Source organism: Psittacula echo (assembly GCF_963264785.1).
Source record: "Psittacula echo genome assembly, chromosome: 14".
Lineage (NCBI taxonomy): Eukaryota > Metazoa > Chordata > Aves > Psittaciformes > Psittacidae > Psittacula > Psittacula echo.
The window spans coordinates 13723082-13793354 of NC_137750.1; positions in this window are offsets into that span (position 1 = coordinate 13723082).

The window sequence follows — 70273 nt, forward strand, 5'->3', positions numbered from 1 at the left end:
TGCTGTTAGGTATCCATGCAGCCTTCTCTTCTCCAGGCTGAACAGCCCCAACTTTCTCAGCCTGTCTTCATACAGGAGGTGCTCCAGTCCCCTGATCATCCTTGTGGCCCTCCTCTGGACTTGTTCCAACAGTTCCATGTCCTTTTGATGTTGAGGACATGAGAAGCATGCTCAGTACTCCAAGTGAGGTGTCACGAAAGCAGAGCAGAGGGGCAGGATCACCTCCTTCGACCTGCTGGTCACGCTCCTCTTGATGCAGCCCAGGATATGGTTGGCCTTCTGGGCTGCGAGTGCACACTGAAGCCGGCTCATGTTCGTTTTCTCATCGACCAGCACCCCCAAGTCCTTCTCCACAGGGCTGCTCTGAATCTCTTCTCTGCCCAACCTGTAGCTGTGCCTGGGAATACTCCAACCCAGGTGTAGGACCTTGCACTTGGCATGGTTAAACTTCATAAGCTTGGCATCAGCCCACCTCACAAGCGTGGCAAGGTCCCTCTCGATGGCATCCCTTCCCTCCAGCGTATCAACCGAACCACACAGCTTGGTGTCATCGGCAAACTTGCTGAGGGCGCACTCAATCCCATTGTCCATGTCAGCGACAAAGATGTTGGAGAATACTGGTCCCAACCCTGACCCCTGAGGGACACCATTAGTTACTGGTCTCCAGCCAGATATTGAGTCATTGACAACAACTCTTTGCTTGCGGCCATCCAGCCAGTTCTTTATCCACCGAGTAGTCCGCCTATCAAATTGATGTCTCTCCAATTTAGAGATAAGGATGTCATGTGGGACACTGTCGAATGCTTTGCACAAGTCCAGGTAGATGACATCAGCTGTTCTACCCCTGTCTGCCAGTTCTGCAGCTCCATCATAGAAGGCCACCACATTGTTCAGGCAGGATTTCCCCTTAGTGAAGCCATGCTGGTTGTCACCAACCACCTTGTTGTTTTTCATGTGCCTTAGCATGCCTTCCAGGAGAATCTGCTCCAAGAGTTTGCCAGGCGCAGAGGTGAGACTGACTGGTCTGTAATTCCCTGGCTCATCCATTTTCCCCTTCTTGAAAACGGGGGTCATATTTCCCTTTCTCCAGTCGTCAGGAACTTCACCTGAGTGCCATGATTTTTCAAATATGATGGCCAGTGTCTTAGCAACTTCATTTGCCAGCTCCTTCAGGACCCGCAGATGGATGTCCAGGTCCCATGGAGTTGTGTACGTTTAGGTTTTTAAGATGGTCACGAACCAGATCCTCTTCTACAGTGGGCCTAGGGTCTTTATTCTCACATTCCCTGTGTCTGCCTTCCAAGACTTGGGTGGTGCGGTCAAAGCCTTTGCCAGTGAAGGTTGGATGGGAGTCAGGTTTGCTCTGAAGCAGTGCTTTGTCCAGCTCTGATAATCACAAGGGATATCAGATAAATTCCAACTTGATTGTAAAGTTCACTACTTGTACTTATGACTCGGATGAGTCTGGGCTGCACAAGAGAGGCTCGGCATGGCCTTAGAATTGTAGAATCATTGAATAGTTAGGGTTGAAAAGGACCTTAAGACCATCTAGTTCCAATCCCCCTGCTATGGGCAGGGACACCTCACACTAAATCATGTCACCCAAGGCTCTGTCCAAAATGGCCTTGAACACTGCCAGGGATGGAGCATTCACAACTTCCCTGGGCAACCTCTTCCAGTGCCTCACCACCCTTACAGTAAAGAACTTCTTCCTTATATCCAATCTAAACTTCCTCTGTTTATGTTTGAGCATCCTGCTTGCCAATAGCATTCCTGAATTGAGGATCTGAAACCTGGATGGAGTATTCCAGAGCATCCCTTCCCTTGTTCTCCTGCCATGCTCCTGGTCATACAGCCCGCCATGCTGCTGTCCTCCCTTGCTGCCAGGGCACACGCTGCCTCCTGTCCAGCTCCTGCCCACCCAGACCTTTCCCATGGGCTGCTCCCAGCCAGGCAGCCCCAGCCTAGGCCATTGCAGGGGAGTCCCCTGCAGGGACCCCTGTGTCCCCTGCTCTCCTGCCCAGGACACCCTGAGAGCTCTCCAGCCCCCCCATGCCATCCCATCTCCCCACACCAGCACAACAGCCCCGGCCCTTGGGCTCCTCAAGAGCTCTTCCTGCTCCAGGCACAGAGCAGCCATCCCGGAGCTGCAGCAGCCAGAAAGCTGATTTCATTCCCCTTCATTCCTGCCATGGGAGGACGTAGCACAGAGAAGAAGTTGCTGCAGGATCATTTCTTTTACTCAAATACAGTGAGAGACCCCATTGACGCAACGTCTGTGGGTCAGACAAGGTGGGCAGATACTGTAGTAGCAGGGGATGAAAACTGACATGGCTTTGAAGACAGCAACATCACAAGTGGAAAAAAGAAAGCAACTGTAAAGCAGCAAAGACAGACGTGGCCTGTCATGACATGCAGTGGAAGCCCTTTCCAGGGTAAAGCAGGCAGTGTATGGCTGCTGAAACACATCCAGACACCAGCTTCCTCACAGCATCCCAGACTCCTGGTTCCTCAAGCTGCAGATGAGGGGGTTCACTGCTGGAGGCCCAACCCTGTACTGCACTGACACCACCTGATCAAGGGATGGAGAGGATATGGAGGGGGACAAAGATGCCAGTGCTGACAAGCAAGGGAGAGCACAGCCAGGTGACGGAGGCACATGGAAAAGGCTTTGTGGCATCCCTGCTCAGAGGGGATCCTCAGCACAGCTATGAGAAGAGAAGGCTCCTTAAGGGGAGAATTTCAAGCAGCTCCCAGAGCCTAAAGGGGCTACAAGAAACCTGGAGAGAGGCTTTGGAACAGGGCCTGTAGGGACAGGACAAGGGGAATGCCTTTAACCTGCCAGAGGGGAGACTGAGATAAGCTCTTAGGCAGAAGTTCTTTCCTGTGAGGGTGGTGAGACAGTGGCACAGGGTGCCCAGAGAAGCTGTGGCTTTTAAGAAACTGAGCACTTTAAGTTTATTAAATACGTCCTCATTACTCTTAGTTGCGCAGGGCAACTAAGATGATGAAGGGAGTGGAGCATCTCCCTTATGAGGAAAGGCTGAGGGAGCTGAGTCTCTATAGTTTGGAGAAGAGGAGACTGAGGGGTGACCTTATTAGTGTATATAAATATATAAAGGGGGAGTGTCACGAGGATGGAGCCAGGCTCTTCTCAGTGGCAAACAATGATAGGACAAGGGGTAATGGGTACAGACGGGAACACAAGAGGTTCCACTTAAACTTGAGAAGAAACTTCTTCTTAGTGAGGGTGACGGAACACTGGAACAGGCTGCCCAGGGGGGTTGTGGAGTCTCCTTCTCTGGAGACATTCAAAACCCACCTGGACACATTCCTGTGTAACCTCATCTAGGTGTTCCTGCTCTGGCAGGGGGATTGGACTAGATGATCTTTTGAGGTCCCTTCCAATCTCTAACATACTGTGATACTGTGATTTTAAGTGCTTGGCACAGATGGGCTGGCAGGACTGGGGCAGTGGGGAGATGCCCAAAATGCTCAAGCGCAGCATTATTCAGTGATCCAAAAGTGCTGGTGGGCTTAACTAGACAAAACCTACCCTCCAGAATACTCTCTACCTAAGGGTATGGGGACCCAGGTAGAGGCTGTCCTCAACCCCTTCGGTCAGGGGAAAGGGTGTGAGAAGGAGCAAACTGATACTGCATGTCCACAATTGGTAGATTATAAACACTGCCCCAAATCGAGTGTTTTCTGGCAGTCCTGATGTGGGTGCAAAGGCAGTCCTGAACTATTTGGTGGCAACCATCAACAGAGCAGACTCATGATTCTCAGCCCTGGTGGAATCTCGCTTGTGAGATACAGTGACTGTGCTCGGGCAACCTCTGGGGGATAAAAGTCGGGGATGGGGAGGAGATGGAGGGGGGCCCAGATACTGCTGGAGTTTTGTCCTGGGTTCAGCAGTAGCAGTCATTTTTCTCTGTGGAGGCATGGTTAGCAAGCAAAGGTCATGTTCCCATGTCTGAGCTTAATTAAGCACAGATTCTGTGAAAGTGAGAAAAAACACCAGTTGTGTACAGTTGCCAGCAGTGGAAAAACCCTGGAAGTTAACCAATAGAGATAGAAGAGCAGCTGGCCTACCTTGTAGCTAAAAATTGTCTGTGAACTAGGAGCAGAGACCTTGAGGGGAGGATGTGTATATGAGCAGGGGAAATCACCGAAATGCACCTGGAATGTACCCAATGCTGTATATGCCAACCAATCACTACGGGAAGCTGTGTGTACGTGGCAGTTTGACACTATATATACCCATTATTTGAGCACAATAAACGGATCACTTTTATCAATCATATTGATTGTGCTGGTGTTCCCTTCGTGCGCGACGACATATTGGCGCCCGAACAGGGACCAACAGAGGTACCCAGGTACCCGTAGAGGCTGGGAGAATTGCGCACGGAGCGGGAAAGCACCGGAGAAGCAGCATCCGGAGGGCTGAAAGAAGAAAAAATGCTCGGTTTTGCTGGTCGAAGATGCCGGGCAGAGAACGGGCAGTGAAAGAAGAAAAAAGAGGCCAATCCTGAAAGAGAAGAGGAGCCTATGATAAAAAAAAAAAGAAGAATCGGACTACTAAGTAGTCCTAAGGTAAAGCCCGGAGAAGAGACAGAGGTCAATCCTGAAAGAGAATAGGAGCCTCTGAGCCTGGAGGACGAAGAGGGAGCCTCCGCCGCCCGCTGAGTTGGCCTGCTTGCTGGTGAGCTGCATTGGTACGAAAACTTAAAAAAGAGAGAGTAGTAAATAATGGAAAGACAAGCGGCCTTTGATTTATTTAAGTGCTTCTTAGAGAAGCGGGATCTAGGAAAAGGGCTTCCTGCCCTCTTTGATTATGGAAGGAGACGTGGGGTGCTATCGAGAAAGTTATCTCCAGGAGAGGAGCTGCCGGAGCGCTGCGAGTGGAGGAGCCGCGGGTGCAGAGCTTTGCGCGGGAGCTGTGGAGGAAGGTGCCCCTGGAGGCGCGGCCGGAGCTCTCGAGCCGCACGGCCAAGAGGGCAGCGCTGGAGCTGCAGCACGACTGTCAGAAACAGCGGCAACGGCAACAACGGCAGCCGCAGGAAAACGCGAAGTGGAGTCCTGGTAACACTCCCCTTTGTGCGACAGGGCGAGGGACAGGGGGGGTTCCCCACAACGAGCGACAGCGACCCTCAAAGCCTACCCTGGGGGAATCCTCCCTGCTGGCGACAAATTGAACCCTAAAATACAAAAAAGAGAAAAAAAAAAAAAAAAAAAGTACCCTTATAGCCTTTTGAACATGTTATATGAATACTGTGGCAGGCTGGGGACTTGAAACCCCATATACAACTCATTTGATAGTTTCTCTGTGATCCACATGTACTAGAAGTTGGGAAATATATATCCATGTATATTTGTGTTTCTATTAGCCCTTGGAGACTTTTTAAGGATATTGCTGACCACTTCTTCCCATGTAGGCTGGCCACCTGCATCGGAATGAGTGTGCATTTTGGTCAGTGTAAAAGCCCAAGGCTCATGCGATGTGGGGAGGCAGAGCCTCTGCGGGGATGCCCGCTAAAGTTGAGCCTGCCACCTTGCACTGTGATGATGCTGCTTGGAGCTGATTTTTGATTGTCTTCACAGGGTCCTTACGCCACGTTCCGTATGAGGGACTGTGTAGTGGAAGTAATGTTTGTCTGGGCTTTGTGTTTCAAATATTGTAATTGTATGGAGTGTGCTTGTGAGATCCCATGCGTGTGTGTGTGTGTTGGGGACAGACAGTGTTCTGTGTATTTTTTGTTGTTGGGTTTGTATAAAAGTTTTAATGGGTAACAGATTAACATTTTGGGCAAGAAAGGGTTAATGCAAAAGTGTGGTTGCTGGCAGGTATTTATGGCTGCTGCTAAACAGGCAGGAAGCTGTAGCTTCACATTCTTTTCCCATCAGAATGCCTTTGAATCACTCTAACCCAACTCCTTCTCAGGAGCTGAGAGGGGGTATGTTTGTATCCTCCTACCTACAGATCCATGGTGGCTACCTGCAAAGTTTGTTAACCCTTACCATAAGCTGGACAGACAAGTGGAGAAACCTGATACCTCAGCTATAGGAGCTGACAGTAAATACCCCGAGCAGAATGAGATAGAGGAAGAGAAAAATAAATGATTGCAGGACATCACTTGGGGGTAACTGAAAAGAAATAACTTGAATATGTGTGCTTGTAATGTAGCTATTATTAGAGGCTGTGATTTTGTGTATAAAACCACCTGTATTTACTAGCCAGTTACTAATGAGAAACTATACCTTGTATTGTGTGGATTTGTTACTTGTAAAAGATGTTAGAGCATGCAAATTTGCAGCAGCTACTAGAAAATGCTGAGACAAAAACTAGAAAGATTCTAATACAATGGTAGTGTAGAGGGTGAAAAAAAAAAAAAAAAAAAAAAAAGCTGTCTTCAACATGCTGCACAAGAAGCTGCACCAGTAGACCTGGACGAGAGCCTGAACATTTGGACTCTTATCAACCACAAACCGTGAAAGAAGTGAAAGGGACAAGTGAATCGGAGAAAGAACATCGGGTGGAACCGAAGAGAGAACAGCAAGATAATTTCTGAGGACTGTAAATTTGGAAACAGGGAGATGCTTAAGACATGATAAAGAATGTGTAGTCAAGGGGAAGTGAAAGTTTCGATATAATGAGTAGTGATGGCAAAGAACTATGTTTAGAAATAATTGGTCAAGCAAAAGTGTGTGGACAGTAATGTGATTAGCTGAGAAAATACGTGATCAATAAGATTGTTTCGTGATGGAAAAGTACCAAAGGAACTAACCCGCTACTAACCGCTAGGCAGAATACTATAAAAGCCTGTAAGCTCACTCAATAAGGGATTTTGTTTGTAGCCAGAAACGGAGTCAGTGCCTTAGTTGCCACAGGATCGGGCCTGGCAGGGGGTGCCGTCCCATATAAAGTCCCATATAATTGCCCATGTACAGTAGGTATCTTAGGCATGTTTATCCCTAGTAGCACTATGATAATATACAAAAGAGGATTGTGTTCTTGAAGGTCAAAGCATGCTTTTTGTTTGAGCTGTGATGACAAAGTAAATTTTTGGAACCTGGGTGAAATAATAGCTGCCTCATTTTTAGCTCCCAAAGTAGCTAGAGCTCAAGCTTTAGCAACATTAAATTAACTAGGCTGTTGGCTTGCAAGACAGAAAAATGCTACTTCACTTGTTATAAGTGGACTTTTAACTGATGTCGATAGTATTCGTCATGCCACCTTACAGAATAGAGCAGCAATCGATTTTTTGTTGTGGGCACAAGGACATGGTTGCGCAGAGTTTGAAGGAATGTCCTGTATGAATTTGTCAGATCATTCAGAATCCATCTATAAAAGTATACAACAATTAAGAGAAGGGGTCAAGCGACTAATAAGAGATGATGGTTTGGATTGGTTGACAAAACTCTTTAAAGGATGGGGAATTTCTGGATGGCTTAAAGATTTGCTTATGCAAGGTGCAACTGTATTATGTGCAGTAGTCTTATTCATATTAATAGCAAGTTGTATGCTGTGATGTGTGATATCAATGCTTAAGAAAAGTGTAGCGTCCGTCTAACTTGCTCAAAAAGAAAAAGGGGGAATTGTGGAGGCATGGTTAGCAAGCAAAGGTCATGTTCCCATGTCTGAGCTTAATTAAGCACAGATTCTGTGAAAGTGAGAAAAAACACCAGTTGTGCACAGTTGCCAGCAGTGGAAAAACCCTGGAAGTTAACCAATAGAGATAGAAGACCAGCCGGCCAACCTTGTAGCTAAAAATTGTCTGTGAACTAGGAGCAGAGACCTTGAGGGGAGGATGTGTATATGAGCAGGGGAAATCACCGAAATGCACCTGGAATGTACCCAATGCTGTATATGCCAACCAATCACTACAGGAATCTGTGTGTACATGGCAGTTTGACACTATATATACCCATTATTTGAGCACAGTAAACAGATCACTTTTATCAATCATATTGATTGTGCTGGTGTTCCCTTCGTGCGCGATGACATTTCTCCTTCTTAGTAGCTGGTGCCGTGCTGTAGTTTTGACTTTCAGCCTGGGAACAGCGCTGATAACGCCCGTGTTTTTAGTTGCTGCTCAGTAATGTTCACTCTGACCAAGGACTTTCTGAGTCTCATGCACTGCCAGGGAAGAGGGGAAGCCGGGAGGAAGCAGAGACAGGACACCTGACCCAAACTAGCCAGAGAGGTATTCCATACCACAGCACGTCATGCACAGTCTATAACCTGGGGGCAGTTACCTGGAAGGGTGTGATCACGGCTGGGGTCAGACTGGGTATTGGTGGGCATGTGGTGAGCGGTTGTATTCTCTCCCCTTGTTATTTCCCTTATTATTATTATTGGTGGTAGCAGCAGTGGTTTGTGTTATACCTTAGTTACTGGACTGCTCTTATCTCAAGCCGTGGGAGTTACATTCTTTCGATTCTCATCCCCATCCCTCCAAGAGCAGGGGAAAGAAGGAGGGGAGTGAGTGAGCGGCTGCGTGGTTCTGGGTTGCCGGCTGGGCTTAAACCACAACAGGTTTCAATATCCCAGTGCTACCGGTCCCTGCCACAGGCGCTCCTACTCATCCCCCACACGACCTCCTTGGTCTTTTTGGGGGGACACCCCAAATTAGGCACCCCCTAATATGGGGCTGCCCCCCAGCTCCCTGACACCCGGGGAGGTGGAGGCTGGAATGCCCCATGGAGTGTGGTTTGGGGGCAACAAGGAGTGTTTTGGTGCTGATGTCTTTTGGGGAGGGGGAGCAGCCTTTTGGAGCCCCTCCAGGACTTTGTGTCCCCTGGGCTCATTTGCGGTTGGAGGCCTCAGGGTGATGGGAAGGTGCAGGTCACTTTTGGGCTGCCCCAGGGCCCTCATTTGGATGTCCTGCCAGCCCTTGTGATGCTACAGGGAGATTTGGGGTACCCCAGAATTTAGGGGGGCACCACGATTGTTTTGGATGCTTCCAGGGCCCTTTGGGGGGCAGCATTGGTTTTGGGATACCCCTTTATTGGGGTGCCTGTTTTGGGGGATCCACTGCCTCTGGCCCCGTGAATTCACTACTGAACCCAAAGCAAAGTTGGGGTCCCCCCAGTGGATTTGAGGTCCCAGAGCAACTTATGGGACCCCCAGGGGAGGTGCTGGGGGGACCCCACTTTTCAGGACACCCCATTTTAGCGGGTTTGTGCCACTGCGATGAGCTGGGGGAGGGCTTTGGAGCTGCGGGCTTTGGGTTTGGGGAGATTTGGGGGGATCCCAGAGGGAATTTGGGGATTCAGAACTCCTTGAGATGGCTCAATTATTTGGGGGAATCCTTCTCCCCCAAAAATGAGGGTCCATCAATCCCAGGGCAGCCGAATCTCATTGGAAGCCCTAGTGAGCCCCGTTGCCAGAAATGGGAGGGATTGGGGGCGGGTTGGAGGGATTTGGGGGTTCAAGGAACATTTGGGAGTTCGGGAGGATTCCCCATAACTCGCTGTAGGAAGCACATTACATTGGGGATCTCCCATGTGCCGAAAACAGGGGCTACCTGAGTCACTCTTGGGTGAGCAACGTTCCCCTAGGGTGAAGATGTGTTGAGGAGAAGAGTTTGGGGGTTCAGAGGGGATTTGGACATTCAGGGGGATCCCCAAATCTCCCCAGGGTGCTGCAGGTATTTGGGGAACATCCAGTGTCCCAAAATTAGAGGTTCCATTTATCCCAGAGTACCCTGACTCTTCAGTGCCCTTTTGGCCCATACCAGTAAATGGTGGGAATTTGGGATTCAGAAAGAAACTGGAGGTTTTGGGGGAAGTGTAAGTTCATGGGAATGTCCCCAGTCACTGCGGGGGGCAGAGTAATTTGGGGGACCAATGGAGCCCTCAAAGAGTAGCTACAGCCACCAGAGATCACCTCACAGATCATTGAGGATGGCGGGAACTGGAGATATGGGGGGACTCTGCCAGGTTTGATGGTGCAGATGGGGGATTTCCCCTTAATCTTTCCCGTGAGGATGCTGGCGATGAGCTCATCCCTCTGCCCGGGGCAGGGAATGCAACTAAGGGGGGGCTTCTGGGAGCTGGGGTGACCCTTGCACTCCTGCAGGCTCCGACAAGGGAGAAGTTCTGCTGCCCTGACACCTTCTCAGCACCTCTGACACCAGCAGCTCCTGCACACAGAAGGCTCCTGCTTCACCCCCAGCACCTCTGCGGGCAGAGCTCAGCTCCAAGCACATGAACAAGCCCAGCGCCTCCTCCTCACCCAGCCCCTGCTCCTACAGCTGGGATGGCACCAGCACATCTCCTGACAGCTTCTCCTTCCTTTAGAGCATGCACCCACAATGTGTTTCAAGCCAACACTAAAAGAGGAATTGTAAAGTCAAAGAACACGTACCTGGATGCGCAGGGCAGGCACAGGAGATGCAGCCTCCCGAGGGAGGGGTCTCCTCTACACTGGTTACTGCAGGGCTCTGGCTCCTTCAATAGCCCACGCTCAGCGTGGGGGCCCCGTCACAATGGGCGTCTCCACAGCGACCACCACGGCTTTGTGATGGCGGCAGCATCGTGCCCATGGCACTGGGCAACCAAGGGCTGGAACTGGGTGAGCTTTAAGGTCCCTTGCACCGCAAACCAGGCTGTGATTGTGTGACTGTAAAACACGATCTGCATTTGGCTGCAGAAGAGCTCTCAGCACTGACTCAGCCCCAGGATCAGGTGCAGACATTTGTGCAGAACATCCTGGCTCTGCTGGTGACCCCGTTCAGGGCAGGTCAGGCCTGGAGAACAGCCAGGATCAAGGGCATCACCGCCACCTCCTCCGAAAGAAGACCAAGGGCTGAGCCTTGAGGAAGCCCTGCTGTGCTGAATCAGTGCTGTCTGTGTTGATGACCAGTGTAAAGGATGTGTCTGCAGGATTAAAGGGTTGGTTACAGAAGGAAACAGTTCCAGTGCAGACATGTTTCCTGGCCCTGAGTACCAGTTCCCAAGATCTGGAATACATCTTTTTGTATTGCAAAATGTTATTGTATCCAAATGCAATTAGTCATTCTTGAATTGTGTGACATGATGATGACTATGAAAATGATGCCAAGTCATGTCTGGCATCTGTTTCATAGGTATCTTCTTAATGCATACAGAAGCTGAGATAAGCTTAAGCAATGGCTCTCTTGCTTTAGCCCATTGCAGGACATCTTGTATCTCTTCAGATGACTGCAATGAAACAAGAGGCTGGCTCCAATGTGCCATTAGGGTGCAGAGGCTTCACTGGAACTCCTTCCTATCATGTATCATTGATGTGTGATGCTAAAGCTGTTTCCCTGGAACACATAGGAACCAGACTTGAGCAAGGAAGGTCAAAGTGAAATGAAAGCAGCAGTGCTCACCTCAAGCTTTGTTCACAGCTGTCCAACAGGAGAGTAAGTTGGAATTGGAATGGTTGTTAGGACCTTGCTCCTTTCCAATGTGAAAATCATGCCATGAGGAATAACACTTTAAAGAACCTGGTGTTCTCTCTTTGAAGAGAAACAAATGAAGACAGCAATCCCATTCAAAGACCGTATCTCTCAATGCATTATTCTGTTCAGAAACATTCTTGTCTGCCTTTTTGGTTTTCTTCTTTCCAGAGCCCTGTGGAGAGAAAGTGGTGGCTGGCTCTGTCCCAGTTCCTCATGTGGTCTCACTTGGAATCCCTCTTCCAGGGAAGGCTAACCATGAAGTAGACACAAATGCTATTCTAGAACTGAAATCAGGTCTGAAGAAGAGCTTTGAAACCAGGTAAAAACTTCTCTTACATGTTCATGTGAAACTTTGAGCCTCCAGACTTTTGTTTGCGTTTTATGATGATTTTTATGAGGGTGCATTTCATTAAGGAACGCTAGAAAATTAACCCACATGTTTAAATACACCAACTCTACTTGCACTTAATTTGATGCATTCAAAGAGTATTAACAACATGTGAGTTATTTCATACATGGCAGCAGTCTTGATTGCTTCCAAGATCAAGTTCATAAGCTGTTGCATTTTGCTTTGACTGCAAAAAACAGTGCGTGAAAGTCAAGTATCTTTTACTAATTTCTCATCCATATCCTCTGTGGAACATTGGCTTTCACCCACAGCCCAGGAGATAAATGTCCGAGGCTGAGAGAGCTGGGCTTGTTCAGCCTGGAGAAGAGAAAGCTTCTTAAGGGCAGACCTTAGAGCAGCTCCCAAAGCCAAAGCTACAAGAAACCTGGAGAGGGGTTTTGGACAAGAGCCTGTAGGGACAGGGCAAGGGAATGGCTTTAACCTGCCAGAGGGGAGACTGAGATGAGCTCTTAGGCAGAAGTTCTTCCTTGTGAGGGTGCTGAAGCAGCGGCACAGGGTGCCCAGAGAAGCTGTGGCTGCCCCATCCCTGGCAGTGTTCAAGGCCAGGCAGGACACATGGGCTTGGCGCAAGCTGCTCTAGTGGAAGGTGTCCCTGCCTGTGTCGGGGGGTTAGAACTGGATGAGCTTTAAGGTCCCTTCCAACCCGAATTAATCTGGGATTCTGTGATTTCGTTCAATACCTTTAGCACTGGATGTAATTCCTAAATGATGGGCAAAATGAACTATAGGTTCCTTCAAGTGCAGTATATGTTAGTAAAGGTAAGACTGGAAAAGTAAATTGTGTTTTCTTCGCCAGTGTCAGGAAAAATGACCAAAGAGCACAGGAGGTAGCAGTGTGAAAGACAGGACATGTGAGCTTGTGTTCAGTACGGAGATATTCTGTGATTCTGATATTTACGGCCTTAGTATTACTGAGAATTTGAAGTTTATTAAATGCGTCCTCATCACTCTGCTTCCCTCGGTTGATTGTAAGTGCTTGGCACAGATGGGCTGGCAGGACTGGGGCAGTGGGGAGATGCCCAAAATGCTCAAGCGCAGCATTATTCAGTGATCCAAAAGTGCTGGTGGGATTAACTAGACAAAATCTACCCTCCAGAATGGTTCCTATCCAAAGGTATGGGGACCCAGGTAGGGGCCGTCCTCAACCCTTCCAGTCAGGGGAAAGGGTGTGAGAAGGAGCAAACTGATACTGCATGTCCACAATTGGTAGATTATAGACACTGCCCCACACTGGGTGTTTTCTGGCAGTCCTGATGCGGGTGCAAAGGCAGTCCTGAACTATTTGGTGGCAACCATCAACATAGCAGACTCATGATTCTCAGCCCTGGTGGAATCTGGGTTGTAAATACTGACTGTGAGGGAGCAGCTGTTCTATGAGCTTCCCACTTGGGCACGCCGGGGTGCCTGGCCAATGCTCTCAGTGCAGCCAACACTGAGATGATGAGAAACTGCACGGCCCCGCGAGTCAACAGTAACAGAGGTGGCATAAAGCCCCTTCTGTTTCTAAGGGTATAAAAGCAGGAGTCTCTTGTAGCTGAATCTCAGGCCTCACCTATAGGTGGACGCACTGCATAGGAACTTCTCCATTACCTGAGACTCCCGGCATCGGCTGCAAGGCGGCTTCCAGCTGAAGTGTGTGCCTGGATGATGATTCGGTGGTGACTGGTGATGTGTTTTTTCTTAATCTCTGTTGTCTCTCTGCAGTATTGGTTTGATGCATTGCTCATTTTCCTCTGTACTTTACTTATATATTTATATACATACATGGTTTGCTTTATTGTACTTATTTACTATACAGAGATATCTACCCAGTTTGCTTTAGTGTGCTTGTTTAATTTACTGTGCATGTTATCCAGCTAGTGTGTGATCATTTTGTTGAGTACCCTGCCTGTCAGAAGAACACTTGTATGTCCAGCAACCTCCCTGCCTCTCTTACAGACACCAGGTCCTGCTGCATTCCCCAAGGTGGAACTGGACATCTACAGAAAAGGGGGTCCCACGTACACGATGGAACCAAAAGCAGCCTTGGAGGAGACAAAACAGAGAAGCCAGGGTCAGCAGACTACTGCCCAGGAAAGGTAAGGCAGCCTGCCCACCTCTCCTCCTCTGCTTTGCAACTACCAGCCTTTGAGCATCCCCACCTTCTGTTGGGGCTTCTGAGAACACACGACCACCTTAGCGGAGTGACCAGCCACAGGACAGCAGGTCTGCTCCCATCCCTTGGCCCAAAGCTGAGCAGAGGGAGGCCAAGGAACTGATTTGGAGCAGAGGCACTTGCTGGATCTGCTGCTGCACACCTGAAGGGAAGTGGACTTGGAGCTGTGACTCATTGTGCTTCAGAGGGGAATGGTTCAGATAAGTCATCCTTGTGGGGATAACTGAAAGGCCTTATTAATGACCAATGGTAATTAATCAGGGACTGAATTAAAATCAAATGGGAATCCAATGGTGATTTAGCAATAATTTAATTTTAATTCAACTGTGAATCCACAACGATTTGAAGTTAATATAAATGATAATTCAGATGATGACTTAGGAAATGACTTTGAATTCCTGTATCTGTTTGATGCCTACAAGAAAGGTGGAGGGAGATTCCATACAAGGGCATGAAGTGATCAGACAAGTGGGAATGGCTTTAAGTTGACAGAAGAGGGTGAATAAGATGGGACCTTAGGAGGAAGTTCTTCCCTGTGAGCATGGTAGGACACTGTCACAGGTTGCCCAGAATGATATCCTTCCAGCAGCAGGTCTTTCCTGGTTTCAGGCATGCAGAGAGGCAGCTCTGCCTGGATTTACCTCTGATCTAATATAGATTTAATGAGAAGGAGAGAAATTCTACTTAATAAGGGTCAGGATGGAGAAAATGCTCCTTGCTCGTGGCAAGATTGGAATAAAAAAAATCCAATAAACCCCTGCTTTGCCAGATTTGGGAGGGATTTGGTCTGCGGTGAACCCTAAAGCATCCCCAGAGCATCCTGGGGATACTCCTAGAGAATCCCAGAGAATGCCTGCAGCACCTTCAGAGCAACCCATGGACCCAGTCAGAGCTCATGCATCACAATGACCATAGGGACATGGGAGCACAGGGGTGGCTGATTCTGGATCTCCCCGTGTTCACGTGTGCGAGGCCACGGAACCCCACGGAACCCTTCAGTGGAGACACCGGGAGACGACAGCTGTCCCACGGAGCACAAGCTACTGGTGGAGGAGGCAAGAGCAGCTCCTCTGGTGGTTCCAGTCTTGGTGTCTCAGAGCCGGTGACACCTGTGGACACAGGAGCGTGGAATGAGGTGGGTGGCGATGGCAATCTTGGGGTGCTTTAGGAGTTGCCAAGAACACCTCAAGTGACTTCCCCAGAGTGGCTGCTTTGGACTCGGTGTGCGAGTTGTGCTGGCTGAGGCAGCAGCAGAGCGCTGCGGCTGCCTTAAATCCTGGGATCTGCCCTCATTTCTTGTGGGGGGAAGAAGGGTCTGTGGGGACGGGAAAAGGGGGAACGGCTTTAACCTGACAGAGAGCGGAGACTGAGGTGAGATCTTAGAAGTTGTTCCCTGTGAGGGTGGTGGGACACTGGCACAGGGTGCCCAGCGAAGCTGTGGCTTCCCCATCCCTGGCAGGGTTCAAGATACAGCTGAAAATTACCTGCCTGTTTCCTTGGTACATGGTTGAGTTGCTTTGGAGATAAATCTGACTCTACAGATCTAACACCAAAAGGAACTCTTCACCTGCATGTGCAGTAGACACACAGATCTCTTCCTGTGTCATGTGCACTTGTCAGTTATTGAGGAAAGTATCCATGGGCTGGGAAAGGAAACAGCACAGGAGGGAATTTTTACTTAATTGTTGTTCTTCCTGTTAAAACCTGTTGGACTTCAGCATCTTACTGCATATTTTCCGTAGTAATTGGAATGTATTTTTGTTATTAAAGGTAACATTTCATTCTCTCCTCCCCTGTGTTCTAGGAGAAAAAGCAACAAAGGTCTCCCTCAATCCATCCTTCTCACAGAGTGCTGTGGTCACCCTTGTCTCTGTGCCTCCAAACAGAGTAGTGCTGAATTCCAGTTATAAATTGAGGGAAATGTTTGGTTGTTGTACTCAGTTATTAAGAGATTGTTAAATGTGTTTAAGTCCCATGATCTATGCGAGGGGGTTTCTGCAGTAAGGTAACTTGTCCAGCTGATTTCCACGCTCTAATGTAGAGCAGAATGTTTAACAACAAACAGGATAGAATAGAAATGAGTGAAATTATGGTAGGCTGTAAAATTTGACTTGCTTCCAGTTGCTATTGGTGACCATCCAGAGAGGGTATCCCACAGGGATGTTGTCATGGTCAGCGTGTGGACTTGTTAGGGACAGGTTAATGGTTGGTCTTGATGTTCTCAAGGGTCTTTTCAAATGCAATGGTTCTGTGATTCTAAGAAAAGATGATTTTTAGCCCTAACTCTCTCTCAGCAGAGCAATGACACTGCAGGAAGGCAGTGTGTCTGCCAGCTGAGGGAGGGAACATCAGTGCTTGCTTCAGGCTGTTTCACTTTTGGGGTGTTTTATTCTCCCCTCTCTCAGGAGATTGATCCCCCTGGGATGGCATCTTTGCTGCCTCTCGTCACCCTGTCACTGGCATTTTGGACCCCGGTTGGTGGGACCCACAAGGCATGTTATGAAAATTGTCTTCCTCTAAATGATAGATCAACCAGTCTTTCAAGTATTAATAGGTCTTTTATTTATACGTGTGTCTCTATATATTTATATGTACACTGTAATGTGATGAGGTAGTGGATTTTTCCTGGGAGCTTCAGCCCAGCCCTGGAACTAGGACTTTTCTTTAGGGTATCTTAGAGCTGTCTGTGAAGGAGAAGGGGTATTGCAGCACAGCAGAAATAATGGCAGAATCCCAGCCCCTCCAGCATGTCTTTGAAACCCTCCCACTGTCCCGCACACCATTAATCAGTATCTCTTGCAGGACTGGCTCCAGGGACATCTGCCTCAATAGACCAGAGCAGGACTGCAGCAGAAATAGTATGAGCGCCTGGCAGTGATTGACTGGACTAGTAATGAGGATGCTAGTGCTCAGTCCAAGTGCGTGGTACGTGACCGTTTGAAGGGTGTGAGAACCCTATGTAAAACCACATTTGGGGTTCCCCATGTGACTGGGACACCCTTGTAATTCTCTGCTTTGCATCCCAGCCTCTGGGCACAGTGGGCATGGGCCATTGCGGATTGTGGTGGCAGTTTGTCAAGGGGGATGGGACACAGCCGACTGCCTGAGCCAGCGTCTCCCCAGAACCTGGGCCCTGATGATCCACACTGCTTGCTGGGGGTGAGTTCACCTCCAGACACCGAGCTATCAGGGCACTGGGTTCCCCATAGCTATGCTATGCTCTGCTGTTCTATGATATGCTGTGCCTTGCTATATGCTATATGCTGTGCACGGACCTGCCCGAGCCACGTGGGCAGAGGCTGGTCCTCCTGCAGCCACTCCCGGAGCACCCCTGGGTGCCCAGTGCCATGGGCACGATGCTGCCGCCATCACAAAGCCGTGGTGGTCGCTGTGGAGACGCCCATTGTGACGGGGCCCCCACGCTGAGCGTGGGCTATTGAAGGAGCCAGAGCCCTGCAGTAACCAGTGTAGAGGAGACCCCTCCCTCGGGAGGCTGCATCTCCCGTGCCTGCCCTGCGCATCCAGGTACGTGTTCAATCCTGTTGTAGTGTTGCCTTGAAACACATTGTGGGTGCGTGCTCTAAAGGGAGGAGAAGCTGTCAGGAGATGTGCTGGTGCCATCCCAGCTGTAGGAGCAGGGGCTGGGTGAGGAGGAGGCGCTGGGCTTGTTCATGTGCTTGGAGCTCAGCTCTGCCCGCAGAGGTGCTGGGGGCGAAGCAGGAGCCTTCTGTGTGCAGGAGCTGCTGGTGTCAGAGGTGCTGAGAAGGTGTCAGGGCAGGAGAACTTGGAGAACTACCTCCCTGTCAGAGCCCAGAGGAGTGCAAGAGTCAGCCCAGCTCCCAGGAATCCCCCCTTGGTAGCATTCACAGTATCACAGTATCACAGTATGTTAGAAATTGGAAGGGACCTCAAAAGATCATCTAGTCCAATCACCCTGCCAGAGCAGGAACACCTAGGTAAGGTTACATAGGAATGTGTCCAGGCGGGTTTTGAGTGTCTCCAGAGAAGGAGACTCCACAACCTCCCTGGGCAGCCTGTTCCAGTGTTCTGTCACCCTCACTGATAACAAGTTTCTTCTCAAGTTTAAGTGGAACCTCTTGTGTTCCCGTTTGTACCCATTACCCCTTGTCCTATCATTGTTTGCCACTGAGAAGAGCCTGGCTCCATCCTCATGACACTCCCCCTTTATATATATATATATTTCCTGCCTAAAACGGTAGAAGCAAGTATCTGAAAGTGTGAACACACAGCTTCTGCTTCTCTGGAGAAGGAGGCAGAGCAGAAATCTGCTTTGGAATTCAGCTGACAGCTCCAACCACTGCTGCCACCGTGGAGCTGCGAGGGCAGAAAGAGGGTGCTGGGAATCACCTGCACAGCGTGAACAGGGCTCCAGTGTCATCAGAATAGCAATGTGAACTACCTTTTAATGTTAAGTCCATCTTCCTAAACTGCTTATTTACGTTCCCTCGCCACACTCAGAAGCAGTGCTCACAGACTGCAAACGTCCAGCCAGAGCGGACAAAGCACAGAATCCACAACAGAAGCCTTCTACTCTGCCTGAAAAGCCACCAGGGAGCTCTGCTGCACTCTTTTCAGAATGTAAGTGCACCTCAGTTTTCCTGGCGAAAACTGTAGAATCAAGCATCAGAAAGTGTGAACACACAGCTTCTGCTTCTCTGGAGCAGGAGGCAGAGCAGAAACCAGCTTAGGAATTCAGCTGACAGCTCCAACCACTGCTGCCACCGTGGAGGTGCGAGGGCAGAAAGAGGGTGCTGGGAATCACCTGCACAGCGTGAGCAGGGCTCCAGTGTCATCAGAATAGCAATGTGAACTACCTTTTAAATTTAAGTCCATCTTCCTGAACTGCTTATTTACGTTCCCTCGCCAGACCCTGAAGCAGTGCTCACAGACTGCAAACGTCCAGCCAGAGCTGATAAAGCACAGAATCCACAACAGAAGCCTTCTACTCTGCCTGAAAAGCCACCAGGGAGCTCTGCTGCACTCTTTTCAGAATGTAAGTGCACCTGAGTTTTCCTGCCGAAAACTGTAGAATCAAGCATCTGAAAGTGTGAACACACAGCTTCTGCTTCTCTGGAGCAGGAGGCACAGCAGAAACCTGCTTTGGAATTCAGCTGACAGCTCCAACCACTGCTGCCACCGTGGAGGTCCGAGGGCAGAAAGAGGGTGCTGGGAATCACCTGCACAGTGTGAGCAGGGCTCCAGTGTCATCAGAATAGCAATGTGAACTACCTTTTAAATTTAAGTCCATCTTCCTAAACTGCTTATTTACGTTCCCTCGAAAGACTCAGAAGCAGTGCTCACAGACTGTAAACGTCCAGGCAGAGCCCTCTAGACGCTGAACGTCTAGCAGTGTTGTGTTGCAATGACTTGCAAAGTAGGATTCCGCTAGAGTTGAACTGACGTTGAAAGTCGGACTTAGCCTCTGCGTGGAGCCCTCTAGCGGTGTTGTGTTGCAATGACGTTGAAAGTAGGACTTAGTCTCTGCGTGGAGCCCTCTAGCGGTTTTGTGTTGTAATGACTTGCAAAGTCGGACTTAATCTGTTCGTGGAGCCCTCTAGCGGTGTTGTGCTGTAATGACGTTGAAAGTCGGAATTAGTCTCTGCTTGGAGCCCTCTAGCGGTGTTGTGTTGTAATGACTTGCAAAGTTGGACATAGTGTCTGCGTGCAGCCCCCTAGCGGTGTTGTGTTGCAATGACTTGCAAAGTAGGACTTAGTCACAGCGTGGAGCCCTCTAGCGGTGTTGTACTGCAATGACGTTCAAAGTAGGACTTAGTCTCAGCATGGAGCCCTCCAGCGGTGTTGTGTTGCAATGACGTTGAAAGTAGGACTTAGTCTCAGTGTGGAGCCCTCTAGCGGTGTTTTTTTTAATGACTTTTAAAGTTGGACTTAGTGTCTGTATGGAGCCCTCTAGCGGTGTTGTGTTGCAATGACATTGAAAGTAGGACTTAGTCTCTGCGTGGAGACCTCTAGCGGTGTTGTGTTGTAATGACTTGCAAAGTAGGATTTAGTGTCTGCGTGGAGCCCTCCAGCGGTGTTGTGTTGCAATGACATTGAAAGTCGGACTTAGTCTCTGCGTGGAGCCCTCTAGCGGTTTTGTGCTGTAATGATTTGTGAAGTCGGACTTAGTCTCTTCGTGGAGCCCCCAAGCGGTGTTGTGCTGTAATGATGGTCAAAGTAGAACTTGGTGTCTGCGTGGGTCCGCCTAGCGGTGTTGTGTTGCAATGACGTTGAAAGTAGGACTTAGTCTCTGCGTGGAGCCCTCTAGCGGTGTTGTGCTGTAATGACATTGAAAGTCGGACTTAGTCTCTGCGTGGAGCACTCTAGCGGTGTTGTGTTGTAATGATTTGCAAAGTTGGACTTAGTGTCTGCGTGGGGCCCCCTAGCGTAGTTGTGTTGCAATGACGTTGAAAGTAGGACTTAGTCTCTGCGTGGAGCCCTCCAGCGGTGTTGTGCTGCAATGACGGTCAAATTAGGACTTAGTCTCTGCGTAGAGCCCTCTAGGGGTGTTGTCTTTTAATGACTTTTAAAGTTGGACTTAGCGTCTTCGTGGAGCCCTCTAACGGTGTTGTGTTGCAATGACGTTGAAAGTAGGACTTAGTCTCTGCGTGCAGCCCTCTAGCGGTGTTGTGCTGTAATGACGTCGAAAGTAGGACTTAGTCTCAGCATGCAGCCCCCTAGCGTTGCTGTGTTGTAATGACTTGCGAAGTTAGACTTAGTGTCTGCGTGGAGCCGCCTAGCGATGTTGTGTTGCAATGATGTTGAAAGTAGGACTTAGTCTCTGCTTGGAGCCCTCCAGCGGTGTTGTGTTGCAATGATTTGTGAAGTAGGACTTAGTCTGTGCGTGGAGCCCTCTAGCGGTGTTGTGCTGTAATGACGTTGAAAGTAGGACTTAGTCACAGCGTGCAGCCCTTCAGCGGTGTTGTGCTGCAATGACACTGAAAGTAGGACTTAGTCTCTGCGTGGAGCCCTCTAGCGGTGTTGTGCTGCAATGACGTTAAAAGTAGGACTTAAGACTCTGCATGGAGCCCTCCAGCGGTGTTGTGCTGCAATGACGGTCAAATTAGGACTTAGTCTCTGCGTAGAGCCCTCTAGCGGTGTTGTCTTTTAATGACTTTTAAAGTCGGACTTAGTGTCTTCGTGGAGCCCTCTAGCGGTGTTGTGTTGCAATGACGTTGAAAGTAGGACTTAGTCTCTGCATGCAGCCGTCTAGCGGTGTTGTGTTGTAATGACTTGCAAAGTCGGACTTAGTCTCAGCGTGGAGCCCTCTAGCGGTGTTGTGTTGCAATGACGTTGAAAGTAGGACTTAGTCTCAGCATGCAGCCCCCTAGCGTTGCTGTGTTGTAATGACTTGCGAAGTTAGACTTAGTGTCTGCGTGGAGCCGCCTAGCGATGTTGTGTTGCAATGACGTTGAAAGTAGGACTTAGTCTCTGCTTGGAGCCCTCTGTCGGTGTTGTGTTGCAATGATTTGCGAAGTAGGACTTAGTCTGTGCGTGGAGCCCTCTAGCGGTGTTGTGCTGTAATGACGTTGAAAGTAGGACTTAGTCACAGCGTGCAGCCCTTCAGCGGTGTTGTGCTGCAATGACGCTGAAAGTGGGACTTAGTCTCTGCGTGGAGCCCTCCAGCGGTGTTGTGTTGCAATGACTTGCAAAGTCGGACTTAGTCTCTTCGTGGAGCCCTCTAGCGGTGTTGTGCTGTAATGACGTTGAAAGTAGGACTTAGTCTCTGCGTGGAGCCCTCCAGCGGTGTTGTGTTGCAATGACTTGCAAAGTCGGACTTAGTCTCTTCGTGGAGCCGTCTAAAGGTGTTCTGCTGTAATGACGTTGAAAGTAGGACTTAGTCTCTGCGTGGAGCCCTCCAGCGGTGTTGTGTTGCAATGACGTTGAAAGTAGGACTTAGTCTCTGCATGGAGCCCTCCAGCGGTGTTGTGCTGCAATGACGGTCAAATTAGGACTTAGTCTCTGCGTAGAGCCCTCTAGCCGTGTTGTCTTTTAATGACTTTTAAAGTTGGACTTAGCGTCTTCGTGGAGCCCTCTAGCGGTGTTGTGTTGTAATGACGTTGAAAGTAGGACTTAGTCTCTGCGTGGAGCCCTCAAGCGGTGTTGCGTTGTAATGACTTGCAAAGTAGGACTTAGTGGCTGCGTGGAGCCCTCCAGCGGTGTTGTGTTTCAATGACGTTCAAGGTAGGACTCTGTCTCTGCGTGGAGCCCTCTGGCGGTGTTGTGTTTTAATGACTTGCAAAGTCGGACATAGCCTCAGCGTGGAGCCCTCTAGCGGTGTTGTGCTGTAATGACGTCGAAAGTAGGACTTAGTGTCTGCGTGGAGCCGCCTAGCTGTGTTGTGTAGCAATGACGTTGAAAGTAGGACTTAGTCTCTGCTTGGAGCCCCCTAGCGGTGTTGTGTTGCAATGATTTGCAAAGTCGGACTTAGTGTCTGCGTGGAGCCCCCTAGCGCTGTTGTGTTGCAATTACGTTGAAAGTAGGATTTAGTCTCTGCGTGGAGCCCCCTGTCGGTGTTGTGTTGTAATGACTTGCAAAGTCGGACTTAGTCTGTGCGTGCAGCCCTCAAGCGGTGTTGTGCTGTAATGACGTCGAAAGTAGGACTTAGTGTCTGCGTGGAGCCGCCTAGCTGTGTTGTGTAGCAATGACGTTGAAAGTAGGACTTAGTCTCTGCGTGCAGCCGTCTAGCGGTGTTGTGTTGCAATGACTTGCAAAGTCGGACTTAGTGTCTGCGTGGAGCCCCCTAGCGCTGTTCTGTTGCAATGACGTTGAAAGTAGGACTTAGTCTCTGCGTGGAGCCCCCTATCGGTTTTGTGTTGTAATGACTTGCAAAGTCGGACTTAGTCTCTGCGTGGAGCCCTCAAGCGGTGTTGTGCTGTAATGACGTCGAAAGTAGGACTTAGTCTCTGCGTGGAGCCCCCTAGCGGTGCTGTGTTGTAATGACTTGTGAAGTTGGATTTAGTGTCTGCGTGGAGCCGCCTAGCGGTGTTGTGTTGCAATGACGTTGAAAGTAGGACTCTACGTGGAGTAGGTCTCTGCGTGGAGCCCTCCAGCGGTGTTGTGTTGCAATGACACAATGTTGTGTTGCAACAGACTGCAAACGTCTAGGGAAAGCGCATAAGGCACAGAATCCGCAACAGAAGCCTTCTACTCTGCCTGAAAAGCCACCAGGGAGCTCTGCTGCACTCTCTTCAGAAGGTCAGTGCACCTCAGTTTTCCTGCCGAAAACGGTAGAATCAAGCATCTGAAAGTGTGAACACACAGCTTCTGCTTCTCTGGAGCAGGAGGCACAGCAGAAATCTGCTTTGGAATTCAGCTGACAGCTCCAACCACTGCTGCCACCGTGGAGCTGCGAGGGCAGAAAGAGGGTGCTGGGAATCACCTGCACAGCGTGAGCAGGGCTCCAGTGTCATCAGAATAGCAATGTGAACTACCTTTTAATGTTAAGACCATCTTCCTAAACTGCTTATTTACGTTCCCTCGCCAGACCCAGAAGCAGTGCTCACAGACTGCAAACGTCCAGCCAGAGCGGACAAAGCACAGAATCCACAACAGAAGCCTTCTACTCTGCCTGAAAAGCCACCAGGGAGCTCTGCCCCTCTCTTTTAAGCATGTCAGTGTACCTCAATTTTCCTGCCTAAAACGGTAGAAGCAAGTATCTGATAGTGCGAACACACAGCTTCTGCTCCTCTGGAGCAGGAGGCAGAGAAGAAACCAGCTTAGGAATTCAGTTGACAGCTCCAACCACTGCTGCCACCGTGGAGCTGCGAGGGCAGGAAGAGGGTGATGGGAATCACCTGAACAGAGTTTACAGTGCTCCAGTGTCATCAGCATGGCAATGTGAACTACCTTTTAATGTTAAGTCCATCTTCCTAAACTGCTAATTCACGTTCACTCGCCAGACCCAGAAGCAGTGCTCACAGAAAGCAAACGTCCAGGGAAAGCGCATAAAGCACAGAATCCACAACACAAGCCTTCTACTCACCCTGAAAAGCCACCAGGGAGCTCTGCTGCACTCTTTTCAGAATGTCAGTGCACCTTAGTTTTCCCGCCGAAAACGGTAGAATCAAGCATCTGAAAGTGTGAACACACAGCTTCTGCTTCTCTGGAGCAGGAGGCACAGCAGAAATCTGCTTTGGAATTCAGCTGACAGCTCCAACCACTGCTGCCACCGTGGAGGTCCGAGGGCAGAAAGAGGGTGCTGGGAATCACCTGCACAGCGTGAGCAGTGCTCCAGTGTCATCAGCATGGCAATGTGAACTACCTTTGAAAGTTAAGTCCATCTTCCTAAACTGCTTATTTACATTCCCTCGCCAGAACCAGAAGCAGTGCTCACAGACTGCAAACGACCAGCCACAGCAGATAAAGCACAGAATCCACAACACAGGCCTTCTACTCTGCTTGAAAAGCCACCAGGGAGCTCTGCTGCTCTCTCTTCAGAATGTCAGTGTACCTCAATTTTCCTGCCTAAAACGGTAGAAGCAAGTATCTGATAGTGCGAACACACAGCTTCTGCTCCTTGGGAGGAGGAGGCAGAGCTGAAAGCTGCTTTGGAATTCAGCTGACAGCTCCAACCAATGCTGCCACCGTGGAGGTGCGAGGGCAGAAAGAGGGTGCTGGGAATCACCTGCACAGCGTGAGCAGTGCTCCATTGTCATCAGAATAGCAATGTGAACTCCCTTTTAATGTTAAGTCCATCTTCCTAAACTGCTTATTTACGTTCCCTCGCCAGACCCAGAAGCAGTGCTCACAGAGTGCAAATATCCAGGGAAAGCGCATAAAGCACAGAATCACAACAGAAGCCTTCTACTCTGCCTGAAAAGCCACCAGGGAGCTCTGTTGCACTCTCTTCAGAAAGTCAGTGCATCTCAGTTTTCCTGCCTAAAACGGTAGAAGCAAGCATCTGAAAGTGTGAACACACAGCTTCTGCTTCTCTGGAGCAGGAGGCAGAGCAGAAATCTCCTTAGAAATTCAGCTGACGGCTCCAACCACTGCTGCCACCGTGGAGGTGCGAAGGCAGAAAGAGGGTGCTGGGAATCACCTGCACAGCGTGAGCAGTGCTTCATTGTCATCAGCATGGCAATGTGAACTACCTTTTAAAGTTAAGTCCATCTTACTAAACTGCTTATTTACGTTCCATCGCCAGAACCAGAAGCAGTGCTCACAGAGTGCAAACGTCCAGGGAAAGCGCATAAAGCACAGAATCCACAACAGAAGCCTTCAAATCTTCCTGAAAAGTTGCAAAGCTGACTTTCTGCAGAAGAGGCACAGCTCAAGTTTTTTGCCCTGGCTCTTCGGCTGTGGGAGCAGAAGCCAACCGTTCGTGCTCTACTCCCTGGGATGCTGGGCAGCCGAGCACGGGTGCCAAAGAGGTTCCATTGTAATGGACTATGAGTTGGGAAATGGAGGAGCGACAGCAATGCGGATGGCACCGTTGCAAAGCTGACTTTCTGCAGAAGAGGCACAGCAAAATTATTTTGCCCTGGCTCTTTGGCTGTGGGAGCAGAGGCCAACCGTTCGTGCTCTACTCCCTGGGATGTTGCGCAGCCGAGCACGGGTGCCAAAGAGGTTCCATTGTAATGGACTTTGAGTTGGGAAATGGAGGAGCGACAGCAATGCGGATGGCACCGTTGCAAAGCTGACTTTCTGCAGAAGAGGCACAGCTCAAGTTGTTTGCCCTGGCTCTTCAGCTGCTGGAGCAGAGGCCAACCGTTCATGCTCTACTCCCTGGGATGCTGGGCAGCCGAGCACAAGTGCCAAAGAGGTTCCATTGTAATGGACTTTGAGTTGGGAAATGGAGGAGCGGCAGCAATGCGGATGGCACCGTTGCAAAGCTGACTTTCTGCAGAAGAGGCACAGCTCAAGTTTTTTGCCCTGGCTCTTCGGCTTTGGGAGCAGAGGCCAACCATTCGTGCTCTACTCCCTGGGATGCTGGGCAGCCGAGCATGGGTGCCAAAGAGGTTCCATTGTAATGGACTTTGAGTTGGGAAATGGAGGAGCGGCAGCAATGCGGATGGCACTGTTGCAAAGCTGACTTTCTGCAGAAGAGGCACAGCTCCAGTTTTTTGCCCTGGCTCTTCGGCTGTGGGAGCAGAGGCCATCCATTTTTTGCTCTACTCCATGGGATGCTGGGCAGCCGAGCACGGGTGCCAAAGAGGTTCCATTGTAATGGATTTTGAGTTTTGAAATCGAGGAGCGACAGCAATGCGGATGGCACCGTTGCAAAGCTGACTTTCTGCAGAAGAGGCACAGCTCAAGTTTTTTGCGCTGGCTCTTCGGCTGTGGGAGCAGAGGCCAACCGTTCGTGCTCTACTCCCTGGGATGCTGGGCAGCATAGCACGGGTGCCAAAGAGGTTCCATTGTAATGGACTTTGAGTTGGGAAATGGAGGAGCGACAGCCATGCGGATGGCACCGTTGCAAAGCTGACTTTCTGCAGAAGAGGCACAGCTCCAGTTTTTTGCCCTGGCTCTTCGGCTGTGGGAGCAGACGCCATCCCGTTGTCCTCTACTCGCTGGGATGGTGGGCAGCCCAGCACGGGTGCCAAAGAGGTTCCATTGTAATGGACTTTGAGTTGGGAAATGGAGGAGCGACAGCAATGCGGATGGCACCGTTGCAAAGCTGACTTTCTGCAGAAGAGGCACAGCTCAAGTTTTTTGCCCTGGCTCTTCGGCTGTGAGTGCAGAGGCCAAGCGTTCGTGCTCTACTCCCTGGGATGCTGGGCAGCCCAGCACGGGTGCCAAAGAGGTTCCATTGTAATGGACTTTGAGTTGGGAAATGGAGGAGCGACAGCAATGCGGATGGCACCGTTGCAAAGCTGACTTTCTGCAGAAGAGGCACAGCTCAAGTTTTTTGCCCTGGCTCTTCGGCTGTGGGTGCAGAGGCCAACCGTTCGTGCTCTACTCGCTGGGATGGTGGGCAGCCCAGCAAGGGTGCCAAAGAGGTTCCATTGTAATGGACTTTGAGTTTGGAAATGGAGGAGCGACAGCAATGCGGATGGCACCGTTGCAAGGCTGACTTTCTGCAGAAGAGGCACAGCTCAAGTTTTTTTGCCCTGGCTCTTCGGCTGTGGGAGCAGAGGCCAACCGTTCGTGCTCTACTCCCTGGGATGCTGGGCAGCCGAGCACAGGTGCCAAAGACGTTCCATTGTAATGGACTTTGTGTTGGGAAATGGAGGAGCGGCAACAATGCGGATGGCACCGTTGCAAAGCTGACTTTCTCAGAAGAGGCACAACTCAAGTTTTTTGCCCTGGCTCTTCGGCTGTGGGAGCAGAAGCCAACCGTTCGTGCTCTACTCCCTGGGATGCTGGGCAGCCGAGAACGGGTGCCAAAGAGGTTTCATTGTAATGGACTATGAGTTGGGAAATGGAGGAGCGACAGCAATGCGGATGGCACCGATGCAAAGCTGACTTTCTGCAGAAGAGGCACAGCAAAATTATTTTGCCCTGGCTCTTTGGCTGTGGGAGCAGAGGCCAACCGTTCGTGCTCTACTCTCTGGGATGTTGCGCAGCCGAGCACGGGTGCCAAAGAGGTTCCATTGTAATGGACTTTGAGTTGGGAAATGGAGGAGCGACAGCAATGCGGATGGCAGCGTTGCAAAGCTGACTTTCTGCAGAAGAGGCACAGCTCAAGTTTTTTGCCCTGGCTCTTCGGCTGTGGGTGCAGAGGCCAACCGTTCGTGCTCTACTCCCTGGGATGCTGGGCAGCCCAGCACGGGTGCCAAAGAGGTTCCATTGTAATGGACTTTGAGTTGGGAAATGGAGGAGCGACAGCAATGCGGATGGCACCGTTGCAAAGCTGACTTTCTGCAGAAGAGGCACAGCTCAAGTTTTTTGCCTTTGCTCACCGGCTGTGGGAGCAGAGGCCAACCGTTCGTGCTCTACTCCCTGGGATGCTGGGCAGCCGAGCACGGGTGCCAAAGAGGTTCCATTGTAATGGACTTTGAGTTTTGAAATCGAGGAGCGACAGCAATGCGGATGGCACCGTTGCAAAGCTGACTTTCTGCAGAAGAGGCACAGCTCAAGTTTTTTGCCTTTGCTCACCGGCTGTGGGAGCAGAGGCCAACCGTTCGTGCTCTACTGCCTGGGATGCTGGGCAGCCGAGCACGGGTGCCAAAGAGGTTCCATTGTAATGGACTTTGAGTTTTGAAATCGAGGAGCGACAGCAATGCGGATGGCACTGTTGCAAAGCTGACTTTCTGCAGAAGAGGCACAGCTCAAGCTTTTTGCCCTGGCTCTTCGGCTGTGGGAGTAGAGGCCAACCGTTCGTGCTCTACTCCCTGGGATGCTGGGCAGCCGAGCACGGGTGCCATAGAGGTTCCATTGTAATGGACTTTGTGTTGGGAAATGGAGGAGCGACAGCAATGCGGATGGCACCGTTGCAAAGCTGACTTTCTGCAGAAGAGGCACAGCTCCAGTTTTTTGCCCTGGCTCTTCGGCTGTGGCAGCAGAGGCCAACCGTTCGTGCTCTACTCGCTGGGATGGTGGGCAGCCGAGCACGGGTGCCAAAGAGGTTCCATTGTAATGGACTTTGAGTTGGGAAATCGAGGAGCGACAGCAATGCGGATGGCACCGTTGCAAAGCTGACTTTCTGCAGAAGAGGCACAGCTCAAGTTTTTTGCCCTGGCTCTTCGGCTGTGGGAGCAGAAGCCAACCGTTCGTGCTCTACTCCCTGGGATGCTGGGCAGCCCAGCACAGGTGCCAAAGAGGTTTCATTGTAATGGACTTTGAGTTGGGAAATGGAGGAGCGACAGCAATGCGGATGGCACTGTTGCAAAGCTGACTTTCTGCAGAAGAGGCGCAGCTCAAGTTTTTTGCCCTGGCTCTTCGGCTGTGGGAGCAGAGGCCATCCATTTTTTGCTCTACTCCCTGGGATGTTGCGCAGCCGAGCACAAGTGCCAAAGAGGTTCCATTGTAATGGACTTTGAGTTTGGAAATGGAGGAGCGACAGCAATGCGGATGGCACCGTTGCAAAGCTGACTTTCTGCAGAAGAGGCACAGCAAAATTATTTTGCCCTGGCTCTTTGGCTGTGGGAGCAGAGGCCAACCGTTCGTGCTCTACTGCCTGGGATACTGGGCAGCCGAGCACGGGTGCCAAAGAGGTTCCATTGTAATGGACTTTGAGTTGGGAAATGGAGGAGCGACAGCAATGCGGATGGCACCGTTGCAAAGCTGACTTTCTGCAGAAGAGGCACAGCTCAAGTTGTTTGCCCTGGCTCTTCGGCTGCTGGAGCAGAGGCCAACCGTTCATGCTCTACTCCATGGGATGCTGGGCAGCCGAGCACAAGTGCCAAAGAGGTTCCATTGTAATGGACTTTGAGTTGGGAAATGGAGGAGCGACAGCAATGCGGATGGCACCGTTGCAAAGCTGACTTTCTGCAGAAGAGGCACAGCTCAAGTTTTTTGCGCTGGCTCTTCGGCTGTGGGAGCAGAGGCCAACCGTTCGTGCTCTACTCGCTGGGATGCTGGGCAGCATAGCACGGGTGCCAAAGAGGTTCCATTGTAATGGACTTTGAGTTGGGAAATCGAGGAGCGACAGCAATGCGGATGGCACCGTTGCAAAGCTGACTTTCTGCAGAAGAGGCACAGCTCAAGTTTTTTGCCCTGGCTCTTCGGCTGTGGGAGCAGAGGCCAACCGTTCGTGCTCTACTCCCTGGGATGCTGGGCAGCCCAGCACAGGTGCCAAAGAGGTTTCATTGTAATGGACTATGAGTTGGGAAATGGAGGAGCGACAGCAATGCGGATGGCACCGTTGCAAAGCTGACTTTCTGCAGAAGAGGCACAGCTCCAGTTTTTTGCCCTGGCTCTTCGGCTGTGGGAGCAGAGGCCATCCCGTTGTCCTCTACTCCCTGGGATGCTGGGCAGCCGAGCACGGGTGCCAAAGAGGTTCCATTGTAATGGACTTTGAGTTGGGAAATGGAGGAGCGACAGCAATGCGGATGGCACTGTTGCAAAGCTGACTTTCTGCAGAAGAGGCACAGCTCAAGTTTTTTGCCCTGGCTCTTCGGCTGTGGGAGCAGAGGCCATCCATTTTGTGCTCTACTCCATGGGATGCTGGGCAGCCGAGCACGGGTGCCAAAGAGGTTCCATTGTAATGGACTTTGAGTTGGGAAATCGAGGAGCGACAGCAATGCGGATGGCACCGTTGCAAAGCTGACTTTCTGCAGAAGAGGCACAGCTCAAGTTTTTTGCGCTGGCTCTTCGGCTGTGGGAGCAGAGGCCAACCGTTCGTGCTCTACTCCCTGGGATGCTGGGCAGCATAGCACGGGTGCCAAAGAGGTTCCATTGTAATGGACTTTGAGTTGGGAAATGGAGGAGCGACAGCAATGCGGATGGCACCGTTGCAAAGCTGACTTTCTGCAGAAGAGGCACAGCTCAAGTTTTTTGCCCTGGCTCTTCGGCTGTGCGTGCAGAGGCCAAGCGTTCGTGCTCTACTCCCTGGGATGCTGGGCAGCCGAGCACGGGTGCCAAAGAGGTTCCATTGTAATGGACTTTGAGTTGGAAAATGGAGGAGCGACAGCAATGCGGATGGCACCGTTGCAAAGCTGACTTTCTGCAGAAGAGGCACAGCTCAAGTTTTTTTGCCCTGGCTCTTCGACTGTGGGAGCAGAGGCCAACCGTTCGTGCTCTACTCCCTGGGATGCTGGGCAGCCCAGCACGGGTGCCAAAGAGGTTCCATTGTAATGGACTTTGAGTTGGGAAATGGAGGAGCGACAGCAATGCGGATGGCACTGCTGCAAAGCTGACTTTCTGCAGAAGAGGCACAGCTCAATTTTTTTGCCCTGGCTCTTCGGCTGTGGGAGCAGAGGCCAACCGTTCATGCTCTACTCCCTGGGATGCTGGGCAGCCGAGCACGGGTGCCAAAGACGTTCCATTGTAATGGACTTTGTGTTGGGAAATGTAGGAGCGGCAACAATGCGGATGGCACCGTTGCAAAGCTGACTTTCTGCAGAAGAGGCACAGCTCAAGTTTTTTGCCCTGGCTCTTCGGCTGTGGGAGCAGAAGCCAAGCGTTCGTGCTCTACTCCCTGGGATGCTGGGCAGCCGAGCACGGGTGCCAAAGAGGTTTCATTGTAATGGACTATGTGTTGGGAAATGGAGGAGCGACAGCAATGCGGATGGCACCGTTGCAAAGCTGACTTTCTGCAGAAGAGGCACAGCAAAATTATTTTGCCCTGGCTCTTTGGCTGTGGGAGCAGAGGCCAACCGTTCGTGCTCTACTCCCTGGGATGTTGCGCAGCCGAGCACGGGTGCCAAAGAGGTTCCATTGTAATGGACTTTGAGTTGGGAAATGGAGGAGCGACAGCAATGCGGATGGCACCGTTGCAAAGCTGACTTTCTGCAGAAGAGGCACAGCTCAAGTTGTTTGCCCTGGCTCTTCGGCTGCTGGACCAGAGGCCAACCGTTCGTGCTCTACTCCCTGGGATGCTGGGCAGCCGAGCACAAGTGCCAAAGAGGTTCCATTGTAATGGACTTTGAGTTGGGAAATGGAGGAGCGGCAGCAATGCGGATGGCACCGTTGCAAAGCTGACTTTCTGCAGAAGAGGCACAGCTCAAGTTTTTTGCCCTGGCTCTTCGGCTTTGGGAGCAGAGGCCAACCGTTCGTGCTCAACTCGCTGGGATGCTGGGCAGCCCAGCACGGGTGCCAAAGAGGTTCCATTGTAATGGACTTTGAGTTGGGAAATGGAGGAGCGACAGCAATGCGGATGGCACCGTTGCAAAGCTGACTTTCTGCAGAAGAGGCACAGCTCAAGTTTTTTGCCCTGGCTCTTCGGCTGTGGCAGCAGAGGCCAACCGTTCGTGCTCTACTCCCTGGGATGCTGGGCAGCCCAGCACGGGTGCCAAAGAGGTTCCATTGTAATGGACTTTGAGTTGGGAAATGGAGGAGCGACAGCAATGCGGATGGCACTGCTGCAAAGCTGACTTTCTGCAGAAGAGGCACAGCTCAATTTTTTTGCCCTGGCTCTTCGGCTGTGGGAGCAGAGGCCAACCGTTCATGCTCTACTCCCTGGGATGCTGGGCAGCCGAGCACGGGTGCCAAAGAGGTTCCATTGTAATGGACTTTGAGTTTGGAAATGGAGGAGCGACAGCAATGCGGATGGCACCGTTGCAAAGCTGACTTTCTGCAGAAGAGGCACAGCAAAATTATTTTGCCCTGGCTCTTTGGCTGTGGGAGCAGAGGCCAACCGTTCGTGCTCTACTCCCTGGGATGTTGCGCAGCCGAGCACGGGTGCCAAAGAGGTTCCATTGTAATGGACTTTGAGTTGGGAAATGGAGGAGCGACAGCAATGCGGATGGCACCGTTGCAAAGCTGACTTTCTGCAGAAGAGGCACAGCTCAGGTTTTTTGCCCTGGCTCTTCGGCTGTGGGAGCAGAGGCCAACCGTTCATGCTCTACTCCATGGGATGCTGGGCAGCCGAGCACAAGTGCCAAAGAGGTTCCATTGTAATGGACTTTGAGTTGGGAAATGGAGGAGCGACAGCAATGCGGATGGCACCGTTGCAAAGCTGACTTTCTGCAGAAGAGGCACAGCTCAAGTTTTTTGCGCTGGCTCTTCGGCTGTGGGAGCAGAGGCCAACCGTTCGTGCTCTAATCGCTGGGATGCTGGGCAGCATAGCACGGGTGCCAAAGAGGTTCCATTGTAATGGACTTTGAGTTGGGAAATCGAGGAGCGACAGCAATGCGGATGGCACCGTTGCAAAGCTGACTTTCTGCAGAAGAGGCACAGCTCCAGTTTTTTGCCCTGGCTCTTCGGCTGTGGGAGCAGAAGCCAACCGTTCGTGCTCTACTCCCTGGGATGCTGGGCAGCCCAGCACAGGTGCCAAAGAGGTTTCATTGTAATGGACTATGAGTTGGGAAATGGAGGAGCGACAGCAATGCGGATGGCACCCTTGCAAAGCTGACTTTCTGCAGAAGAGGCACAGCTCCAGTTTTTTGCCCTGGCTCTTCGGCTGTGGGAGCAGAGGCCATCCCGTTGTCCTCTACTCCCTGGGATGCTGGGCAGCCGAGCACGGGTGCCAAAGAGGTTCCATTGTAATGGACTTTGAGTTGGGAAATGGAGGAGCGACAGCAATGCGGATGGCACTGTTGCAAAGCTGACTTTCTGCAGAAGAGGCACAGCTCAAGTTTTTTGCCCTGGCTCTTCGGCTGTGGGAGCAGAGGCCATCCATTTTGTGCTCTACTCGCTGGGATGCTGGGCAGCCGAGCACGGGTGCCAAAGAGGTTCCATTGTAATGGACTTTGAGTTGGGAAATGGAGGAGCGACAGCAATGCGGATGGCACCGTTGCAAAGCTGACTTTCTGCAGAAGAGGCACAGCTCAAGTTTTTTGCGCTGGCTCTTCGGCTGTGGGAGCAGAGGCCAACCGTTCGTGCTCTACTCCCTAGGATGCTGGGCAGCATAGCACGGGTGCCAAAGAGGTTCCATTGTAATGGACTTTGAGTTGGGAAATGGAGGAGCGACAGCAATGCGGATGGCACCGTTGCAAAGCTGACTTTCTGCAGAAGAGGCACAGCTCAAATTATTTGCCCTGGCTCTTCGGCTGTGGGAGCAGAGGCCATCCGTTCGTGCTCTACTCCCTGGGATGCTGAGCAGCCGAGCACGGGTGCCAAAGAGGTTCCATTGTAATGGACTTTGAGTTGGGAAATGGAGGAGCGACAGCCATGCGGATGGCACCGTTGCAAAGCTGACTTTCTGCAGAAGAGGCACAGCTCAAGTTTTTTGCCCTGGCTCTTCGGCTGTGGGAGCAGACGCCATCCCGTTGTCCTCTACTCCCTGGGATGCTGGGCAGCCCAGCACGGGTGCCAAAGAGGTTCCATTGTAATGGACTTTGAGTTGGGAAATGGAGGAGCGACAGCAATGTGGATGGCACCGTTGCAAAGCTGACTTTCTGCAGAAGAGGCACAGCTCAAGTTTTTTGCCCTGGCTCTTCGGCTGTGCGTGCAGAGGCCAAGCGTTCGTGCTCTACTCCCTGGGATGCTGGGCAGCCGAGCACGGGTGCCAAAGAGGTTCCATTGTAATGGACTTTGAGTTGGAAAATGGAGGAGCGACAGCAATGCAGATGGCACCGTTGCAAAGCTGACTTTCTGCAGAAGAGGCACAGCTCAAGTTTTTTTGCCCTGGCTCTTCGGCTGTGGGAGCAGAGGCCAACCGTTCATGCTCTACTCCCTGGGATGCTGGGCAGCCCAGCACGGGTGCCAAAGACGTTCCATTGTAATGGACTTTGTGTTGGGAAATGTAGGAGTGGCAACAATGCGGATGGCACCGTTGCAAAGCTGACTTTCTGCAGAAGAGGCACAGCTCAAGTTTTTTGCCCTGGCTCTTCGGCTGTGGGAGCAGAAGCCAACCGTTCGTGCTCTACTCCCTGGGATGCTGGGCAGCCGAGCACGGGTGCCAAAGAGGTTTCATTGTAATGGACTATGTGTTGGGAAATGGAGGAGCGACAGCAATGCGGATGGCACCGTTGCAAAGCTGACTTTCTGCAGAAGAGGCACAGCAAAATTATTTTGCCCTGGCTCTTTGGCTGTGGGAGCAGAGGCCAACCGTTCGTGCTCTACTCCCTGGGATGTTGCGCAGCCGAGCACGGGTGCCAAAGAGGTTCCATTGTAATGGACTTTGAGTTGGGAAATGGAGGAGCGACAGCAATGCGGATGGCACCGTTGCAAAGCTGACTTTCTGCAGAAGAGGCACAGCTCAAGTTTTTTGCCCTGGCTCTTCGGCTTTGGGAGCAGAGGCCAACCGCTCGTGCTCAACTCGCTGGGATGCTGGGCAGCCCAGCAAGGGTGCCAAAGAGGTTCCATTGTAATGGACTTTGAGTTGGGAAATGGAGGAGCGACAGCAATGCGGATGGCACCGTTGCAAAGCTGACTTTCTGCAGAAGAGGCACAGCTCAAGTTTTTTGCCCTGGCTCTTCGGCTGTGGCAGCAGAGGCCAACCGTTCGTGCTCTACTCCCTGGGATGCTGAGCAGCCCAGCACGGGTGCCAAAGAGGTTCCATTGTAATGGACTTTGAGTTGGGAAATGGAGGAGCGACAGCAATGCGGATGGCACCGTTGCAAAGCTGACTTTCTGCAGAAGAGGCACAGCTCCAGTTTTTTGCCCTGGCTCTTCGGCTGTGGGAGCAGAGGCCAACCGTTCTTGCTCTACTCGCTGGGATGCTGGGCAGCCCAGGACGGGTGCCAAAGAGGTCCCATTGTAATGGACTTTGAGTTGGGAAATCGAGGAGCGACAGCAATGCGGATGGCACCGTTGCAAAGCTGACTTTCTGCAGAAGAGGCACAGCTCCAGTTTTTTGCCCTGGCTCTTCGGCTGTGGGAGCAGAGGCCAGCCGTGCGTGCTCTACTCGCTGGGATGCTGGGCAGCCCAGCACGGGTGCCAAAGAGGTTCCATTGTAATGGACTTTGAGTTGGGAAATGGAGGAACCTCAGCAATGCGGATGGCACCGTTGCGAAGCTGACTTTCTGCAGAAGAGGCACAGCTCCAGTTTTTTGCCCTGGCTCTTCGGCTGTGGGAGCAGAGGCCAGCCGTTCGTGCTCTACTCGCTGGGATGCTGGGCAGCCGAGCACAGGTGCCAGAGAGTTTCCATTGTAATGGACTTTGAGTTGGGAAATGGAGGAGCGACAGCAATGCGGATGGCACCGTTGCAAAGCTGACTTTCTGCAGAAGAGGCACAGCTCCAGTTTTTTGCCCTGGCTCTTCGGCTGTGGGAGCAGAGGACAACCATTCGTGCTGTACTCCATGGGATACTGGGCAGCCGAGCACGGGTGCCAAAGAGGTTCCATTGTAATGGCCTTTGAGTTGGGAAATGGAGGAGCGACAGCAATGCGGATGGCACCGTTGCAAAGCTGACTTTCTGCAGAAGAGGCACAGCTCCAGTTTTTTGCCCTGGCTCTTCGGCTGTGGGAGCAGAGGCCATCCGTTCGTGCTCTACTCCCTGGGATGCTGGGCAGCCCAGCACGTGTGCCAAAGAGGTTCCATTGTAATGGATTTTGAGTTTTGAAATCGAGGAGCGACAGCAATGCGGATGGCACCGTTGCAAAGCTGACTTTCTGCAGAAGAGGCACAGCTCCAGTTTTTTGCCCTGGCTCTTCGGCTGTGGGAGCAGAGGCCAATCGTTCGTGCTCTACTGCCTGGGATGGTGGGCAGCCCAGCACTGGTGCCAAAGAGGTTCCATTCTAATGGACTTTGAGTTGGGAAATCGAGGAACCTCAGCAATGCGGATGGCACCGTTGCAAAGCTGACTTTCTGCAGAAGAGGCACAGCTCAAGTTTTTTACCCTGGCTCTTCGGCTGTGGGAGCAGAGACCAACCGTTCGTGCTCTACTGCCTGGGATACTGGGCAGCCGAGCACGGGTGCCAAAGAGGTTCCATTGTAATGGACTTTGAGTTGGGAAATGGAGGAGCGACAGCAATGCGGATGGCACCGTTGCGAAGCTGACTTTCTGCAGAAGAGGCACAGCTCAAGCTTTTTGCCCTGGCTCTTCGGCTGTGGGAGCAGAGGCCAACCGTTCCTGTTCTACTGCCTGGGATGCTGGGCAGCCCAGCACTGGTGCCAAAGAGGTTCCATTCTAATGGACTTTGAGTTGGGAAATCGAGGAACCTCAGCAATGCGGATGGCACCGTTGCAAAGCTGACTTTCTGCAGAAGAGGCACAGCTCCAGTTTTTTGCCCTGGCTCTTCGGCTGTGGGAGCAGAGGCCAACCGTTCTTGCTCTACTCCCTGGGATGCTGGGCATCCGAGCACGGGTCCCAAAGAGGTCCCATTGTAATGGACTTTGAGTTGGGAAATCGAGGAGCGACAGCAATGCGGATGGCACCGTTGCAAAGCTGACTTTCTGCAGAAGAGGCACAGCTCAAGCTTTTTACCCTGGCTCTTCGGCTGTGGGAGTAGAGGCCAACCGTTCGTGCTCTACTCCCTGGGATGCTGGGCAGCCCAGCACGGGTGCCAAAGAGGTTCCATTGTAATGGACTTTGAGTTGGGAAATGGAGGAGCGACAGCAATGCGGATGGCACCGTTGCAAAGCTGACTTTCTGCAGAAGAGGCACAGCTCCAGTTTTTTGCCCTGGCTCTTCGGCTGTGGGAGCAGAGGCCAACCGTTCGTGCTCTACTTCCTGGGATGCTGGGCAGGCGAGCACGGGTGCCAAAGAGGTTCCATTGTAATGGACTTTGAGTTGGGAAATGGAGGAGCGACAGCAATGCGGATGGCACTGTTGCAAAGCTGACTTTCTGCAGAAGAGGCACAGCTCAAGTTTTTTCCCTGGCTCTTCGGCTGTGGGAGCAGAGGCCATCCATTTTTTGCTCTACTCCCTGGGATGCTGGGCAGCCGAGCACGGGTGCCAAAGAGGTTCCATTGTAATGGAATTTGAGTTGGGAAATGGAGGAGCGACAGCAATGCGGATGGCACCGTTGCAAAGCTGACTTTCTGCAGAAGAGGCACAGCTCAAGTTTTTTGCCCTGGCTCTTCGGCTGTGGGTGCAGAGGCCAAGCGTTCGTGCTCTACTCGCTGGGATGCTGGGCAGCCCAGCACGGGTGCCAAAGAGGTTCCATTGTAATGGACTTTGAGTTGGAAAATGGAGGAGCGACAGCAATGCGGATGGCACCGTTGCAAAGCTGACTTTCAGCAGAAGAGGCACAGCTCAAGTTTTTTGCCCTGGCTCTTCGGCTGTGGGTGCAGAGGCCAACCGTTCGTGCTCTACTCCCTGGGATGCTGGTTAACCCAGCAAGGGTGCCAAAGAGGTTCCATTGTAATGGACTTTGAGTTGGGAAATGGAGGAGTGACAGCAATGCGGATGGCACTGCTGCAAAGCTGACTTTCTGTAGAAGAGGCACAGCTCAAGTTTTTTTGCCCTGGCTCTTCGGCTGTGGGAGTAGAGGCCAACCGTTCATGCTCTACTCCCTGGGATGCTGAGCAGCCGAGCACGGGTGCCAAAGAGGTTCCATTGTAATGGACTTTGAGTTTGGAAATGGAGGAGCGACAGCAATGCGGATGGCACCGTTGCAAAAGTGACTTTCTGCAGAAGAGGCACAGCTCAAGTTTTTTTGCCCTGGCTCTTCGGCTGTGGGAGCAGAGGCCAACCGTTCGTGCTCTACTCCCTGGGATGCTGGGCAGCCGAGCACGGGTGCCAAAGAGGTTCCATTGTAATGGACTTTGAGTTGGGAAATGGAGGAGCGACAGCAATGCGGATGGCACCGTTGCAAAGCAGAATTTCAGCAGAAGAGGCACAGCTCAAGTTTTTTGCCCTGGCTCTTCGGCTGTGGGAGCAGAGGCCAACCGTTCGTGCTCTACTCCCTGGGATGCTGGGCAGCCGAGCACGGGTGCCAAAGAGTTTCCATTGTAATGGACTTTGAGTTGGGAAATGGAGGAGCGACAGCAATGCGGATGGCACCGTTGCAAAGCTGACTTTCTGCAGAAGAGGCACAGCTCCAGTTTTTTGCCCTGGCTCTTCGGCTGTGGGAGCAGAGGCCAACCGTTCGTGCTCTACTGCCTGGGATACTGGGCAGCCGAGCACGGGTGCCAAAGAGGTTCCATTGTAATGGACTTTGAGTTGGGAAATGGAGGAGCGACAGCAATGCGGATGGCACCGTTGCAAAGCTGACTTTCTGCAGAAGAGGCACAGCTCAAGTTTTTTGCCCTGGCTCTTCGGCTGTGGGAGCAGAGGCCAACCGTTCGTGCTCTACTGCCTGGGATACTGGGCAGCCGAGCACGGGTGCCAAAGAGGTTCCATTGTAATGGACTTTGAGTTGGGAAATCGAGGAGTGACAGCAATGCGGATGGCACTGTTGCAAAGCTGACTTTCTGCAGAAGAGGCACAGCTGAAGCTTTTTGCCTTGACTCACCGGCTGTAGGAGTAGAGGCCAACCGTTCTTGCTCTACTCCCTGGGATGCTGGGCAGCCCAGCACGGGTGCCAAAGAGGTCCCATTGTAATGGACTTTGAGTTGGGAAATGGAGGAGCGACAGCAATGCGGATGGCACCGTTGCAAAGCTGACTTTCTGCAGAAGAGGCACAGCTCAAGCTTTTTGCCCTGGCTGTTCGGCTGTGGGAGCAGAGGCCAACCGTTCTTGCTCTACTCGCTGGGATGCTGGGCAGCCCAGCACGGGTGCCAAAGAGGTTCCATTGTAATGGACTTTGAGTTGGGAAATCGAGGAACCTCAGCAATGCGGATGGCACCGTTGCGAAGCTGACTTTCTGCAGAAGAGGCACAGCTCCAGTTTTTTGCCCTGGCTCTTCGGCTGTGGGAGCAGAGGCCAGCCGTTCGTGCTCTACTCCCTGGGATGCTGGGCAGCCGAGCACAGGTGCCAGAGAGTTTCCATTGTAATGGACTTTGAGTTGGGAAATCGAGGAGCGACAGCAATGCGGATGGCACCGTTGCAAAGCTGACTTTCTGCAGAAGAGGCACAGCTCCAGTTTTTTGCCCTGGCTCTTCGGCTGTGGGAGCAGAGACCAACCGTTCGTGTTCTACTGCCTGGGATGCTGGGCAGCCGAGCACGGGTGCCAAAGAGGTTCCATTTTAATGGCCTTTGAGTTGGGAAATGGAGGAGCGACAGCAATGCGGATGGCACCGTTGCAAAGCTGACTTTCTGCAGAAGAGGCACAGCTCCAGTTTTTTGCCCTGGCTCTTCGGCTGTGGGAGCAGAGGCCATCCGTTCGTGCTCTACTCGCTGGGATGCTGGGCAGCCGAGCACGGGTGCCAAAGAGGTTCCATTGTAATGGACTTTGAGTTGGGAAATGGAGGAGCGACAGCAATGCGGATGGCACCGTTGCGAAGCTGACTTTCTGCAGAAGAGGCACAGCTGAAGCTTTTTGCCTTGGCTCACCGGCTGTAGGAGCAGAGGCCAACCGTTCTTGCTCTACTCGCTGGGATGCTGGGCAGCCCAGCACGGGTGCCAAAGAGGTCCCATTGTAATGGACTTTGAGTTGGGAAATGGAGGAGCGACAGCAATGCGGATGGCACCGTTGCAAAGCTGACTTTCTGCAGAAGAGGCACAGCTCAAGTTTTTTGCCCTGGCTCTTCGGCTGTGGGAGCAGAGGCCAACCGTTCGTGCTCTACTCGCTGGGATGCTGGGCAGCCCAGGACGGGTGCCAAAGAGGTTCCATTCTAATGGACTTTGAGTTGGGAAATCGAGGAACCTCAGCAATGCGGATGGCACCGTTGCGAAGCTGACTTTCTGCAGAAGAGGCACAGCTCCAGTTTTTTGCCCTGGCTCTTCGGCTGTGGGAGCAGAGGCCAGCCGTTCGTGCTCTACTCCCTGGGATGCTGGGCAGCCGAGCACAGGTGCCAGAGAGTTTCCATTGTAATGGACTTTGAGTTTTGAAATCGAGGAGCGACAGCAATGCGGATGGCACCGTTGCAAAGCTGACTTTCTGCAGAAGAGGCACAGCTCCAATTTTTTGCCCTGGCTCTTCGGCTGTGGGAGCAGAGGCCATCCGTTCGTGCTCTACTCGCTTGGATGCTGGGCAGCCCAGCACGTGTGCCAAAGAGGTTCCATTGTAATGGATTTTGAGTTTTGAAATCGAGGAGCGACAGCAATGCGGATGGCACCGTTGCGAAGCTGACTTTCTGCAGAAGAGGCACAGCTCCAGTTTTTTGCCCTGGCTCTTCGGCTGTGGGAGCAGAGGCCAACCGTTCGTGCTCTACTGCCTGGGATACTGGGCAGCCGAGCACGGGTGCCAAAGAGGTTCCATTGTAATGGACTTTGAGTTGGGAAATGGAGGAGCGACAGCAATGCGGATGGCACCGTTGCAAAGCTGACTTTCTGCAGAAGAGGCACAGCTCAAGTTTTTTGCCCTGGCTCTTCGGCTGTGGGAGCAGAGGCCAACCGTTCGTGCTCTACTGCCTGGGATACTGGGCAGCCGAGCACGGGTGCCAAAGAGGTTCCATTGTAATGGACTTTGAGTTGGGAAATCGAGGAGTGACAGCAATGCGGATGGCACTGTTGCAAAGCTGACTTTCTGCAGAAGAGGCACAGCTGAAGCTTTTTGCCTTGACTCACCGGCTGTAGGAGTAGAGGCCAACCGTTCTTGCTCTACTCCCTGGGATGCTGGGCAGCCCAGCACGGGTGCCAAAGAGGTCCCATTGTAATGGACTTTGAGTTGGGAAATGGAGGAGCGACAGCAATGCGGATGGCACCGTTGCAAAGCTGACTTTCTGCAGAAGAGGCACAGCTCAAGCTTTTTGCCCTGGCTGTTCGGCTGTGGGAGCAGAGGCCAACCGTTCTTGCTCTACTCGCTGGGATGCTGGGCAGCCCAGCACGGGTGCCAAAGAGGTTCCATTGTAATGGACTTTGAGTTGGGAAATCGAGGAACCTCAGCAATGCGGATGGCACCGTTGCGAAGCTGACTTTCTGCAGAAGAGGCACAGCTCCAGTTTTTTGCCCTGGCTCTTCGGCTGTGGGAGCAGAGGCCAGCCGTTCGTGCTCTACTCCCTGGGATGCTGGGCAGCCCAGCACAGGTGCCAGAGAGTTTCCATTGTAATGGACTTTGAGTTGGGAAATCGAGGAGCGACAGCAATGCGGATGGCACCGTTGCAAAGCTGACTTTCTGCAGAAGAGGCACAGCTCCAGTTTTTTGCCCTGGCTCTTCGGCTGTGGGAGCAGAGACCAACCGTTCGTGTTCTACTGCCTGGGATGCTGGGCAGCCGAGCACGGGTGCCAAAGAGGTTCCATTTTAATGGCCTTTGAGTTGGGAAATGGAGGAGCGACAGCAATGCGGATGGCACCGTTGCAAAGCTGACTTTCTGCAGAAGAGGCACAGCTCCAGTTTTTTGCCCTGGCTCTTCGGCTGTGGGAGCAGAGGCCATCCGTTCGTGCTCTACTCGCTGGGATGCTGGGCAGCCGAGCACGGGTGCCAAAGAGGTTCCATTGTAATGGACTTTGAGTTGGGAAATGGAGGAGCGACAGCAATGCGGATGGCACCGTTGCGAAGCTGACTTTCTGCAGAAGAGGCACAGCTGAAGCTTTTTGCCTTGGCTCACCGGCTGTAGGAGCAGAGGCCAACCGTTCTTGCTCTACTCGCTGGGATGCTGGGCAGCCCAGCACGGGTGCCAAAGAGGTCCCATTGTAATGGACTTTGAGTTGGGAAATCGAGGAGCGACAGCAATGCGGATGGCACCGTTGCAAAGCTGACTTTCTGCAGAAGAGGCACAGCTCAAGTTTTTTGCCCTGGCTCTTCGGCTGTGGGAGCAGAGGCCAACCGTTCGTGCTCTACTCGCTGGGATGCTGGGCAGCCCAGGACGGGTGCCAAAGAGGTTCCATTCTAATGGACTTTGAGTTGGGAAATCGAGGAACCTCAGCAATGCGGATGGCACCGTTGCGAAGCTGACTTTCTGCAGAAGAGGCACAGCTCCAGTTTTTTGCCCTGGCTCTTCGGCTGTGGGAGCAGAGGCCAGCCGTTCGTGCTCTACTCCCTGGGATGCTGGGCAGCCGAGCACAGGTGCCAGAGAGTTTCCATTGTAATGGACTTTGAGTTTTGAAATCGAGGAGCGACAGCAATGCGGATGGCACCGTTGCAAAGCTGACTTTCTGCAGAAGAGGCACAGCTCCAATTTTTTGCCCTGGCTCTTCGGCTGTGGGAGCAGAGGCCATCCGTTCGTGCTCTACTCGCTTGGATGCTGGGCAGCCCAGCACGTGTGCCAAAGAGGTTCCATTGTAATGGATTTTGAGTTTTGAAATCGAGGAGCGACAGCAATGCGGATGGCACCGTTGCGAAGCTGACTTTCTGCAGAAGAGGCACAGCTCCAGTTTTTTGCCCTGGCTCTTCGGCTGTGGGAGCAGAGGCCAATCGTTCGTGCTCTACTGCCTGGGATGGTGGGCAGCCCAGCACTGGTGCCAAAGAGGTTCCATTGTAATGGACTTTGAGTTGGGAAATGGAGGAACCTCAGCAATGCGGATGGCACCGTTGCAAAGCTGACTTTCTGCAGAAGAGGCACAGCTCAAGTTTTTTGCCCTGGCTCTTCGGCTGTGGGAGCAGAGACCAACCGTTCGTGCTCTACTGCCTGCGATACTGGGCAGCCGAGCACGGGTGCCAAAGAGGTTCCATTGTAATGGACTTTGAGTTTTGAAATGGAGGAGCGACAGCAATGCGGATGGCACCGTTGCAAAGCTGACTTTCTGCAGAATAGGCACAGCTCCAGTTTTTTGCCTTGGCTCACCGGCTGTGGGAGCAGAGGCCAACCGTTCGTGCTCTACTCCCTGGGATGCTGGGCAGCCCAGCACGTGTGCCAAAGAGGTTCCATTGTAATGGACTTTGAGTTGGGAAATGGAGGAGCGACAGCAATGCGGATGGCACCGTTGCAAAGCTGACATTCTGAAGAATAGGGACAGCTCCAGCTTTTTGCCTTGGCTCTTCGGCTGTGGGAGCAGAGGCCAGCCGTTCGTGCTCTACTCCCTGGGATGCTGGGCAGCCCAGCACGGGTGCCAAAGAGGTTCCATTGTAATGGACTTTGAGTTGGGAAATCGAGGAGCGACAGCAATGCGGATGGCACCGTTGCAAAGCTGACTTTCTGCAGAAGAGGCACAGCTCAAGCTTTTTACCCTGGCTCTTCGGCTGTGGGAGTAGAGGCCAACCGTTCGTGCTCTACTCCCTGGGATGCTGGGCAGCCCAGCACGGGTGCCAAAGAGGTTCCATTGTAATGGACTTTGAGTTGGGAAATGGAGGAGTGACAGCAATGCGGATGGCACCGTTGCAAAGCTGACTTTCTGCAGAAGAGGCACAGCTCCAGTTTTTTGCCCTGGCTCTTCGGCTGTGGGAGCAGAGGCCAACCGTTCGTGCTCTACTGCCTGGGATGCTGGGCAGGCGAGCACGGGTGCCAAAGAGGTTCCATTGTAATGGACTTTGAGTTGGGAAATGGAGGAGCGACAGCAATGCGGATGGCACTGTTGCAAAGCTGACTTTCTGCAGAAGAGGCACAGCTCAAGTTTTTTGCCCCGGCTCTTCGGCTTTGGGAGCAGAGGCCATCCATTTTTTGCTCTACTCCCTGGGATGCTGGGCAGCCGAGCACGGGTGCCAAAGAGGTTCCATTGTAATGGAATTTGAGTTGGGAAATGGAGGAGCGACAGCAATGCGGATGGCACCGTTGCAAAGCTGACTTTCTGCAGAAGAGGCACAGCTCAAGTTTTTTGCCCTGGCTCTTCGGCTGTGGGTGCAGAGGCCAAGCGTTCGTGCTCTACTCCCTGGGATGCTGGGCAGCCCAGCACGGGTGCCAAAGAGGTTCCATTCTAATGGACTTTGAGTTGGAAAATGGAGGAGCGACAGCAATGCGGATGGCACCGTTGCAAAGCTGACTTTCAGCAGAAGAGGCACAGCTCAAGTTTTTTGCCCTGGCTCACCGGCTGTGGGAGCAGAGGCCAACCGTTCGTGCTCTACTCCCTGGGATGCTGGTTAACCCAGCACGGGTGCCAAAGAGGTTCCATTGTAATGGACTTTGAGTTGGGAAATGGAGGAGCGACAGCAATGCGGATGGCACTGCTGCAAAGCTGACTTTCTGCAGAAGAGGCACAGCTCAAGTTTTTTTGCCCTGGCTCTTCGGCTGTGGGAGTAGAGGCCAACCGTTCATGCTCTACTCCCTGGGATGCTGAGCAGCCGAGCACGGGTGCCAAAGAGGTTCCATTGTAATGGACTTTGAGTTTGGAAATGGAGGAGCGACAGCAATGCGGATGGCACCGTTGCAAAAGTGACTTTCTGCAGAAGAGGCACAGCTCAAGTTTTTTTGCCCTGGCTCTTCGGCTGTGGGAGCAGAAGCCAACCGTTCGTGCTCTACTCCCTGGGATGCTGGGCAGCCGAGAACGGGTGCCAAAGAGGTTCCATTGTAATGGACTTTGAGTTTTGAAATCGAGGAGCGACAGCAATGCGGATGGCACCGTTGCAAAGCTGAATTTCTGCAGAAGAGGCACAGTTCCAGTTTTTTGCCCTGGCTCTTCGGCTGTGGGAGCAGAGGCCAACCGTTCGTGCTCTACTGCCTGGGATACTGGGCAGCCGAGCACGGGTGCCAAAGAGGTTCCATTGTAATGGACTTTGAGTTGGGAAATGGAGGAGCGACAGCAATGCGGATGGCACCGTTGCAAAGCAGAATTTCAGCAGAAGAGGCACAGCTCAAGTTTTTTGCCCTGGCTCTTCGGCTGTGGGAGCAGAGGCCAACCGTTCGTGCTCTACTCCCTGGGATGCTGGGCAGCCGAGCACGGGTGCCAGAGAGTTTCCATTGTAATGGACTTTGAGTTGGGAAATGGAGGAGCGACAGCAATGCGGATGGCACCGTTGCAAAGCTGACTTTCTGCAGAAGAGGCACAGCTCCAGTTTTTTGCCCTGGCTCTTCGGCTGTGGGAGCAGAGGCCAACCGTTCGTGCTCTACTCCCTGGGATGCTGGGCAGCCCAGCACGGGTGCCAAAGAGGTTCCATTGTAATGGACTTTGAGTTGGGAAATGGAGGAGCGACAGCAATGCGGATGGCACCGTTGCAAAGCTGACTTTCTGCAGAAGAGGCACAGCTCCAGTTTTTTGCCCTGGCTGTTCGGCTGTGGGAGCAGAGGCCAAACGTTCGTGCTCTACTCCCTGGGATGCTGGGCAGCCCAGCACGGGTGCCAAAGAGGTTCCATTGTAATGGACTTTGAGTTGGGAAATGGAGGAGCGACAGCAATGCGGATTGCACCGTTGCAAAGCTGACTTTCTGCAGAAGAGGCACAGCTGAAGCTTTTTGCCTTGGCTCACCGGCTGTAGGAGTAGAGGCCAACCGTTCTTGCTCTACTGCCTGGGATGCTGGGCAGCCCAGCACGGGTGCCAAAGAGGTCCCATTGTAATGGACTTTGAGTTGGGAAATGGAGGAGCGACAGCAATGCGGATGGCACCGTTGCAAACTGACTTTCTGCAGAAGAGGCACAGCTCAAGCTTTTTGCCCTGGCTCTTCGGCTGTGGGAGCAGAGGCCAACCGTTCTTGCTCTACTCGCTGGGATGCTGGGCAGCCCAGCACGGGTGCCAAAGAGGTTCCATTGTAATGGACTTTGAGTTGGGAAATCGAGGAACCTCAGCAATGCGGATGGCACCGTTGCGAAGCTGACTTTCTGCAGAAGAGGCACAGCTCCAGTTTTTTGCCCTGGCTCTTCGGCTGTGGGAGCAGAGGCCAGCCGTTCGTGCTCTACTCCCTGGGATGCTGGGCAGCCGAGCACAGGTGCCAGAGATTTTCCATTGTAATGGACTTTGAGTTGGGAAATCGAGGAGCGACAGCAATGCGGATGGCACCGTTGCAAAGCTGACTTTCTGCAGAAGAGGCACAGCTCCAGTTTTTTGCCCTGGCTCTTCGGCTGTGGGAGCAGAGGACAACCGTTCGTGCTCTACTGCCTGGGATACTGGGCAGCCGAGCACGGGTGCCAAAGAGGTTCCATTGTAATGGCCTTTGAGTTGGGAAATGGAGGAGCGACAGCAATGCGGATGGCACCGTTGCAAAGCTGACTTTCTGCAGAAGAGGCACAGCTCCAGTTTTTTGCCCTGGCTCTTCGGCTGTGGGAGCAGAGGCCATCCGTTCGTGCTCTACTCGCTGGGATGCTGGGCAGCCCAGCACGTGTGCCAAAGAGGTTCCATTGTAATGGACTTTGAGTTGGGAAATGGAGGAGCGACAGCAATGCGGATGGCACCGTTGCAAAGCTGACTTTCTGCAGAAGAGGCACAGCTGAAGCTTTTTGCCTTGGCTCACCGGCTGTAGGAGCAGAGGCCAACCGTTCTTGCTCTACTCGCTGGGATGCTGGGCAGCCCAGGACGGGTGCCAAAGAGGTCCCATTGTAATGGACTTTGAGTTGGGAAATCGAGGAGCGACAGCAATGCGGATGGCACCGTTGCAAAGCTGACTTTCTGCAGAAGAGGCACAGCTCCAGTTTTTTGCCCTGGCTCTTCGGCTGTGGGAGCAGAGGCCAACCGTTCGTGCTCTACTCGCTGGGATGCTGGGCAGCCCAGGACGGGTGCCAAAGAGGTTCCATTCTAATGGACTTTGAGTTGGGAAGTCGAGGAACCTCAGCAATGCGGATGGCACCGTTGCGAAGCCGACTTTCTGCAGAAGAGGCACAGCTCCAGTTTTTTGCCCTGGCTCTTCGGCTGTGGGAGCAGAGGCCATCCATTTTTTGCTCTACTCCCTGGGATGCTGGGCAGCCGAGCACGGGTGCCAAAGAGGTTCCATTGTAATGGAATTTGAGTTGGGAAATGGAGGAGCGACAGCAATGCGGATGGCACCGTTGCAAAGCTGACTTTCTGCAGAAGAGGCACAGCTCAAGTTTTTTGCCCTGGCTCTTCGGCTGTGGGTGCAGAGGCCAAGCGTTCGTGCTCTACTCCCTGGGATGCTGGGCAGCCCAGCACGGGTGCCAAAGAGGTTCCATTGTAATGGAATTTGAGTTGGGAAATGGAGGAGCGACAGCAATGCGGATGGCACCGTTGCAAAGCTGACTTTCTGCAGAAGAGGCACAGCTCAAGTTTTTTGCCCTGGCTCTTCGGCTGTGGGTGCAGAGGCCAAGCGTTCGTGCTCTACTCCCTGGGATGCTGGGCAGCCCAGCACGTGTGCCAAAGAAGTTCCATTCCAATGGACTTTGAGTTGGAAAATGGAGGAGCGACAGCAATGCGGATGGCACCGTTGCAAAGCTGACTTTCAGCAGAAGAGGCACAGCTCAAGTTTTTTGCCCTGGCTCACCGGCTGTGGGAGCAGAGGCCAACCGTTCGTGCTCTACTCCCTGGGATGCTGGTTAACCCAGCACGGGTGCCAAAGAGGTTCCATTGTAATGGACTTTGAGTTGGGAAATGGAGGAGCGACAGCAATGCGGATGGCACTGCTGCAAAGCTGACTTTCTGCAGAAGAGGCACAGCTCAAGTTTTTTTGCCCTGGCTCTTCGGCTGTGGGAGTAGAGGCCAACCGTTCATGCTCTACTCCCTGGGATGCTGAGCAGCCGAGCACGGGTGCCAAAGATGTTCCATTGTAATGGACTTTGAGTTTGGAAATGGAGGAGCGACAGCAATGCGGATGGCACCGTTGCAAAAGTGACTTTCTGCAGAAGAGGCACAGCTCAAGTTTTTTTGCCCTGGCTCTTCGGCTGTGGGAGCAGAAGCCAACCGTTCGTGCTCTACTCCCTGGGATGCTGGGCAGCCGAGAACGGGTGCCAAAGAGGTTCCATTGTAATGGACTTTGAGTTTTGAAATCGAGGAGCGACAGCAATGCGGATGGCACCGTTGCAAAGCTGAATTTCTGCAGAAGAGGCACAGTTCCAGTTTTTTGCCCTGGCTCTTCGGCTGTGGGAGCAGAGGCCAACCGTTCGTGCTCTACTGCCTGGGATACTGGGCAGCCGAGCACGGGTGCCAAAGAGGTTCCATTGTAATGGACTTTGAGTTGGGAAATGGAGGAGCGACACCAATGCGGATGGCACCGTTGCAAAGCAGAATTTCAGCAGAAGAGGCACAGCTCAAGTTTTTTGCCCTGGCTCTTCGGCTGTGGGAGCAGAGGCCAACCGTTCGTGCTCTACTCCCTGGGATGCTGGGCAGCCGAGCACGGGTGCCAGAGAGTTTCCATTGTAATGAACTTTGAGTTGGGAAATGGAGGAGCGACAGCAATGCGGATGGCACCGTTGCAAAGCTGACTTTCTGCAGAAGAGGCACAGCTCCAGTTTTTTGCCCTGGCTCTTCGGCTGTGGGAGCAGAGGCCAACCGTTCGTGCTCTACTCCCTGGGATGCTGGGCAGCCCAGCACGGGTGCCAAAGAGGTTCCATTGTAATGGACTTTGAGTTGGGAAATGGAGGAGCGACAGCAATGCGGATGGCACCGTTGCAAAGCTGACTTTCTGCAGAAGAGGCACAGCTCCAGTTTTTTGCCCTGGCTGTTCGGCTGTGGGAGCAGAGGCCAACCGTTCGTGCTCTACTCGCTGGGATGCTGGGCAGCCCAGCACGGGTGCCAAAGAGGTTCCATTGTAATGGACTTTGAGTTGGGAAATGGAGGAGCGACAGCAATGCGGATTGCACCGTTGCAAAGCTGACTTTCTGCAGAAGAGGCACAGCTGAAGCTTTTTGCCTTGGCTAACCGGCTGTAGGAGTAGAGGCCAACCGTTCTTGCTCTACTGCCTGGGATGCTGGGCAGCCCAGCACGGGTGCCAAAGAGGTCCCATTGTAATGGACTTTGAGTTGGGAAATGGAGGAGCGACAGCAATGCGGATGGCACCGTTGCAAACTGACTTTCTGCAGAAGAGGCACAGCTCAAGCTTTTTGCCCTGGCTCTTCGGCTGTGGGAGCAGAGGCCAACCGTTCTTGCTCTACTCGCTGGGATGCTGGGCAGCCCAGCACGGGTGCCAAAGAGGTTCCATTGTAATGGACTTTGAGTTGGGAAATCGAGGAACCTCAGCAATGCGGATGGCACCGTTGCGAAGCTGACTTTCTGCAGAAGAGGCACAGCTCCAGTTTTTTGCCCTGGCTCTTCGGCTGTGGGAGCAGAGGCCAGCCGTTCGTGCTCTACTCCCTGGGATGCTGGGCAGCCGAGCACAGGTGCCAGAGATTTTCCATTGTAATGGACTTTGAGTTGGGAAATCGAGGAGCGACAGCAATGCGGATGGCACCGTTGCAAAGCTGACTTTCTGCAGAAGAGGCACAGCTCCAGTTTTTTGCCCTGGCTCTTCGGCTGTGGGAGCAGAGGACAACCGTTCGTGCTCTACTGCCTGGGATACTGGGCAGCCGAGCACGGGTGCCAAAGAGGTTCCATTGTAATGGCCTTTGAGTTGGGAAATGGAGGAGCGACAGCAATGCGGATGGCACCGTTGCAAAGCTGACTTTCTGCAGAAGAGGCACAGCTCCAGTTTTTTGCCCTGGCTCTTCGGCTGTGGGAGCAGAGGCCATCCGTTCGTGCTCTACTCGCTGGGATGCTGGGCAGCCCAGCACGTGTGCCAAAGAGGTTCCATTGTAATGGACTTTGAGTTGGGAAATGGAGGAGCGACAGCAATGCGGATGGCACCGTTGCAAAGCTGACTTTCTGCAGAAGAGGCACAGCTCAAGCTTTTTGCCTTGGCTCACCGGCTGTAGGAGCAGAGGCCAACCGTTCTTGCTCTACTCGCTGGGATGCTGGGCAGCCCAGGACGGGTGCCAAAGAGGTCCCATTGTAATGGACTTTGAGTTTTGAAATCGAGGAGCGACAGCAATGCGGATGGCACCGTTGCAAAGCTGACTTTCTGCAGAAGAGGCACAGTTCCAGTTTTTTGCCCTGGCTCTTCGGCTGTGGGAGCAGAGGCCAACCGTTCGTGCTCTACTGCCTGGGATACTGGGCAGCCGAGCACGGGTGCCAAAGAGGTTCCATTGTAATGGACTTTGAGTTGGGAAATGGAGGAGCGACAGCAATGCGGATGGCACCGTTGCAAAGCAGAATTTCAGCAGAAGAGGCACAGCTCAAGTTTTTTGCCCTGGCTCTTCGGCTGTGGGAGCAGAGGCCAACCGTTCGTGCTCTACTCCCTGGGATGCTGGGCAGCCGAGCACGGGTGCCAGAGAGTTTCCATTGTAATGGACTTTGAGTTGGGAAATGGAGGAGCGACAGCAATGCGGATGGCACCGTTGCAAAGCTGACTTTCTGCAGAAGAGGCACAGCTCCAGTTTTTTGCCCTGGCTCTTCGGCTGTGGGAGCAGAGGCCAACCGTTCGTGCTCTACTCCCTGGGATACTGGGCAGCCGAGCACGGGTGCCAAAGAGGTTCCATTGTAATGGACTTTGAGTTGGGAAATGGAGGAGCGACAGCAATGCGGATGGCACCGTTGCAAAGCTGACTTTCTGCAGAAGAGGCACAGCTCAAGTTTTTTGCCCTGGCTCTTCGGCTGTGGGAGCAGAGGCCAACCGTTCGTGCTCTACTGCCTGGGATACTGGGCAGCCGAGCACGGGTGCCAAAGAGGTTCCATTGTAATGGACTTTGAGTTGGGAAATGGAGGAGTGACAGCAATGCGGATGGCACTGTTGCAAAGCTGACTTTCTGCAGAAGAGGCACAGCTCCAGTTTTTTGCCTTGGCTCACCGGCTGTGGCAGCAGAGGCCAACCGTTCGTGCTCTACTCGCTGGGATGCTGGGCAGCCCAGCACGGGTGCCAAAGAGGTTCCATTGTAATGGCCTTTGAGTTGGGAAATGGAGGAGCGACAGCAATGCGGATGGCACCGTTGCAAAGCTGACTTTCTGCAGAAGAGGCACAGCTCCAGTTTTTTGCCCTGGCTGTTCGGCTGTGGGAGCAGAGGCCAACCGTTCGTGCTCTACTCCCTGGGATGCTGGGCAGCCCAGCACAAGTGCCAAAGAGGTTCCATTGTAATGGACTTTGAGTTGGGAAATGGAGGAGCGACAGCAATGCGGATGGCACAGTTGCGAACCTGACTTTCTGCAGAAGAGGCACAGCTGAAGCTTTTTGCCTTGGCTCACCGGCTGTAGGAGTAGAGGCCAACCGTTCTTGCTCTACTGCCTGGGATGCTGGGCAGCCCAGCACGGGTGCCAAAGAGGTCCCATTGTAATGGACTTTGAGTTGGGAAATGGAGGAGCGACAGCAATGCGGATGGCACCGTTGCAAAGCTGACTTTCTGCAGAAGAGGCACAGCTCAAGCTTTTTGCCCTGGCTCTTCGGCTGTGGGAGCAGAGGCCAACCGTTCTTGCTCTACTCGCTGGGATGCTGGGCAGCCCAGCACGGGTGCCAAAGAGGTTCCATTGTAATGGCCTTTGAGTTGGGAAATGGAGGAGCAACAGCAATGCGGATGGCACCGTTGCAAAGCTGACTTTCTGCAGAAGAGGCACAGCTCCAGTTTTTTGCCCTGGCTCTTCGGCTGTGGCAGCAGAGGCCAACCGTTCGTGCTCTACTCCCTGGGATGCTGGGCAGCCGAGCACAGGTGCTAGAGAGTTTTCATTGTAATGGACTTTGAGTTTTGAAATCGAGGAGCGACAGCAATGCGGATGGCACCGTTGCAAAGCTGACTTTCTGCAGAAGAGGCACAGCTCCAGTTTTTTGCCCTGGCTCTTCGGCTGTGGGAGCAGAGGACAACCGTTCGTGCTCTACTGCCTGGGATACTGGGCAGCCCAGCACGGGTGCCAAAGAGGTTCCATTGTAATGGCCTTTGAGTTGGGAAATGGAGGAGCGACAGCAATGCGGATGGCACCGTTGCAAAGCTGACTTTCTGCAGAAGAGGCACAGCTCCAGTTTTTTGCCCTGGCTCTTCGGCTGTGGGAGCAGAGGCCATCCGTTCGTGCTCTACTCCCTGGGATGCTGGGCAGCCCAGCACGTGTGCCAAAGAGGTTCCATTGTAATGGACTTTGAGTTGGGAAATGGAGGAGCGACAGCAATGCGGATGGCACCGTTGCGAAGCTGACTTTCTGCAGAAGAGGCACAGCTGAAGTTTTTTGCCCCGGCTCTTCGGCTGTGGGAGCAGAGGCCAACCGTTCTTGCTCTACTCGCTGGGATGCTGGGCAGCCCAGCACGGGTGCCAAAGAGGTCCCATTGTAATGGACTTTGAGTTGGGAAATCGAGGAGCGACAGCAATGCGGATGGCACCGTTGCAAAGCTGACTTTCTGCAGAAGAGGCACAGCTCAAGTTTTTTGCCCTGGCTCTTCGGCTGTGGGAGCAGAGGCCAACCGTTCGTGCTCTACTCGCTGGGATGCTGGGCAGCCCAGGACGGGTGCCAAAGAGGTTCCATTCTAATGGACTTTGAGTTGGGAAATCGAGGAACCTCAGCAATGCGGATGGCACCGTTGCGAAGCCGACTTTCTGCAGAAGAGGCACAGCTCCAGTTTTTTGCCCTGGCTCTTCGGCTGTGGGAGCAGAGGCCAGCCGTTCGTGCTCTACTCCCTGGGATGCTGGGCAGCCGAGCACAGGTGCCAGAGAGTTTCCATTGTAATGGACTTTGAGTTTTGAAATCGAGGAGCGACAGCAATGCGGATGGCACCGTTGTAAAGCTGACTTTCTGCAGAAGAGGCACAGCTCCAATTTTTTGCCCTGGCTCTTCGGCTGTGGGAGCAGAGGCCATCCGTTCGTGCTCTACTCGCTTGGATGCTGGGCAGCCCAGCACGGGTGCCAAAGAGGTTCCATTGTAATGGATTTTGAGTTTTGAAATCGAGGAGCGACAGCAATGCGGATGGCACCGTTGCAAAGCTGACTTTCTGCAGAAGAGGCACAGCTCCAGTTTTTTGCCCTGGCTCTTCGGCTGTGGGAGCAGAGGCCAATCGTTCGTGCTCTACTGCCTGGGATGGTGGGCAGCCCAGCACTGGTGCCAAAGAGGTTCCATTCTAATGGACTTTGAGTTGGGAAATCGAGGAACCTCAGCAATGCGGATGGCACCGTTGCAAAGCTGACTTTCTGCAGAAGAGGCACAGCTCAAGTTTTTTGCCCTGGCTCTTCGGCTGTGGGAGCAGAGGCCAACCGTTCGTGCTCTCCTCGCTGGGATGCTGGGCAGCCCAGCACGGGTGCCAAAGAGGTTCCATTCTAATGGACTTTGAGTTGGGAAATCGAGGAACCTCAGCAATGCGGATGGCACCGTTGCGAAGCTGACTTTCTGCAGAAGAGGCACAGCTCAAGTTTTTTGCCCTGGCTCTTCGGCTGTGGGAGCAGAGGACAACCGTTCGTGCTCTACTGCCTGGGATACTGGGCAGCCGAGCACGGGTGCCAAAGAGGTTCCATTGTAATGGCCTTTGAGTTGGGAAATGGAGGAGCGACAGCAATGCGGATGGCACCGTTGCAAAGCTGACTTTCTGCAGAAGAGGCACAGCTCCAGTTTTTTGCCCTGGCTCTTCGGCTGTGGGAGCAGAGGCCATCCGTTCATGCTCTACTGCCTGGGATGGTGGGCAGCCGAGCACGGGTGCCAAAGAGGTTCCATTGTAATGGACTTTGAGTTGGGAAATCGAGGAACCTCAGCAATGCGGATGGCACCGTTGCTAAGCTGATTTTCTGCAGAAGAGGCACAGCTCAAGTTTTTTGCCCTGGCTCTTCGGCGCTGGGAGCAGAGGACAACCGTTCGTGCTCTACTGCCTGGGATACTGGGCAGCCCAGCACGGGTGCCAGAGAGGTTCCATTGTAATGGCCTTTGAGTTGGGAAATCGAGGAGCGACAGCAATGCGGATGGCACCGTTGCAAAGCTGACTTTCTGCAGAAGAGGCACAGCTCCAGTTTTTTGCCCTGGCTCTTCGGCTGTGGGAGCAGAGGACAACCGTTCGTGCTTTACTGCCTGGGATACTGGGCAGCCCAGCACGGGTGCCAAAGAGGTTCCATTGTAATGGACTTTGAGTTTTGAAATGGAGGAGCGACAGCAATGCGGATGGCACCGTTGCAAAGCTGACTTTCTGCAGAAGAGGCACAGCTCCAGTTTTTTGCCCTGGCTCACCGGCTGTGGGAGCAGAGGCCAACCGTTCGTGCTCTACTCGCTGGGATGGTGGGCAGCCCAGCACGGGTGCCAAAGAGGTTCCATTGTAATGGACTTTGAGTTGGGATATCGAGGAGCGACAGCAATGCGGATGGCACCGTTGCAAAGCTGACTTTCTGCAGAAGAGGCACAGCTCAAGCTTTTTGCCCTGGCTCTTCGGCGCTGGGAGCAGAGGACAACCGTTCGTGCTCTACTGCCTGGGATACTGGGCAGCCGAGCACGGGTGCCAAAGAGGTTCCATTGTAATGGACTTTGAGTTGGGAAATGGAGGAGCGACAGCAATGCGGATGGCACCGTTGCAAAGCAGAATTTCAGCAGAAGAGGCACAGCTCAAGTTTTTTGCCCTGGCTCTTCGGCTGTGGGAGCAGAGGCCAACCGTTCGTGCTCTACTCCCTGGGATGCTGGGCAGCCGAGCACGGGTGCCAGAGAGTTTCCATTGTAATGGACTTTGAGTTGGGAAATGGAGGAGCGACAGCAATGCGGATGGCACCGTTGCAAAGCTGACTTTCTGCAGAAGAGGCACAGCTCCAGTTTTTTGCCCTGGCTCTTCGGCTGTAGGAGCAGAGGCCAACCGTTCGTGCTCTACTCCCTGGGATACTGGGCAGCCGAGCACGGGTGCCAAAGAGGTTCCATTGTAATGGACTTTGAGTTGGGAAATGGAGGAGCGACAGCAATGCGGATGGCACCGTTGCAAAGCTGACTTTCTGCAGAAGAGGCACAGCTCCAGTTTTTTGCCCTGGCTCTTCGGCTGTGGGAGCAGAGGCCAACCGTTCGTGCTCTACTGCCTGGGATACTGGGCAGCCGAGCACGGGTGCCAAAGAGGTTCCATTGTAATGGACTTTGAGTTGGGAAATCGAGGAGTGACAGCAATGCGGATGGCACTGTTGCAAAGCTGACTTTCTGCAGAAGAGGCACAGCTGAAGCTTTTTGCCTTGGCTCACCGGCTGTAGGAGTAGAGGCCAACCGTTCTTGCTCTACTCCCTGGGATGCTGGGCAGCCCAGCACGGGTGCCAAAGAGGTCCCATTGTAATGGACTTTGAGTTGGGAAATGGAGGAGCGACAGCAATGCGGATGGCACCGTTGCAAAGCTGACTTTCTGCAGAAGAGGCACAGCTCAAGCTTTTTGCCCTGGCTCTTCGACTGTGGGAGCAGAGGCCAACCGTTCTTGCTCTACTCGCTGGGATGCTGGGCAGCCCAGCACGGGTGCCAAAGAGGTTCCATTGTAATGGACTTTGAGTTGGGAAATCGAGGAACCTCAGCAATGCGGATGGCACCGTTGCGAAGCTGACTTTCTGCAGAAGAGGCACAGCTCCAGTTTTTTGCCCTGGCTCTTCGGCTGTGGGAGCAGAGGCCAGCCGTTCGTGCTCTACTCCCTGGGATGCTGGGCAGCCGAGCACAGGTGCCAGAGAGTTTCCATTGTAATGGACTTTGAGTTGGGAAATCGAGGAGCGACAGCAATGCGGATGGCACCGTTGCAAAGCTGACTTTCTGCAGAAGAGGCACAGCTCCAGTTTTTTGCCCTGGCTCTTCGGCTGTGGGAGCAGAGGCCAACCGTTCGTGCTCTACTGCCTGGGATACTGGGCAGCCGAGCACGGGTGCCAAAGAGGTTCCATTGTAATGGCCTTTGAGTTGGGAAATGGAGGAGCGACAGCAATGCGGATGGCACCGTTGCAAAGGTGACTTTCTGCAGAAGAGGCACAGCTCCAGTTTTTTGCCCTGGCTCTTCGGCTGTGGGAGCAGAGGCCATCCGTTCGTGCTCTACTCGCTGGGATGCTGGGCAGCCCAGCACGTGTGCCAAAGAGGTTCCATTGTAATGGACTTTGAGTTGGGAAATGGAGGAGCGACAGCAATGCGGATGGCACCGTTGCGAAGCTGACTTTCTGCAGAAGAGGCACAGCTGAAGCTTTTTGCCTTGGCTCACCGGCTGTAGGAGCAGAGGCCAACCGTTCTTGCTCTACTCGCTGGGATGCTGGGCAGCCCAGCACGGGTGCCAAAGAGGTCCCATTGTAATGGACTTTGAGTCGGGAAATCGAGGAGCGACAGCAATGCGGATGGCACCGTTGCAAAGCTGACTTTCTGCAGAAGAGGCACAGCTCAAGTTTTTTGCCCTGGCTCTTCGGCTGTGGCAGCAGAGGCCAACCGTTCGTGCTCTACTCGCTGGGATGCTGGGCAGCCCAGCACGGGTGCCAAAGAGGTTCCATTCTAATGGACTTTGAGCTGGGAAATCGAGGAACCTCAGCAATGCGGATGGCACCATTGCGAAGCTGACTTTCTGCAGAAGAGGCACAGCTCCAGTTTTTTGCCCTGGCTCTTCGGCTGTGGGAGCAGAGGCCAGCCGTTCGTGCTCTACTCCCTGGGATGCTGGGCAGCCGAGCACAGGTGCCAGAGAGTTTCCATTGTAATGGACTTTGAGTTGGGAAATGGAGGAGCGACAGCAATGCGGATGGCACTGTTGCAAAGCTGACTTTCTGCAGAAGAGGCACAGCTCCAATTTTTTGCCCTTGCTCTTCGGCTGTGGGAGCAGAGGCCATCCGTTCGTGCTCTACTCGCTTGGATGCTGGGCAGCCCAGCACGTGTGCCAAAGAGGTTCCATTGTAATGGATTTTGAGTTTTGAAATCGAGGAGCGACAGCAATGCGGATGGCACCGTTGCAAAGCTGACTTTCTGCAGAAGAGGCACAGCTCCAGTTTTTTGCCCTGGCTCTTCGGCTGTGGGAGCAGAGGCCAATCGTTCGTGCTCTACTGCCTGGGATGGTGGGCAGCCCAGCACTGGTGCCAAAGAGGTTCCATTGTAATGGACTTTGAGTTGGGAAATCGAGGAACCTCAGCAATGCGGATGGCACCGTTGCAAAGCTGACTTTCTGCAGAAGAGGCACAGCTCAAGTTTTTTGCCCTGGCTCTTCGGCTGTGGGAGCAGAGACCAACCGTTCGTGCTCTACTGCCTGCGATACTGGGCAGCCGAGCACGGGTGCCAAAGAGGTTCCATTGTAATGGACTTTGAGTTTTGAAATGGAGGAGCGACAGCAATGCGGATGGCACCGTTGCAAAGCTGACTTTCTGCAGAATAGGCACAGCTCCAGTTTTTTGCCTTGGCTCACCGGCTGTGGGAGCAGAGGCCAACCGTTCGTGCTCTACTCCCTGGGATGCTGGGCAGCCCAGCACGGGTGCCAAAGAGGTTCCATTGTAATGGACTTTGAGTTGGGAAATGGAGGAGCGACAGCAATGCGGATGGCACCGTTGCAAAGCTGACATTCTGAAGAATAGGGACAGCTCCAGCTTTTTGCCTTGGCTCTTCGGCTGTGGGAGCAGAGGCCAGCCGTTCGTGCTCTACTCCCTGGGATGCTGGGCAGCCCAGCACGGGTGCCAAAGAGGTTCCATTGTAATGGACTTTGAGTTGGGAAATCGAGGAGCGACAGCAATGCGGATGGCACCGTTGCAAAGCTGACTTTCTGCAGAAGAGGCACAGCTCAAGCTTTTTACCCTGGCTCTTCGGCTGTGGGAGTAGAGGCCAACCGTTCGTGCTCTACTCCCTGGGATGCTGGGCAGCCCAGCACGGGTGCCAAAGAGGTTCCATTGTAATGGACTTTGAGTTGGGAAATGGAGGAGCGACAGCAATGCGGATGGCACCGTTGCAAAGCTGACTTTCTGCAGAAGAGGCACAGCTCCAGTTTTTTGCCCTGGCTCTTCGGCTGTGGGAGCAGAGGCCAACCGTTCGTGCTCTACTGCCTGGGATGCTGGGCAGGCGAGCACGGGTGCCAAAGAGGTTCCATTGTAATGGACTTTGAGTTGGGAAATGGAGGAGCGACAGCAATGCGGATGGCACTGTTGCAAAGCTGACTTTCTGCAGAAGAGGCACAGCTCAAGTTTTTTCCCTGGCTCTTCGGCTGTGGGAGCAGAGGCCATCCATTTTTTGCTCTACTCCCTGGGATGCTGGGCAGCCGAGCACGGGTGCCAAAGAGGTTCCATTGTAATGGAATTTGAGTTGGGAAATGGAGGAGCGACAGCAATGCGGATGGCACCGTTGCAAAGCTGACTTTCTGCAGAAGAGGCACAGCTCAAGTTTTTTGCCCTGGCTCTTCGGCTGTGGGAGCAGAGGACAACCGTTCGTGCTCTACTGCCGGGGATACTGGGCAGCCGAGCACAGGTGCCAGAGGATTTCCATTGTAATGGACTTTGAGTTGGGAAATGGAGGAGCGACAGCAATGCGGATGGCACCGTTGCAAAGCTGACTTTCAGCAGAAGAGGCACAGCTCAAGTTTTTTGCCCTGGCTCACCGGCTGTGGGAGCAGAGGCCAACCGTTCGTGCTCTACTCCCTGGGATGCTGGTTAACCCAGCACGGGTGCCAAAGAGGTTCCATTGTAATGGACTTTGAGTTGGGAAATGGAGGAGCGACAGCAATGCGGATGGCACTGCTGCAAAGCTGACTTTCTGCAGAAGAGGCACAGCTCAAGTTTTTTTGCCCTGGCTCTTCGGCTGTGGGAGTAGAGGCCAACCGTTCATGCTCTACTCCCTGGGATGCTGAGCAGCCGAGCACGGGTGCCAAAGAGGTTCCATTGTAATGGACTTTGAGTTTGGAAATGGAGGAGCGACAGCAATGCGGATGGCACCGTTGCAAAAGTGACTTTCTGCAGAAGAGGCACAGCTCAAGTTTTTTTGCCCTGGCTCTTCGGCGCTGGGAGCAGAGGCCAACCGTTCGTGCTCTACTCCCTGGGATGCTGGGCAGCCGAGAACGGGTGCCAAAGAGGTTCCATTGTAATGGACTTTGAGTTTTGAAATCGAGGAGCGACAGCAATGCGGATGGCACCGTTGCAAAGCTGACTTTCTGCAGAAGAGGCACAGTTCCAGTTTTTTGCCCTGGCTCTTCGGCTGTGGGAGCAGAGGCCAACCGTTCGTGCTCTACTGCCTGGGATACTGGGCAGCCGAGCACGGGTGCCAAAGAGGTTACATTGTAATGGACTTTGAGTTGGGAAATGGAGGAGCGACAGCAATGCGGATGGCACCGTTGCAAAGCAGAATTTCAGCAGAAGAGGCACAGCTCCAGTTTTTTGCCCTGGCTCTTCGGCTGTGGGAGCAGAGGCCAACCGTTCGTGCTCTACTCCCTGGGATGCTGGGCAGCCGAGCACGGGTGCCAGAGAGGTTCCATTGTAATGGACTTTGAGTTGGGAAATCGAGGAGTGACAGCAATGCGGATGGTACTGTTGCAAAGCTGACTTTCTGCAGAAGAGGCACAGCTCCAGTTTTTTGCCTTGGCTCACCGGCTGTGGCAGCAGAGGCCAACCGTTCGTGCTCTACTGCCTGGGATGCTGGGCAGCCGAGCACGGGTGCCAAAGAGGTTCCATTGTAATGGACTTTGAGTTGGGAAATGGAGGAGCGACAGCAATGCGGATGGCACCGTTGCAAAGCTGACTTTCTGCAGAAGAGGCACAGCTCCAGTTTTTTGCCCTGGCTGTTCGGCTGTGGGAGCAGAGGCCAACCGTTCTTGCTCTACTCCCTGGGATGCTGGGCAGCCCAGCACGGGTGCCAAAGAGGTTCCATTGTAATGGACTTTGAGTTGGGAAATGGAGGAGCGACAGCAATGCGGATGGCACCGTTGCGAAGCTGACTTTCTGCAGAAGAGGCACAGCTGAAGCTTTTTGCCTTGGCTCACCGGCTGTAGGAGTAGAGGCCAACCGTTCTTGCTCTACTCCCTGGGATGCTGGGCAGCCCAGCACGGGTGCCAAAGAGGTCCCATTGTAATGGACTTTGAGTTGGGAAATGGAGGAGCGACAGCAATGCGGATGGCACCGTTGCAAAGCTGACTTTCTGCAGAAGAGGCACAGCTCAAGCTTTTTGCCCTGGCTCTTCGGCTGTGGGAGCAGAGGACAACCGTTCTTGCTCTACTCGCTGGGATGCTGGGCAGGCGAGCACGGGTGCCAAAGAGGTTCCATTGTAATGGACTTTGAGTTGGGAAATCGAGGAACCTCAGCAATGCGGATGGCACCGTTGCGAAGCTGACTTTCTGCAGAAGAGGCACAGCTCCAGTTTTTTGCCCTGGCTCTTCGGCTGTGGGAGCAGAGGCCAGCCGTTCGTGCTCTACTCCCTGGGATGCTGGGCAGCCGAGCACAGGTGCCAGAGAGTTTCCATTGTAATGGACTTTGAGTTGGGAAATCGAGGAGCGACAGCAATGCGGATGGCACCGTTGCAAAGCTGACTTTCTGCAGAAGAGGCACAGCTCAAGTTTTTTGCCCTGGCTCTTCGGCTGTGGGAGCAGAGGCCAACCGTTCGTGCTCTACTCGCTGGGATGCTGGGCAGCCCAGGACGGGTGCCAAAGAGGTTCCATTCTAATGGACTTAGAGTTGGGAAATCGAGGAACCTCAGCAATGCGGATGGCACCGTTGCGAAGCCGACTTTCTGCAGAAGAGGCACAGCTCCATTTTTTTGCCCTGGCTCTTCGGCTGTGGGAGCAGAGGCCATCCATTTTTTGCTCTACTCCCTGGGATGCTGGGCAGCCGAGCACGGGTGCCAAAGAGGTTCCATTGTAATGGAATTTGAGTTGGGAAATGGAGGAGCGACAGCAATGCGGATGGCACCGTTGCAAAGCTGACTTTCTGCAGAAGAGGCACAGCTCAAGTTTTTTGCCCTGGCTCTTCGGCTGTGGGTGCAGAGGCCAAGCGTTCGTGCTCTACTCCCTGGGATGCTGGGCAGCCCAGCACGGGTGCCAAAGAGGTTCCATTGTAATGGACTTTGAGTTGGAAAATGGAGGAGCGACAGCAATGCGGATGGCACCGTTGCAAAGCTGACTTTCAGCAGAAGAGGCACAGCTCAAGCTTTTTGCCCTGGCTCTTCGGCTGTGGGTGCAGAGGCCAACCGTTCGTGCTCTACTCCCTGGGATGCTGGTTAACCCAGCACGGGTGCCAAAGAGGTTCCATTGTAATGGACTTTGAGTTGGGAAATGGAGGAGCGACAGCAATGCGGATGGCACTGCTGCAAAGCTGACTTTCTGCAGAAGAGGCACAGCTCAAGTTTTTTTGCCCTGGCTCTTCGGCTGTGGGAGTAGAGGCCAACCGTTCATGCTCTACTCCCTGGGATGCTGAGCAGCCGAGCACGGGTGCCAAAGAGGTTCCATTGTAATGGACTTTGAGTTGGGAAATGGAGGAGCGACAGCAATGCGGATGGCACCGTTGCAAAGCTGACTTTCTGCAGAAGAGGCACAGCTCCAGTTTTTTGCCCTGGCTCTTCGGCTGTGGGAGCAGAGGCCATCCGTTCGTGCTCTACTCGCTGGGATGCTGGGCAGCCCAGCACGTGTGCCAAAGAGGTTCCATTGTAATGGATTTTGAGTTTTGAAATCGAGGAGCGACAGCAATGCGGATGGCACCGTTGCAAAGCTGACTTTCTGCAGAAGAGGCACAGCTCCAGTTTTTTGCCCTGGCTATTCGGCTGTGGGAGCAGAGGCCAATCGTTCGTGCTCTACTGCCTGGGATGGTGGGCAGCCGAGCACTGGTGCCAAAGAGGTTCCATTGTAATGGACTTTGAGTTGGGAAATCGAGGAACCTCAGCAATGCGGATGGCACCGTTGCAAAGCTGACTTTCTGCAGAAGAGGCACAGCTCAAGTTTTTTGCCCTGGCTCTTCGGCTGTGGGAGCAGAGGCCAACCGTTCGTGCTCTACTGCCTGGGATACTGGGCAGCCGAGCACGGGTGCCAAAGAGGTTCCATTGTAATGGACTTTGAGTTTTGAAATGGAGGAGCGACAGCAATGCGGATGGCACCGTTGCAAAGCTGACTTTCTGCAGAATAGGCACAGCTCCAGTTTTTTGCCTTGGTTCACCGGCTGTGGGAGCAGAGGCCAACCGTTCGTGCTCTACTCGCTGGGATGGTGGGCAGCCCAGAACGGGTGCCAAAGAGGTTCCATTGTAATGGACTTTGAGTTTTGATATCGAGGAGCAACAGCAATGCGGATGGCACCGTTGCAAAGCTGACTTTCTGCAGAAGAGGCACAGCTCAAGTTTTTTGCCCTGGCTCTTCGGCGCTGGGAGCAGAGGCCAACCGTTCGTGCTCTACTGCCTGGGATACTGGGCAGCCCAGCACGGGTGCCAAAGAGGTTCCACTGTAATGGACTTTGAGTTGGGAAATGGAGGAGCGACAGCAATGCGGATGGCACCGTTGCAAAGCTGACTTTCTGCAGAAGAGGCACAGCTCAAGCTTTTTGCCCTGGCTCTTCGGCTGTGGGAGTAGAGGCCAACCGTTCGTGCTCTACTCCCTGGGATGCTGGGCAGCCCAGCACGGGTGCCAAAGAGGTTCCATTCTAATGGACTTTGAGTTGGGAAATCGAAGAACCTCAGCAATGCGGATGGCACCGTTGCGAAGCTGACTTTCTGCAGAAGAGGCACAGCTCCAGTTTTTTGCCCTGGCTCTTCGGCTGTGGGAGCAGAGGCCAGCCGTTCGTGCTCTACTCCCTGGGATGCTGGGCAGCCGAGCACAGGTGCCAGAGAGTTTCCATTGTAATGGACTTTGAGTTGGGAAATGGAGGAGCGACAGCAATGCGGATGGCACCGTTGCAAAGCTGACTTTCTGCAGAAGAGGCACAGCTCCAGTTTTTTGCCCTGGCTCTTCGGCTGTGGGAGCAGAGGTCAACCGTTCGTGCTCTACTGCCTGGGACACTGGGCAGCTGAGCACGGGTGCCAAAGAGGTTCCATTGTAATGGACTTTGAGTTGGGAAATGGAGGAGCGACAGCAATGCGGATGGCACCGTTGCAAAGCTGACTTTCTGCAGAAGAGGCACAGCTCCAGTTTTTTCCCCTGGCTCTTCGGCTGTGGGAGCAGAGGCCATCCGTTCGTGCTCTACTCGCTGGGATGCTGGGCAGCCCAGCACGTGTGCCAAAGAGGTTCCATTTTAATGGATTTTGAGTTTTGAAATCGAGGAGCGACAGCAATGCGGATGGCACCGTTGCAAAGCTGACTTTCTGCAGAAGAGGCACAGCTCCAGTTTTTTGCCCTGGCTCTTCGGCTGTTGGAGCAGAGGCCAATCGTTCGTGCTCTACTGCCTGGGATGGTGGGCAGCCGAGCACGGGTGCCAAAGAGGTTCCATTGTAATGGACTTTGAGTTGGGAAATCGAGGAGCGACAGCAATGCGGATGGCACCGTTGCAAAGCTGACTTTCTGCAGAAGAGGCACAGCTCAAGTTTTTTGCCCTGGCTCTTCGGCTGTGGGAGCAGAGGCCAACCGTTCATGCTCTACTCCCTGGGATGCTGGGCAGCCCAGCACGGGTGCCGAAGATTTTCCATTGTAATGGACTTTGAGTTTTGAAATGGAGGAGCGACAGCAATGCGGATGGCACCGTTGCAAAGCTGACTTTCTGCAGAAGAGGCACAGCTCCAGTTTTTTGCCCTGGCTCTTCGGCTGTGGGAGCAGAGGCCAACCGTTCGTGCTCTACTCCCTGGGATGGTGGGCAGCCCAGCACGGGTGCCAAAGAGGTTCCATTGTAATGGACTTTGAGTTTTGAAATGGAGGAGCGACAGCAATGCGGATGGCACCGTTGCAAAGCTGACTTTCTGAAGAATAGGGACAGCTCCAGTTTTTTGCCTTGGCTCACCGGCTGTGGGAGCAGAGGCGAACCGTTCGTGCTCTACTCGCTGGGATGGTGGGCAGCCCAGCACGGGTGCCAAAGAGGTTCCATTGTAATGGACTTTGAGTTTTGATATCGAGGAGCGACAGCAATGCGGATGGCACCGTTGCAAAGCTGACTTTCTGCAGAAGAGGCACAGCTCAAGTTTTTTGCCCTGGCTCTTCGGCGCTGGGAGCAGAGGCCAACCGTTCGTGCTCTACTGCCTGGGATACTGGGCAGCCCAGCACGGGTGCCAAAGAGGTTCCATTGTAATGGACTTTGAGTTTTGATATCGAGGAGCGACAGCAATGCGGATGGCACCGTTGCAAAGCTGACTTTCTGCAGAAGAGGCACAGCTCAAGTTTTTTGCCCTGGCTCTTCGGCTGTGGGAGTAGAGGCCAACCGTTCGTGCTCTACTCCCTGGGATGCTGGGCAGCCCAGCACGGGTGCCAAAGAGGTTCCATTCTAATGGACTTTGAGTTGGGAAATCGAGGAACCTCAGCAATGCGGATGGCACCGTTGCGAAGCCGACTTTCTGCAGAAGAGGCACAGCTCCAGTTTTTTGCCCTGGCTCTTCGGCTGTGGGAGCAGAGGCCAGCCGTTCGTGCTCTACTCCCTGGGATGCTGGGCAGCCGAGCACAGGTGCCAGAGAGTTTCCATTGTAATGGACTTTGAGTTGGGAAATGGAGGAGCGACAGCAATGCGGATGGCACCGTTGCAAAGCTGACTTTCTGCAGAAGAGGCACAGCTCCAATTTTTTGCCCTGGCTCTTCGGCTGTGGGAGCAGAGGACAACCGTTCGTGCTCTACTGCCTGGGATACTGGGCAGCCGAGCACGGGTGCCAAAGAGGTTCCATTGTAATGGACTTTGAGTTGGGAAATGGAGGAGCGACAGCAATGCGGATGGCACTGTTGCAAAGCTGACTTTCTGCAGAAGAGGCACAGCTCCAGTTTTTTGCCCTGGCTCTTCGGCTGTGGGAGCAGAGGCCAACCGTTCGTGCTCTACTCCCTGGGATGCTGGGCAGCCCAGCACGTGTGCCAAAGAGGTTCCATTGTAATGGATTTTGAGTTTTGAAATCGAGGAGCGACAGCAATGCGGATGGCACCGTTGCAAAGCTGACTTTCTGCAGAAGAGGCACAGCTCAAGTTTTTTGCCCTGGCTCTTCGGCTGTGGGAGCAGAGGCCAGCCGTTCGTGCTCTACTCCCTGGGATGCTGGGCAGCCGAGCACGGGTGCCAGAGAGGTTCCATTGTAATGGACTTTGAGTTGGGAAATCGAGGAACCTCAGCAATGCGGATGGCACCGTTGCAAAGCTGACTTTCTGCAGAAGAGGCACAGCTCAAGTTTTTTGCCCTGGCTCTTCGGCTGTGGCAGCAGAGGCCAACCGTTCATGCTCTACTCCCTGCGATGCTGGGCAGCCCAGCACGTGTGCCAAAGAGGTTCCATTGTAATGGACTTTGAGTTTTGAAATGGAGGAGCGACAGCAATGCGGATGGCACCGTTGCAAAGCTGACTTTCTGCAGAATAGGCACAGCTCCAGTTTTTTGCCTTGGCTCACCGGCTGTGGGAGCAGAGGCCAACCGTTCGTGCTCTACTCCCTGGGATGGTAGGCAGCCCAGCACAGGTGCCAAAGAGGTTCCATTGTAATGGACTTTGAGTTTTGAAATGGAGGAGCGACAGCAATGCGGATGGCACCGTTGCAAAGCTGACTTTCTGAAGAATAGGGACAGCTCCAGTTTTTTGCCTTGGCTCTTCGGCTGTGGGAGCAGAGGCCAACCGTTCGTGCTCTACTCCCTGGGATGGTGGGCAGCCCAGCACGGGTGCCAAAGAGGTTCCATTGTAATGGACTTTGAGTTGGGAAATCGAGGAGCGACAGCAATGCGGATGGCACCGTTGCAAAGCTGACTTTCTGCAGAAGAGGCACAGCTCCAGCTTTTTGCCCTGGCTCTTCGGCTGTGGGAGTAGAGGCCAACCGTTCGTGCTCTACTCCCTGGGATGCTGTGCAGCCGAGCACGGGTGCCAAAGAGGTTCCATTGTAATGGACTTTGAGTTTTGATATCGAGGAGCGACAGCAATGCGGATGGCACCGTTGCAAAGCTGACTTTCTGCAGAAGAGGCACAGCTCAAGTTTTTTGCCCTGGCTCTTCGGCTGTGGGAGCAGAGGCCAACCGTTCGTGCTCTACTCGCTGGGATGCTGGGCAGCCCAGCACGGGTGCCAAAGAGGTTCCATTCTAATGGACTTTGAGTTGGGAAATCGAGGAACCTCAGCAATGCGGATGGCACCATTGCGAAGCTGACTTTCTGCAGAAGAGGCACAGCTCCAGTTTTTTGCCCTGGCTCTTCGGCTGTGGGAGTAGAGGCCAACCGTTCGTGCTCTACTCCCTGGGATGCTGGGCAGCCCAGCACGGGTGCCAAAGAGGTTCCATTCTAATGGACTTTGAGTTGGGAAATCGAAGAACCTCAGCAATGCGGATGGCACCGTTGCGAAGCTGACTTTCTGCAGAAGAGGCACAGCTCCAGTTTTTTGCCCTGGCTCTTCGGCTGTGGGAGCAGAGGCCAGCCGTTCGTGCTCTACTCGCTGGGATGCTGGGCAGCCGAGCACAGGTGCCAGAGAGTTTCCATTGTAATGGCCTTTGAGTTGGGAAATGGAGGAGCGACAGCAATGCGGATGGCACCGTTGCAAAGCTGACTTTCTGCAGAAGAGGCACAGCTCCAGTTTTTTGCCCTGGCTCTTCGGCTGTGGGAGCAGAGGCCAACCGTTCGTGCTCTACTGCCTGGGATACTGGGCAGCCGAGCACGGGTGCCAAAGAGGTTCCATTGTAATGGACTTTGAGTTGGGAAATGGAGGAGCGACAGCAATGCGGATGGCACCGTTGCAAAGCTGACTTTCTGCAGAAGAGGCACAGCTCCAGTTTTTTGCCCTGGCTCTTCGGCTGTGGGAGCAGAGGCCAACCGTTCGTGCTCTACTCCCTGGGATGCTGGGCAGCCCAGCACGGGTGCCAAAGAGGTTCCATTGTAATGGACTTTGAGTTGGGAAATGGAGGAGCGACAGCAATGCGGATGGCACCGTTGCAAAGCTGACTTTCTGCAGAAGAGGCACAGCTCCAGTTTTTTGCCCTGGCTCTTCGGCTGTGGGAGCAGAGGCCAATCGTTCGTGCTCTACTCCCTGGGATGCTGGGCAGCCCAGCACGGGTGCCAAAGAGGTTCCATTGTAATGGACTTTGAGTTGGGAAATCGAGGAACCTCAGCAATGCGGATGGCACCGTTGCAAAGCTGACTTTCTGCAGAAGAGGCACAGCTCAAGTTTTTTGCCCTGGCTCTTCGGCTGTGGGAGCAGAGGCCAACCGTTCATGCTCTACTCCCTGGGATGCTGGGCAGCCCAGCACGTGTGCCAAAGAGGTTCCATTGTAATGGACTTTGAGTTTTGAAATGGAGGAGCGACAGCAATGCGGATGGCACCGTTGCAAAGCTGACTTTCTGCAGAATAGGCACAGCTCCAGTTTTTTGCCTTGGCTCAAAGGCTGTGGGAGCAGAGGCCAACCGTTCGTGCTCTACTCCCTGGGATGGTGGGCAGCCCAGCACAGGTGCCAAAGAGGTTCCATTGAAATGGACTTTGAGTTTTGAAATGGAGGAGCGACAGCAATGCGGATGGCACCGTTGCAAAGCTGACTTTCTGAAGAATAGGGACAGCTCCAGTTTTTTGCCTTGGCTCTTCGGCTGTGAGAGCAGAGGCCAACCGTTCGTGCTCTACTCCCTGGGATGGTGGGCAGCCCAGCACGGGTGCCAAAGAGGTTCCATTGTAATGGACTTTGAGTTGGGAAATCGAGGAGCGACAGCAATGCGGATGGCACCGTTGCAAAGCTGACTTTCTGCAGAAGAGGCACAGCTCAAGCTTTTTGCCCTGGCTCTTCGGCTGTGGGAGTAGAGGCCAACCGTTCGTGCTCTACTCCCTGGGATGCTGTGCAGCCGAGCACGGGTGCCAAAGAGGTTCCATTGTAATGGACTTTGAGTTGGGAAATCGAGGAGTGACAGCAATGCGGATGGCACTGTTGCAAAGCTGACTTTCTGCAGAAGAGGCACAGCTCCAGTTTTTTGCCTTGGCTCACCGGCTGTGGGAGCAGAGGCCAACCGTTCGTGCTCTACTCCCTGGGATGGTGGGCAGCCCAGGACGGGTGCCAAAGAGGTTCCATTGTAATGGACTTTGAGTTGGGAAATCGAGGAGCGACAGCAATGCGGATGGCACCGTTGCAAAGCTGACTTTCTGCAGAAGAGGCACAGCTCAAGCTTTTTGCCCTGGCTCTTCGGCTGTGGGAGTAGAGGCCAACCGTTCGTGCTCTACTCCCGTTCGTGCTCTACTCCCTGGGATGCTGGGCAGCCGAGCACGGGTGCCAAAGAGGTTCCATTGTAATGGACTTTGAGTTGGGAAATGGAGGAGCGACAGCAATGCGGATGGCACCGTTGCGAAGCTGACTTTCTGCAGAAGAGGCACAGCTCCAGTTTTTTGCCCTGGCTCTTCGGCTGTGGGAGCAGAGGCCAACCGTTCGTGCTCTACTCGCTGGGATGCTGGGCAGCCCAGCACGTGTGCCAAAGAGGTTCCATTGTAATGGACTTTGAGTTTTGAAATCGAGGAGCGACAGCAATGCGGATGGCACCGTTGCAAAGCTGACTTTCTGCAGAAGAGGCACAGCTCAAGTTTTTTTGCCCTGGCTCTTCGGCTGTGGGAGCAGAGGCCAATCGTTCGTGCTCTACTCGCTGGGATGGTGGGCAACCGAGCACGGGTGCCAGAGATGTTCCATTGTAATGGACTTTGAGTTGGGAAATGGAGGAACCTCAGCAATGCGGATGGCACCGTTGCAAAGCTGACTTTCTGCAGAAGAGGCACAGCTCAAGTTTTTTGCCCTGGCTCTTCGGCTGTGGGAGCAGAGGCCAACCGTTCGTGCTCTACTGCCGGGGATACTGGGCAGCCGAGCACAGGTGCCAGAGGATTTCCATTGTAATGGACTTTGAGTTGGGAAATCGAGGAGCGACAGCAATGCGGATGGCACCGTTGCAAAGCTGACTTTCTGCAGAAGAGGCACAGCTCAAGTTTTTTGCCCTGGCTCTTTGGCTGTGGGAGCAGAGGCCAAATGTTCGTGCTCTACTGCCTGGGATGCTGGGCAGCCCAGCACGGGTGCCAAAGAGGTTCCATTGTAATGGACTTTGAGTTGGGAAATGGAGGAGCGACAGCAATGCGGATGGCACCGTTGCAAAGCTGACTTTCTGCAGAAGAGGCACAGCTCCAGTTTTTTGCCCTGGCTCTTCGGCTGTGGGAGCAGAGGCCAACCGTTCGTGCTCTACTCGCTGGGATACTGGGCAGCCGAGCACGGGTGCCAAAGAGGTTCCATTGTAATGGACTTTGAGTTTTGAAATCGAGGATCGACAGCAATGCGGATGGCACCGTTGCAAAGCTGACTTTCTGCAGAAGAGGCACAGCTCCAGTTTTTTGCCCTGGCTCTTCGGCTGTGGCAGCAGAGGCCAACCGTTCGTGCTCTACTCCCTGGGATGCTGGGCAGCCCAGCACGGGTGCCAAAGAGGTTCCATTGTAATGGACTTTGAGTTGGGAAATGGAGGAGCGACAGCAATGCGGATGGCACCGTTGCAAAGCTGACTTTCTGCAGAAGAGGCACAGCTCCAGTTTTTTGCCCTGGCTCTTCGGCTGTGGGAGCAGAGGCCAATCGTTCGTGCTCTACTCCCTGGGATGCTGGGCAGCCCAGCACGGGTGCCAAAGAGGTTCCATTGTAATGGACTTTGAGTTGGGAAATCGAGGAACCTCAGCAATGCGGATGGCACCGTTGCAAAGCTGACTTTCTGCAGAAGAGGCACAGCTCAAGTTTTTTGCCCTGGCTCTTCGGCTGTGGGAGCAGAGGCCAACCGTTCATGCTCTACTCCCTGGGATGCTGGGCAGCCCAGCACGTGTGCCAAAGAGGTTCCATTGTAATGGACTTTGAGTTTTGAAATGGAGGAGCGACAGCAATGCGGATGGCACCGTTGCAAAGCTGACTTTCTGCAGAATAGGCACAGCTCCAGTTTTTTGCCTTGGCTCAAAGGCTGTGGGAGCAGAGGCCAACCGTTCGTGCTCTACTCCCTGGGATGGTGGGCAGCCCAGCACAGGTGCCAAAGAGGTTCCATTGAAATGGACTTTGAGTTTTGAAATGGAGGAGCGACAGCAATGCGGATGGCACCGTTGCAAAGCTGACTTTCTGAAGAATAGGGACAGCTCCAGTTTTTTGCCTTGGCTCTTCGGCTGTGAGAGCAGAGGCCAACCGTTCGTGCTCTACTCCCTGGGA